Here is a 72,089-nt window from a genome sequence, read left to right as displayed (position 1 = left end):
GTCGATAAAATACACACGGTAATGGAATTGCGCGCTGGTGCTTGGCTACCGCGGTTTCGACTACTAGTGTCAGGACATGACATCGGCTGTAGTGTCGACATAGGGTGACTCCAAGAAATTTAGAATTAACAAATCGACATAAGGAAACAAGTATTTTTTCGAGATCCTAATGGAAGAAGAATCTAATCAACTAAAAACAATTTTAATGATAAATTGAAAGCATGGCTTGTAGTTTCAATTCTTATTTCTTTCTTAAGTTTTCTAATTTTCTTATCACCCTAAGCTGTTGCGGTGGTACCGGGACCCCGTTCAGTGACGGTGATGATGATGGCTAATTAATAATTTATATATTTGAGGCAATCGGCGGGCCCCGTTAATGGCTATCAACGATCATTATAATTAAATCCATATAAGCATTTTGATTTTTCGGACTGCGGTGGCCGCTTCGGTGGCCATAGCGCGTGGAACGAAACTTGAATTTTAACAGGTTTTCGTCGGCTGGGGCGACAGGCGTCAACGGGACACAGCCTTTTGATTTTTCATCAAACAACAAACAGCCCTCGTTTGGCACCATCGCCACCGCCGTTGATAACCGTCTGCACCGAATAATGGCCGGTCGGTGTGAGAACCATAATTATTGAGGTCAGCCAGCGCGAATGAGATTTTGAATTTTTTAGTCACGCAGCTCGTTAAGCGCTACAGTGATTTTTAATTTATTAACTCGGCCGTCGCGACCCCGGCGCTGCTGCTACTTCTGCTGCCGGCTGGCTGTGTTGTAGGTGTTTTGCACTGGGTTGGGTGAACACACGCAAACGGTGGCGTAAAAATGGTTTTTCGTGATTGACTGACCCTTTTGTTGTTGTTTGTTGACGCTGATTCTGATAAACCGCAGCCGCGAATAATTGCTCTACCGTCCGCAATCAATCAACGGCCATTTGCGTTTATTTTTTGAGCTGTCGGTTCTGGTTTCAAAATGTTGAGTGGTTTGTTCCGGAGTCAAACATTAGAAAATTGATGGCTGAAATGTTTGCCGCCAGTTTTGCTCAACCAACATCTGTAGCGTTCAAACATAAATGGACACGGAAGAATGAGAACAGTTTGTGCGATTTCCTCTTCATCCCGTACACGGGGATGTAGCTCAGTGGTAGAGCGCTCGCTTCGCATGTGAGAAGTCCCGGGTTCAATCCCCGGCATCTCCATAACTTTTTGATGCTTTTTAAGTTTTTCTATCTTTATCTTTTTATAGCTTCATAATGCCGTTGCAATTTGTCTTCAATAATCGGTTAACAAGGAAAGCTTAATTGAAGATTTTTAAAAGAAGATGGGAGAGTTATCAGGTAGAAACGGTTTAAGATATATTTTCCAGTCGATTAGATGTCTTTGGCAAAGTTGTAGATTTGATGAGGTTGATGAGGAATTAAAAATATGAATTTTCCAAAATTCATATTTTTAATTTTTCAATTTTGTTGAAATGTGTTAGGCAGAGCGTCAACAAAAAGAAATTCCCGGGATATCCCGTAAAAAATGTCCCGTTTTCCGGGGTATTTGTAAGTTTTTCTTAACTTTTTGTCACCAGAAAAAAATAATTAGAGGACATAATTTGATTAGATTCATAATGATCTGTTGTCCATATTGAGCTAATCCGCTCTTCTGCTTATTTGTTGGGCAGCTAATAATACGCTATTATGGAATGAAAATAAACTATTTTTTTGTGGTATCCTTTAGTAACGAAAATGCTTTTTGAATAGGTTCAATAAACCAAATTTCCCTAGGGGTTAATCACTTCGAGTATACTGCATACGCGTATCATACGCACATAATATTCTCATTGACTGCATACCGTATTGACGATATAGACCCCATATTCGTCGTATTTGAGGTCATATCTACCCAAATATCAGCGTGAATATCATACGCGCATAATACTCGCGCAGTATTCCTTGGCTGCATACCGTATCGACTCCAATATTGGCTTCATATTGGTGCAATATCAGAAGTGAATTGCCCTTTGAAATTTCCAGTTTTTGCTTTTTGGGTGTGTTTGTAACCGCCTTGAGTCAGGGTGTTAAAAAACACCCAAAAAGCAAAAACTAAAATTTTGGTTGATTGTTTTTAAATTATATAAAAAATAAGGTACTATCCCATTCCGACCAAGATCAACATTTAGATTTGTTTAACGTTTTTGTTTACCGTGACCAAATTGGATGAACATTGAACTGCTATCATAACAAAACCAAAGAGGGTTTGTTTAAGGGGTTACATACATGTAAACCATAAAAAATGTCAGAGGTTGGTATAAACCTCTTTTTGCAGTACATTAAAATAAACATTTTCATCTTTTAGCAACACATTTTTAGAACACATTTGATTGTGTCTTCGCTGAAATATAGCTATTTTTAGTTAGCAGTTTCAAAAAACGGGTGCCACGATATCTCAACACTGCTTTGACCACATCGGCTTAACATTTTGGTGAAGACTCGTTAAGCTGGTTCCATTTGCATGACGAAGGCCGATTTTCAAAAAGTTTTTTTTAATGATAAAATATTTTATGTTTTTCATATAAAAAATCCTAAGTTTTTGATTTTGTATTTTTTTTAAAGCAAAATCCAAATCGGGATTCGTCATGCACACGGTATATGTCTTGAGAGTCTTCACCCGAAATTTTAGCCAATTTTGCCAATCTCATCTCGAGATATCGTGGCACCCGTAAATCAACGCGGTGTTTAGAGAAAAAACTCTCACAATGTTTGCAACTTCGCTTTACGCATGGCAAAACTTTGAACATAAATTGTGTCTAACTCAGTTTAATCATAAAATATCATCATGAAGCTTTCAGGAGTGTTTGAAATCATTATTTTAGTTGATTTATTAAATTTTCTGTTATATGAAATATTGTGATTTTCTACTTGTATATAACCCCTTAATAGTATTTTAGAAATTACAGTTTGAAGTTTACTATTATGAAGCACTGGAACTACCAAGGACGTAAAAGGAGTTAAATATGAAAAAAACATTTTTCGTTTTTTTCCAATTTTTACGTTTTGAAAATTCTTTCAACCTTATTATGTTATTAGACTGAATACCATGTCACAAAAACCATACTATAAACGAAACCACAAGCTGCAACCAGTAAAACTTGTACTGGAATAAATTATTTGCCATAAAAAAAACATAATTTCTGTGTTTTATATGTCAATGTCATTCTTAAAAATATTTTTTCAAAATGTTCATTAAAACAAATTCAAAATCAATTTTATGGTTGTGGAGCATGGATTTTCGTGTCCAAACACATTGATTAAAAAAACATCGCAAAAAATACTAACGAGCTTGAAAAATTTCTTGAAGTTGCATGATTTTTTACAAGCAGTTAAGCCATTAAATATTCCTCATATCCATTTTGATCATTTAATTGCTGTTCTATACAATTATGTTGCAAAATTTGAATCAGAAACAGGATTCGAATAATTTTAAAAAATAATTGTTTTATGAAAAAAAATAGAAATTTTAGTTCAAAACATTATTTCAATTTTTAATGTGTACTTAAATTTGCAATCGAAGAGTAATTTATAGATATTTTGACAAAATGCACTGTTTTTAAGATATCGTTACTTGTTTGCTATCTTGTGACATTTCTGCTGTTAAATGAAGTGACAATACAGCCACTTAAAGTTTAATTTGATCTGGAATATTCCCGTTGTTCGATTTTCAAAATAGTATCCATGATTGTCCATTCCTGATTATTTTTTTTATATGTTCGACTAGAGTCTAGGTACACAAACTTTTATGAATATTTGAATCTTTCAGATTTTTTTTTTCATGGAGCCACCTGGAACTTAAACAAAATGAAAATAGATTTTTCAAACAAATTAATGTAAAATAAATTCAAAACACTATTTAACTACGACATGAGCCACCACGCGCCTCCACTCCACGTACTTTCAATAGGAATACACGTTTTATATTCTGAAAACAAAAAAACGCAATTTCCATAGATAGACCGATTCTTTCGTGACGGGACAACGTTTGTACGCATATTTTTTCAGTTTTTTGCGGATAACTTTAAAATCGGTGGGATAAGGTACCAATATTTATACAAATTTGGAAAGTACATTAAATTTCCAATAAGATTCACTCCAGCAAACATTTAAAAACACAAAGTTTGAGTCAAGAGAGATACAAATGTAGCGTGACGGGACAACATCGTACAATTGAATCATTTTGATTTTTATACACAAAAGTGAAGAACTCTGCTCTCCTAGTGAGTTTTTGAAAAAAAAAATTCTACAGTTGTTTTGAAAATGAAATGCTTCCTGGATCAACAAAATTTGTTAAATTTTGTTGATTTGACAGGTACTTCTTTTCGTGACGGGACAACGCAGATATTTTGCAAAAAAGTGTTTTGCTCGCGTTGTCCCGTCACGATATTAAGCAATTGTGAGAATTTCTACTGACTAGTCAACTTCAACTAATTTCAGGTCGCTGAGCTCGAATATGACCCCTAGAATACTCCAAAGTATTCAGGAATTGTGCAATCCAAGATGGTGGCCAATATGGCGGTGCTAGAATATTCGATATTTTTATACAGAAATGTAACCGGCAATGGACAGGTCAAATTCAACTAAGGGTTGCTGAACTCGAATATGGGCCCTACAATACTCCAAAGTACTCAGGGAATGTGCAATCCAAGATGGCGGCCAATATGGCGAAGCTAGAAAATTGGATTCCATTCCCTGAGTACTTCAGAGTATTCTAAGGCTTATATTCGAGTTCAGGAAACCCCAATTTAATTAAATTTGACCTGTTGACTGCCTGTTACATTTTTGTATAAAATTTTCCAATATTCCAGCTTCACCATATTGACCGCCATCTTGAATTTCACATTACCTGAATACTTTGAAGTATTCAAGAGGTCGTATTCGAGCGATCCCAAATTAGTTAAATTTTACGAGTTGATTGAACTTAAAAATCCTTTTATGGTGGTTTTGCATTCAGCCGCCATATAAGACGCCATTTTGAATATCTCGCTTCCCTTTGAGACTCAGGAAAACCAATTAGCCAATTTGGATTCAAGTAGGTCGATGTTGTCTAGATGGATCAAAAACTGACTTGTTAAACGATTTGCTTCTAGACACGAGAAATGAGCACCTTTTTTTGAATTCGTGCCTTGACCAAAAAAATGGCGTGACGGGACAACGCAAACTTGCGTCAGTCGTAACTCTGGTTCCTTTTGAGCAATTTTCGATTTCTTAGAAGCATTTTAAAGAGTTTTCAAATACAAAGAGAATCCGAAATATGCTCCAAATCCGATTTCCCGAACCATTGCAAACTAAAAAATTGTAATTTTTAGTGGCGGAACAACGCTTCCATCTACCTCCTTTTTAAATGTCCTGTAAAATTTTATACCTACAGAATCTGCTTTTATCAATAAGAGGGCTTAAAAAGAGTCATTTTACTATAAAATTCCGTTTAGAAAGATAAAAAATCTACATTCCATCCATTAATTTGAGCAATTATTTTAAAAAAATGTCAAAACTAAAAATTTCCAGCATTTAAACATTTTACAATTTTTGCTCATATGTTTAGTTTAGAATATGAACTTTGGTGTGGAAATATGTTTTTGTGTGGTTAAAATATTTGGAAAACATAAAAAAATATCAGAACCATCCAAAGTTCAACTTGAAAAAATGACTGCTTGGCAAACAAGTGCTAAGAATCGGTCGATAGAATATTTTGGCAGGATTTTCATGGAGCTTAATTTGAATTTTTAATGAAAATATTTTGTCTGGTTCTAGTATTATAACAAATTTGAATAAAATTCACCACTCCTTTCAAATTCATTCTAGTACAATTTAACATTCAGTGAAATAGTTTCGTGCCTGTTTGGATGTGGCACCAATTGCCTTCAGAAACGCCGTCCGCTTCGTTGCGTCAACAACGATTGATATCGCCGTCACTGCCACTAGCGCTGACGTTATGTCGTTCACCGGTGACACATTTCGTTTGCACTGATGCCTAGTCCTTGTCACTCGTAAATACATAAACATCCACATAAAAGGCATAGGAAACCCCTGCGCGCTGCCTGGTGGCGTGTCTTCACATCTCTCCTCTCGCGAGGACTGGATTACGACGACGCTGTGATGCTGGCTGGTCGGTTGACGGGTCTGGCGCGTTCGTTTGAAGAGGAGTTTCACATGAGGCTGTTTGTGTTTTATTTAAAAGTTAAATGAATTTAGTTCAATTAGATACATTTGTTTTTAGTTTTAATCTGGTTTCTGGGAAAACTTAGCTGAACTGTTCAATTAAACATAAATGTAAATAAACAAGTGTGAATGTGGAGCCTTTCAAACGAATGCGCCAACGGTTGGCAGTTTGGTTGGTGATGCGTTGCTTGCTGCTGTCTCGCATGTCGCCAAAGACATCAGCACCGAGTGTCGGCCAGCAAAGCCGTTGGCAAATGTTGTGACAAGTGACAGCTCATTTCCTTGTTAAGAGTGACAGCAAAATGACATGTTTTGTAATATACAATTTGGATCTCGCCGAGGAGAGCGTTCATTAGTCCACGTGTAAACAAAGCTAGTTATTTTTGAAGATTCTGTTCAATTTTAGATTATAAGTTTAGACTGAGATTAATTATTAGATTTTTAGATCGAAGTATGTATGTTCAATAGAAACAACAGATATCTTATTTTGTTGTTAATTTGAACTGAGTTGTGTAACAATTTTTTTAGAAATATAATACATAGTAACAAAATATATTGTTTTGGGGGTTTACCTCAAGTTTAACCTTAATTTTAATCAGTGCATAAATCTCACGGACTTAACAAAAGCCGTAATGTATAGCAAAAAGCTTGACCGAGCACATCTTTTGTTGGTCGATGTGAGCTGTGAGTCCAAGAGCAAAGCCCCATTCCATTTCAATAAAACGCCAATAAATTATACGCATCCACTAAATTTTCATAACAAACATTAGTTTTAAATTTTTATGGAAACACTTTATTTACGTTTTATATCGAATGAAAAAGCCATTCCGTCTGCATTTCGGATAACAGCTTTAATTTATCGTGATAATTTATACGTCTTTTTAGTGGTTGTGTGCGCCTCCGCCCTGCCGGCCTGGCCACAATGTTCCAACGGGGTCGTCGGCAGCCTCTAAAAAAGACACCCATCGAACACACCGAAGTCGACGTCGGTAAACTTGAGAAAGAGTGAAAATCACCAGCTCGTTCGGTAGTAGGAGATATGGCTTCCTTTTAACGACGACATTTCGGCTACAAACGATTGCCGAGAAGTGAGCAAGACGACGACAAAATTAAGTATCTTTATTACGAAACTAATTTAAATTTCGAGTGTCATAAATAAGATGATTCTGCTTTAAGAGGCTTTTTTTTCTCTCTTATTAATAAATATATTTCTACACCATTTAACTTAAGTTAATGGTGTCGCTGATACAGAGAAGCGAAGAAAATGGTTTAAGATGTTATTTTTAATTAACCTTTCCGAGGTCGCCCTTGGCCACTGTTGTGGTCACAGCAGAGCGGCCAGCGGCAGCGGACACGAGTCGTTGGTCGTGGGCTGGTGGACACCACAGCACAATCGAGAAGTCATGTAAAGTTGTGCTAAAAAACGAAACAAGAGGGAAATATACGAGTTGAGTATTCATTCGATGATCACCCTTTTTTTTTTTTTTTTTTTTGAATTAAATATACTTTATTGAATCTTTCTTATAATAATTACATTTGGTTTACATAATAAGTGGTCAGCTGTGGCTCTTCAGCTTTAGTTTGCTTTTCGTGATTTAAACACTGTTCATTTTTATAACTTTAAAAGTATATGATTTATCATTTTTGTAACACTAGGTACAATGAGGAAAAAAAAAAATGTTAAGAAAACATAACCTAACCTAAAACTAACTTAATCTTACCATAAACTAAACCAATCCTTGAATCAAGGGGTATTCAGATATAGCACATTTTTCCCTGAATTTCAAACATTTTTCTTGAATCTTCTGATCCAACATTTTAACTTCTGCTAATTCATGAACCTCACTTGATCTTGTCCAGCCAGGAACATTCAAAACCATTTTGAGTACCTTGTTTTGGACACGCTGGAGCTTCAATTTATGAGTTCTAGCGCAACACTCCCAAACAGGTACTGCATACTCAATAACGGGGTAAATTATTTGTTTGTAAACTGCTAGCTTATTTTTCAAAGATAGCTTTGATTTTCTGTTAATTAAAGGATACAAACACCTGATGAGAATGCTGCACTTGTTCAATATTTTATCTACATGCTGCCGAAACAATAGTTTCGAGTCAAGTATGAGACCTAAATAGACAACTTCCTTTGACCAGGGTATCGAAACATCATTCATTTTTATCAAAACATCATCTTTTGGGGCAAATCTGGCCGATTTGGAAAGTGGAAAAATGATGGTTTGAGTTTTGGCTGCATTTATGCGAATTTTCCAGTCGCCAAAGTATTCGGAAAGAACGTCAAGACCCTTCTGAAGACGGCCAACTAAATATCTGGTTATTTTACCCTTATAAATAACGGCAGTGTCATCAGCAAAAAGTGACAACACACCATTACCAGGAAGAGTAGGCAAATCAGATGTAAAAATATTGTACAGAAGTGGGCCAAGAATACTTCCTTGAGGAACCCCAGCATCAATGTTGAATAATCCAGAAGCAATCCCATTTAGAAAAACCCTGAACGATCTCTCCGAAAGATAGTGCTGGATAATTTTGATAAGATACATTGGAAAACCGTATAAATATAGTTTATGTATCAAACCATCATGCCAAACATTGTCAAAAGCCTTCTCAACATCCAACAAAGCCATAGCAGTTGATTTAGACTCAAGCTTGTTCTGCTTGATGATTTTGGTTACTCTCGTAAGCTGATGAGCAGTATTATGTCCCTTTCGGAAGCCAAACTGCTCGTTCAAAATTATATTATTATCGTTGGTAAAATCCAAAAGCCTTGAATAGATGACCTTCTCAAAGAGTTTGGACAGACTACTCAAAAGACTAATGGGGCGATAACTTGTTGGCGATGTTGGATCTTTTTGAGGCTTCAAAATTGGTATGACTTTGCCCAGATTCCAATTGGTGGGGAAGTAACCAAGTTGCAAACATTTATTGAAAATATTGGCTAGATGTTGAAAGAACTGATCACTCTGTTTTTTCAACACCAGATTAAAAATGTTATCAAAGCCTGGAGCTTTCATATTTTTCATTTGTTTTACTGCAACTTTGACTTCCTCACCAGAAACATGGGAATCTGCAGGAAATTCAAAGGTAGAGTCATTGATTGTTGAAATACTATTGGCAACTGATGTTTCTTTACGGCTGGTCATGGAAGCGCCAAGATTATGTGAACTAACAAAATGAAGCCCAAGTGCATTTGCCTTTTCCTCGGATGTAATCAAAGGAGAATCCTCAACAATAAGAGGAGGAATAGGCTTTGGTTTGTTTTTAAGAACTTTTGAAAGTTTCCAAAATGGTTTTGAATAATTCCCAAGCTGGCTTACATGTTTTGAAAATTCTTGATTTCTGATATTGTCAAGTCGGTCTTGTATGATTTTGTTCAAATTGTTAACTGAAATCTTTTTGTCATAGTCCCCAGTCCGTTGATATTGTCTCCTATAAACATTCCTGAGTCTAATCAAGTGTTTAGTATCTACGTCAATATCAGTTACCTTAAAATTAACAGGAACCTCTCGAACGTTGGCAGCCTCTGCTTGGTTGATAGCCTGCTGGATCACCTCCAGCGAACGATCAATATCGGCAGAAGTTTCCGAGTGTTGATCATAGTCGATGTTGCTGTCGACCACTTGCTGAAACTGCTGCCAGTCAACGTTGTGGTAATCTTTCCGGGTTGGTTGCCGCTGCGGAGTAACGGATGCTCCAACCTCCACAACCACCGGATAGTGATCAGAACTCAACTCTTCAAACACCTCAGGATGAGCCACGTTCTCAGCCATATTGGTAATGAAGAAGTCGATGATTGAGTGATTCCCAGACCGAGCCACCCTCGTTGGACGATCCGGACTCACAACGTTGTAGTATCCGTTTTGCAGATCGTTGTGCAGAATCACTCCGTTCCGATTCCTCCTGCTGTTGCCCCAAACTTCATGCTTCGCGTTGAGGTCACCAGCGATGATGTACTTTGCGCTCCGCCGTGTCAGCTTCTGGATATCGCTCTTCAGTTTTGCTGCTGAACCATCTCTGGCATTCACCTGACGTGGACAGTATGCAGCAATGAAGAGTACTGGGCCAACCGAAGTGGGAATTTCCACTCCAACGGCCTCGATGATGTCCAGCTTGAAGTGTGGCAGCCGGCGTGGCTTGAGATCACGATGAACAGCGACAAGCACACTTCCTCCTCCAGAGGTGGTCCTATCGAGCTGCGTCGCGATCTTGTAGTTTTGCAGATAAACTTTTTCACCGGGCTTCAGATGAGTTTCCGTGATGGCAGCTACGTCGATCTCCTTCTCGCGAAGAAAATCCACCAGCTCTAAATTCTTCCTCCTAATGGAGCAAGCGTTCCAATTCAGCAGCTTGAGGGACCTACGATCCATACTGGATGACGAACGAGGTCAGCACTTCAATCTGCTGGGTCTTGGTTTTGCATCCACGCAGTGCAGCGGACATCTGTTTGAAAATATTGAGGAGTTCGGTTGAGGTGTAAAGATCATTACCATTTTCCTCAACTGCTGGTTCTTGGGTTGGTCTTGGCTCCTGGCTGAAGCCCGGTGGTGGCGGTCTCGGCTCCTGGCTGGAACCCGGCCGTGGATGATTCACCTCAGCTCTCTTCCTGGGATCCAACGGCAACGGTGCCAAGTTTGGGACCTGGCGTCGCGGTTGAAGAGGTGGAAAATTTTCCTCCACCAGGGCTGGAGGAGTTCTACGACGCTGAGGCTGATTCTTCGTCGATGCTTGCTGCCGAATTTTCACGAACTCAGCTCTCTTGGGGCACTTTCGGTCGGTTGACGAGTGCTCACCGTTGCAGTTGAGGCACTTCACCAGCGAATCTTGGATGCACTGGGATGTGATGTGCGCATCGGTACCACATTTGGCGCAACGACGCTTCAGGTGGCAGTTCTTACCTCCGTGCCCGAAACCCAGGCAGTTGAAGCATTGTGTGACGTCACGATGCACTGGTCGGTATCGCTCCCACGACACGATAATGTTGAAAACCGCTCGAATTGCCTTCAGCTCAGGAAGCGTCGTCGATCCCTTAGCCAAATGCAGCAGGTAGAGCTGGTCACGGTACTTGATGTCTTTGTTGCGTCGGCTCATTTTGTGCACGGCCAACACATCCAGTTTCAAAACTTTTAGCTCGGCAGCTAATTCCTCCACTGGCATGTCGTACAGACCTCTGACGACGATTTTGTACGGCTTATCCATGGCGACATCATGGGTAAAGTACTCCGCCTCGTTTTCGGTCAAGTAATCCTTGACCAGTTGATAGTGCTGCCTGGATTGCACCAGCACCTTAAATCCGTCCTGACACAGACGAATGTTGCCTAGGACTTTCCCAGACTTGATGAGTTCAACCAGCCCCGCTCGAAAGTCGATCGTTGCTGCTGATTGCCGCACATAAAAAGGAGGCAGTTTCTCCTTTCGCTGTTTCACTTCATTCTCCTTTGCTTCCGCTACCTGGCCCTCGTCAGGCAGTCCAGCGAACTTGTTGTTCTTCAATAGCTGCTCCTCGTGGGACGAAGAGTTCTCCTCCTCCTCATCCATCGGTACAGTACCGTCGCTCTTTTTCGTCTTTTTGCTGTTCGATGTCACTTCCAAAAGCACCTTCCTTTTGGAAATCCCCGGTTTTTGGCCATCAGTTGAGGCCTCAACCTTCCTTTTGGAAATTCCCACTTTTTTGCCTGCTTGAGCCGCAGGTAGGGCAATATTGCCGGCGTTTTGCGCCGGGACGCGACGAGTCATGTTGATTCAGACAACCTTCACCAACGAATGCTCGGATAACAATGATGATCACCCTTTGAATTGCACTGCACTGCATTTTTTTGTTAATTTAATGTGTTAAATAAGATTTTTTTCAAAGATGAATAGTTTACTGATGTTAAACTGATGTTTTTAAATTATTGTGAAAAATATTTATGATTTTTTTGAATGCACATATTGTGTAGAACACTGTACTTGATTCGGCATATAATGCGAATTAACATATCGTTTCGAGGCTTCATGCTAAAAGATTGTCAGTTTTTAGTTTCCGTCATAAATCTTCACAGCCAGCGGTATCTTTTGAGTTTCGAAACGATTTATTCAAGTACAGCTGTACCATTTTTGAAAACAACAGTATGGATAACAAATAATGTTTTTTAACATCAAAAACAACGTATTCAGAATCCAGCTTCATGATTTGTATTTTTTTCAGAATTTTTGCTCACATAAATTTTAATTTAATGGCTGTGACAAATTTGACTTAAAAATGATAAACATATTCTTTTAAAGATGGTCACTGCATAAGTGACCTGTGGACAGCACCTTGGAAAACTACTCATCAGCAAGTTTTTATTCGCTGCTTGGTGCTGCAAACGGAGAAAGAAATGATTACTCTGCGTTTTGGGGCCGCCAGCAGTGCGGCGCAGGCAGATTCTGAATAATTTATGACCCACGGTCCACGTCGCACAGTGGATCCTCTCCGAACAAAGGTGTGACAAAATTAAAAAATGTCAGATATTCTACCAAATATGTCATATTAGGGTAATTTTGGGCAGCTGAATTCAAAAAATACATTTATTTTTTCATGAAATAAAATTTATGTACATTAGGGTGGTTCATAAATTATTATTTTTTAAATATTTTTTTTAATTGCTGAAATTGTATTTTTTATATCAATAGTAGCTTGGAATTTTGATTTTGTGTGTGTATAAATCTTAACAAATAAAATGTTAGGGTGGTACCATATCACAATGATCCATAACCGAAATTTTGTTAAACAAAATTCGTAGATACCACACTTTTAAATAACAGCTTTGTTATCTTCCGAAAAGTTGATCAGGGTCAGTACAGTAGTAACGTTAGGGTGATCCAGTTAATAGGGTGTTCCAAAATTTGTGTAATTGAGGAAAAGTGTTATTTGGCTTCTATGACATTATCATAACATTTTAACTGTGCACATTTTAGAAATATCTGTAGTTTAGGTAGAAAAAGATCGGAAGAAATTTCTAGAGAGGTCTGTTAAGTCTGTGGTAGCGGGCGGTTCATCGGTTAAAACGCGGTCCATTCATTTCGTGATTTAGTAGTGAAAAACTGTTTTAAACGAGCCGGATTTATGTGCAAAAGTTATAATACGATCCCTTTTAGTGTTTCCATGAGAAATTTCCAAAAAAAATGAAAGATTTTGTAGTGCTTAACATGATTTTTCAAATAATTCAATGTTGTCTTCTTTGTTTTCTTCATTGCTGCATCGCGTCGCGTTTCGTTTCAACGTGTTCCTTTCGCAAATGTCAAAACAAGGCAAACGGTGAAAAAGCTGACAAAACGATCAAAAATGTTTTAATGTTTATGTTCGTGAAATACTCGGATATTCAGTTTTGATCGGTGTTTCTAGTGTTTTGTTTTGAAAAAACTGTCCGGAATATTAGTTTAGGAGCTATGCCCTCCAGAAGTTTTGGCTGGTGACAGCTTGTTGTGCGACGTTTTTTTTCTCAGACGCGTGCGATTTATGGTGTGACAAAGAAAAGCATTTACGTGTCAAAATCAAAATAGTGTGGGAAAGAAAAGTAGTGCCAAGAAGGGACGAAAGAGAGCGCAGATGCTTAGACGACTCTAACGGCTACTTGAAAAAGGCTATGAAAGGAAGAGTTGCCAAATGAGTTTATGGTTTTAGGATTTGTGGAGGAAAAAGTCGTTTATTTGCTGGCAACTAAAAAAATCTGTGTTCTCACTCTGTCTAGAGTTGTTGCCGTGGTGCAAAAGAGTGGAAGAAAATGTTTTTTTTTTTATTTTTTTCTGAGTGCTCTCAGAAATTCTTAAAAGGGAAATTTGAGTGTTAAATGGAAAATTATCAATACTTTTTTTTTACAATATTGGTGAACGACGTGCTCTGCCAATTTTCGTTTCGTAAGCGAATTTTCAGTAAAATAAAAACAAAAATATTGTGTACATTCACAAACATCTCGACCCTAAGAAAAAGCGAGTGTTTGAATGAAGGTCTAAACAAATAACGTGACAGAGTATAATCGAGTGATAATTTGGTGAGGCAATTCTAATTACATGCTTTTCTTTCAGGATTTTTCGCGGGTCATGTTTCCTCGTTCCATATTGATAACCTCCTTTAGTTACATCGCGTCTTCATTTAATATTATAACACTTAATTCGAGTTTAAAATGTTAGGTTTCTGCTTTTTTTGTGCTTTTAGAATTTTAAAATTTGAAGTCATATTTTTAAAATATTTTGATAGGAGTATCAGGTGAGCAACAGTGCCAGGAAGATGGATATTTGTGGAGTTCTTTTTGTGCTGTCTTCATGATCGTGTTCATATTGAGTTCTGTCGAAGGTGCGAAGCCGCGTGGTTGGTTACTTGTGTCTCTGTTGTTTTATTTGTTCCATCTGGAGTATTAGTTTTTAAATTGTTGTTATTCTTTACAGCTTCCTGGAATTATTTTAAATTAACTGTCTACATGTAATTTTATCTACTCACTATATAATTTATTTAAATGTTCATATTATTCCTTATCCTATTCCTTTCTTGAAACATACCATCTTCTAATACAATATATGATCAAATTGCTTAAATTAACGAAACTTTCTAAAACAGCACGGGAACCATCTGGAGTATTTATATTTTATATTACTGCTATTTTTTTACAGCTTCCTGGAATCATCTTGATTATATTTATAATATTTATAATATTTATTCTATTAACTATATTTATTATATTTATTATCTATTATTACTACAAAACTATATGGTTATTATATAATACACTACAGACTCACATTTACACTTACAAACATCCAAATCATTTAATACATTACGCAATCAACCATTTTCATCGGCCCGATGAAGTTCCCCTAACCCCCATTCCAAACCTCCCAAAAATATTCCGTTCACTTTTAAAAGTCGCATGGGTTCCCTGCACTTTTGCCACTAGTGAACAACAAAAACATCCCCTCCCAAATCCCCACGGGACTGTATGGGCGTAGCCTTGGAGCACAGTGTGGAAATTTACGTTCTCAGATATTTTTGGTTGTACCGGGCAGCAATCAAATTGTCTAAGAATATTGAATTGACCATTGTGGCACCCCCTACAGCGTGGTGCAGACCCGTAATGCTATGCTATGCTATGCTATGCTAAAAAGATCGGAAGAAATTTCTAGAGTTTTTTAAAGGTGAAACAATATAAATTAAAGGTTGAGGCCAACGAAAATTCGATTTCAAGTTTTTATCTCCTTCCCCTTTCGAATATTCTCCAAATACTAGGGTGCAAAACAAAGATCGTCACCTACAAAGTAAATAAATAAATCATTAACTTTTTTGCAGTAGAGTTATTAATTAGAGTAACTTATGATACATTTTAATTTATAAAGTTGAGAATAAAGTTTTCGGTTTTATTTTTTTTTATTTCCCATCATTCCTCCTCTCTTCATCCACGACTAGAGCCAAGGTCTGCTCTGCTTTTTATGTACTAAGCTACACATAAAAATAGGTAAGGTAAAAACTGCTTTTAGGAGGACTTTTTGGAAGACTTTTTGGGACAGTGCATGGTTAGGATACACAAAAGAAATCTATCGTACTAAAAAAAGTATGTACCGTCATCAGGGGTGACATTAGGTCTGGGGGTGAGATTTAGTCATACAAATTTTAGCAATTTTGTATGAATGTATCTCACCCATCAGACCTTTTGAAAGAACACAAACATCAAAAGGAGAGGAAAAATATGAAAACACAGGTAAATATAATAATATCGACGCACAGGATGGAAATATAACAAGAAAAGAAAAATAAGGAGGATGGAAAATATGAATGATGTTTAAAACTTTTATTTCGTGGCTTGCAGATAAATCAGTTCAAATGGCTCGAGGCACTTTACGCGTCAACAAGCGATGGGTACCAATTTGAGCCGCTGGATGAGGGTAGTGGAAAAATTGAGGCTCCAACGGTGGGAGAAATAAAGGACATCCTACACCGCTTTCGGAGCGGAACTGCGCCTGGGTCGGACGGAGTCAACGTAGAGCTGATCAAGAACGCTCCGACCGAGTTCCTGGAAGAACTGCAGGTTCTGCTCAAGGCGGCCTGGGAACGTAACGAAGTCCCGTCGGAGTTCCAGGACACGGTACAGGTCCCCATACCGAAAAAATCAGCTCCGAAAAGCGTGGACGAGTTTAGGAGGATTACTTTGTGTAATGTTGCCTACAAAATCCTGATGCAGTTCATTCTCCAAAAACTCGACGACGTGACGGATGAACTTCCAACTTACCAAGCCGCATTTCTAGCTAACCGCTGTGTTGAGGATCATGTGTTCACTGCCAGAAGGGTCATGGAAGAATTTTGGAACCACGGCAAGGAGTTGTATGTCCTCGCAATAGATATAAAGCAAGCCTTCGATTCGGTTTGTCTAGAAACAATCGTAGAGGCACTACAACTCCTGAAGGTCCCAAACTACCTCATCAACCGAGTAATGCGCCTGGGTCTGAAGGAGAGAACTTGCATTCGGTGGAGAGGGAACAAAACTCCGAAAGTGGATAAGGGAAAAGGAGTGAAGCAGGGGTGTCCACTGTCACCCCGGCTGTTCACCTTTGTGATCCACCTAATAATCAGTCGGCTGAAGCAGGAGTTCCCTAACTTAGAATTTGAGCACCGTTCAAGGTTGAAGACGCCGCTCATCCTTGCTTATGCTGATGATCTGTTGGTAATTGCTGAAAGTGTCGTCGAATTGGATAAGGTGGTCGGAGTGCTGAAAGAGCTTTTAGAACAAGCTGGACTTGTAATCCATCCCGGTAAAACGGAATTGTTGGTCCGAGATCCATTCGAAACAAAGGTGGTAGTTGAACAATCGTTTGACATTGGTGGAATGAGTGTTCGGTCGAAAGGGTCAGTCCGTTACCTGGGAGCTTACCTTTCGGCGACAGTGAATCGCCCGGCGTCGATTAAGCAGAGATGTCTGCAAGGTATCAAGGTGTCAAAGATGCTGCTTCCCTTTATTCGGAACAACAAGCCGCCGTGGGAGATCGTTCGCAGAATTTACTCCACTGTGGTGGTGCCGACGGTCATGTTTGCCCTCAATGCCAGTTCAATCACAGCACAAAACCGGAGGTCGTTGCGGAGGTTCGAGAGAAAGGTGGTCAAAGAATGGCGAGACGCATGTGGAGGGCCTCCGGGCACCGTGCGCAAATTGTTAAACGGAAGGACAATAACAATGCGCATAAAAGTTGCTCGTTTCGGGTACTGGGCTCACATGGAACGGCGAAAAAAAAACCACCTGCTGCAATCGGCACTCAACTTTCGGATTGACGGACCAAAACGCAGGTGTAGGCCATGCGACACTTGGAACAAGACGTTAGATAAGGACTTGGCATCAATCGGCAAATCGAGAGAAGATTTTCAACCGCTTTTGATGGAGAAGGAGGCTTTCAAAAGGGAACTCAACAAATTATACGCGTTACAGGAGGATTCTGACAGCGAGGTGTCTTTGGTTTCGGTGGAAGGCGGCAGTGATTCGGATGAATAAAGCTAAACAGTGGAAATGAAATGACATAATAAACATATTTTACTGCACTTTTGATCTCTTTATTATAATAATTATGTGATGATCAAAATCTACTTATTTCGGTCACAAAAAAAGAAAAAAAAAAGTAAGTTGGGGTGTTTTACCGTTGAATTTATCTGTGCAATGTCAGAATACGATATTGTATGGCTTAAGATATTGAGTGCAAGAATAGAATTTTAATGTGGTTGAAAAAGATTCATATTGAATTTTAACGGAGACGTGAATAAAGGTTAAATTAATAAATATGATTCTATTTATTTAATTATTTATCTATTTATTTACTCATCCATATAAAATGAGCGAGTTGTGGCGCTTTAACCACGGCATGTAATGGCCTGGGCATCTGTGGAAATACGATGTCCCATCCCAATGAGTCCCAAAACAGCACATGGAACACGGACACTTTTCCAGCATGATGGCTTCAAAGAATTAACGTTTTAAAAAACTGTATTGTAAATTGAAAACCATATACTAATAACTTCCATTATCTCATCAACAGTGAGCGAGTTGTGGCGCTATAACCACGGCAAATAGTGTCCTGGGCATTCGTGGAAATACAATGTCCCTTCCTTGAGGGTCCCGGAGCACCAAAACTTCTTAGCATGGTGCTCCCAACGAATAATAACCTAAAACCAAAACTCGGAGCGTATGGTGGTGTGTCCCCACGCTTCTTCCTCCCCTGTAGATTCAGAACTGTATTGTGGTTTGAACACACACCCTGTGCTCAAACTCAATCCAATTCAACGAATCATCTCTGCGGTAAACTTTACGCAGTAGGCCTGGCCGGTTTAACGTTTTGTGATGTTTCAATGCATTCTAATGCAATGGTGCACTACAAATGTTAATAAATGACAAGAAGAGGCTAGGCGTCATCTAACCTAAGGCACTCTCCAGGATCCCTTCGAAAGATTGGCTGCGCTAGGGTTTGATTAGATTAGATTAGATTAGAATGTATCTCACCCATCAGACCCAAAGTCACCCTTGATGACGGTATTCATTAAAATGTTTGCAATTGCTCATTAGGTAATATGTTTATCACTGCTCGCATCACTTTGTTCCAATAATTCTCCACGCAGATACACATTGCAGCTTGTGTGCTATCTTGTGACACGTCCTATCTTTTTCAGCAGACGGGTCACAAGATAGCACACAAGCACATGTGAAATTTTCCGATAGAAAGTATTTTCGCCGTTGAAGTTTTCAGTAATTCCAACAGGAATATTTAACCAAGTCATAAAAAAGACGATGGAGGGGGGGGGGATCTTGGTACACTAAGAAATCCTAAATCCAGTATTATTTTAGTACATTTGTTGAATTCTTGAATATGAAGAAAAATCAAAAGGCGATTGCCATATCTGACTTTTTGATCCGATTCAGAGTAGATCCACTTTGACTTTTTTTAGAAACATGCAAATTTTGATCTTTCGAGCAAGTATGAGCAAAATTTGCTATACACAGTCTGAAAGTACATTAAATTTCATGACAGAAACTGCATACGAGACTTTGGTCACACCCGTACAAAATTGTTCCTGAAGAGTTGAAATTCGAAAAAAATCTTGAAAATAGGTAATGCTTTCTTTCGTTTGAATAGCTTAAAAGGAGGGAATGTTCAATCAAAATTCCAAGAACAGTAAAATTAACAACTTTTAAATATCTTTCAAATGCAGTCAAAAGAATCAAATTGGGTTAAAAATTGGCTGAGTTATGCAAGTTTTAAGAAAAAATATTTTTTGCGAATTTTGAAGTATCAGCTACTAGAAATAACAAAAATGTCTGCACTCTCAAAGCCGCCAAAAATTCAAATTCCATCCAATCTTGCTCAAAATTTGGGAAAGTGTTTTTGAAGGTATGAGAAAAAATAGAAAAATACTAACACTAGTGTAATTTAACTTTCATTTTTTGATTTTTGTCACACCTGGATCCACTCCCAAGTAACATTTTTAAACCAACTAGCCACCACCAAGTTTTATTAAGGGTTTATTGTAGCATCTTGATTGCCTAATAGTTTTATTTGGGCATTCACCGCAACCAACAAGCAAGAGCTAATTAATAGGTTCTAACAGGGTTTTATGCCTCGGACATAAAACCGGGTGGAAATAAAAGCCGACTGGCTTTCAACAAGGTTTTATGAAAGTTTTAACAGAGGCTTGAAAACCAGATGGCAATGCCATGCCAAACGGTTTTATCGCATGCTTTGTTAAAACCTAGGGTGTTGTAGCTGTCAAGTGCCATTAGGCATGTAAAAAGCTCACTTAAAACCATAAGCTCCTTAAAGAGCATTTATCGCGGCCAAATAGCAGTGCATAAATATGGCGCAAGACGCGTGCTCTGATTGAATATGATTGACCGCCATCTTGATTGAAAAAATAGAAAACTGAAAAATTTGATTTAAATTTGATGAAAACACACATTTATGCTGAATTTCTGGTATGATTTATATAGCGATAGATGTTTAAAAATATTTTGAACATTTTTTTCAAAGAATTGCAATAAAATATTTTTTAACATTAAACACTATGATTACAAAATATTGATTTTTGATGAAGCGAGTTGAATTTTTTGGCTCTATCTCCCCTACATTTATCAATAAAATTTCAACCGCAGCTGAATTTGAGCCATCAATTGTGAGAAATAAGTTTTCAAATTATTTGGATTACCTCTAATATCTATTATTTATCATCGCCATTTTTGACAACCATCTCCATAATTTCATTTGGCAAGACGAAGACTTATTTTTTGCCAAAATAAAACCTATTTGGCATAAGACGTTTAAAGACGTATGAAATGTCATTTTCCATAACTCCTGACTAGGTTTTAACAAAGGTTTTATCAAGGCTTTGAGGATGTTGTTAGGATTCAGTTGTAAAGCCTTGAACTCCTATGTAGGTTTTATAAATAGGCCGTAACAACCTTTTGCGGAGGTCCTTTTGGGTTTTAAGTGGGGTTTATCAAAGTTCTGGGGAGTTTGTTACGACTAAGGGGTTTTAATGTTGGTTTTGGCTGATAGGTTTTATAGCGGTTGTGACAGCTTTGATAAAGCCTAAAATGTTACTTGGGCTGTGCGTCGCCGCCGGTGTGCTTTTTAGTATCGCAATTAGTGCGCGTCAAGAGCAATGGCGTAACGTAAGATTTATCGCCTGACCAGATGTGGATTTTTCAGACTCGACACTTTATGGAGGTAACTTACTTGGCGCGCTTATTTTTGATGGTCGCGGCGTTTTTTTAATTCTTCGAGAGAGATGAGTCGGACAGATTCTTGCTGGCAAGCTGACAAGTGATGTGGGTTTAGGATCAACACTTCTTTGTTCCGAAAGGAAGCTTCCATCCTTCCAGCTCAGTTCATTTAGTAATTCACGAGAAAATCGGTGATAATTTTTTGTCACCTTACAATACAGACAAATTCTGACATCAGTTCGAGAATTTTTCTTACACCTGTTTGATTCATATTTATAATCTTCAAAAAAAAGTTGCTCTAGACCCCTCGACGAAATATTTCAGTATATACCGCAAAATGTCGGGAAAGAGCCCTTCTTTCACGGTGCCAAATATCAGACATACCGAATTTTTTTATCATTAGTTTGTTCTAGAAAACACACCGTGACCTACCTGAATTGAATGAAGCAGCAAACCCCATGTCTAATGAGTTAGCAGGTTCCAGTATTCGACTAACATTCCTTCCTTTTGCTTAACTGCAGGCAGTGTTGCGATTTTGAGCGCTCATCCGCTCATGAGCGAGCATTTTTCACTCATTCGTGAGGAGGAGCGCGACGCGTGCTAGCTCACGTTTGCTCGTGCTCGTGTTTGCTCATTTATTTTATGAGCGAAAATGCTCATTGCTCGCGCTCGCGCTCATTTTTGCTCATTGAGCAAAATGAGCGGTATTTTTTTACCTGTAACGGGTAAACGATAATAACTTTTTTTTCAGCAGAGCTTCGAGGTTGTTTTTTTTTAATGGAGGCTTGAATAGGCTAATCTTAATAATATTGGATGAAGTTATTTGTCATATTTTTTTGTTTTGAAACTTGTTTTGGAGTCAGAGTTAAGGTTAAGGTGTTACATTAAGATCTGTACACAGTTAAAAAAAAACCACAGAAATATTACATCTGGGGAGTACGTCTTTTATGTTAGAAAAATGCGTAATTTTACTTCTGAAAATGTGTAATTTTGCCACTTTTCTGGTGTAATGCAACTTTTTCAGTCTAAATCGAGGTAAAATTATAACATTCAAGAGGTAATATTCAACCTTACAAAATTACAACTTCCAAATGTACACTTTTTTACTGTGTAGAAATAATTCGATTAATAAAAAAAGTTGATAATAGAGTGACACGTGAAAGTGAACTATTTAATAAAGCTGAAAAGTATCTTTTAAGGAACACAAATATGTTTTTTGGTAATACGTTTAGTCATGTTTTAATTCCTGGGCACCTCATCTTGTTTAGTCAATTATTTGTAAATAATTTTGCATAATAAATGTCAAATCTGTGTCTTAGATAATTTTCACATCAATTATCTTATTTATATGCTGGAGTCGATCCAAATAAATAAATGAGAAATGAGCGTGCTCACAAGTAAAAACATGTTTTAATATAAAAAAATCGATTACCATCCTATTTACAGCTTATTTAAGACCTAAAAATTCCGTTCCTTGACGGTTTACTCTAAATTTGAAAGTGAAACAAGCTAAAAAGAGTGTCTGGAATTCTTAGCAAATTAAGACACTTTACTAGCGTGTCAGCCATTTTTCATTTATCGGGAAATTAATCAAAACTAGTTTTCTAAATTATCAAACTCTGAAAAAAATATATAGGCTGACAACATTAAAGTTTCATAAATTTACCATTACCACATCCCCTGAAATCCACCGCGATCAATTTTTGACAGTTCGACGCCAACGAATAATTTGATGAATTTACCGCAGTTAACCAAAATTAAATTACAAATGCAACTTTGATGAGTTCATGTCCCTTTTTCGCGATGAAATTATCTTCAAAAGTGGCAATCCAATTGGCCTGTGCCAGATTCATAAACAATACTAAAAATCTACCTGATTTGCTAATGAGCGCTCATTGAGCGCGAGCGCATGCGTTGAGCATGAGCGAGCACGAGCTACCTGTTAAGTCCTCATGCTCATGAATGAGCGAGCACGGATTCTGGCTCGCTCGCTCATTCGCAACCCTGACTGCAGGCTTGTTGGGAGGGCACCGATATTGGCTTATAAAGGGATCGTCGAGGATTAAGTAAATTATGGTTGGCTCTAACTAAATTTTTGTTTCATTGTTTAACTTCAACTGATCGCCAATTACGGATTAGCGCCGCACTGACAGCAAACCATGCTCAATTCCAGTATTTGATTTTCGGTCCCACACATTTAAACACAGATTTCGTGTGGAAGATGTGATATAAAGAAGTAGAAACGGGAATTTTAATTCCAAGAAAATAGTTTTATTTTTTAGCCTTCTTTCCAAATCTTGTAATAGAGTACCTATAGCTCGTCAATGTTATTTCTGTGACTTAAACTTGATACGAAGAAAAACAGAGTAAAAATATGTACAAACTGATAGCGACTACACTGGGCATGAGATCTTCAGACAACCTCATGGGTGCATATTGTTTGACCCGTTTAAACGCGCTCCGTAGAACGCGTACGGAGAGAAATACTGCGCTAACGATGGATGCGGCATCGGCAGTCCGGCCATGGACGGTGGCAGCGGCAGCGATGGCTTACCGTACGGGTGGTACCGCGCCGAGGAGAGCGGACTCAGAGGAGGTGTCGGGTAGGTTCTTTGGAACAGTGGATGAGTGGGTGGCAGCGATGCGGCGGCCGCAGCTGCAGTCGCCGGATTGAGTAGAGCCTCGGACATTGATGCAGCGGCGGCATGTTGCGTTCGGAGGTGCTGGAACAGCTCGTCGGAAGCTGCGAACCGTTTGCCGCAGTAGGACGAATCACTTCCGATCCAGTTGCACACGTAAGGCAGCTGGGAGGCCGCGGCCAGGGCCGCAAGCTGAGCATGTGCGTACATTGCAGCTGAGGATTGACTTACGGCGAGGGACGCAGCCGCTGCGGCAGACGATTGGTAGTTTTTGCTTCCTGGATGATCACACTGAGTACAACCCGCGGGGCAGCCGGACGATCCGACTTTACCCAGCATGTGAGAGCTTAAGGCACACCCGGTACAGTATGGATCTCGACACACGGGCATCAATGAATCAGCAGCCTTCATTTTGGAGTAGTTGTAGTAGGAGTTCATTGTGGCTGCTTTCAGCATCTGATGGTGGGGAGACATTAGCGCACTGGCGGTCATTACGTCCATCGGGAAGCTCCCGTACGGTGAGTAGTAAGGTGGACCAATGGATACCGAAGTTGGAACCGTTGAGGTTGCTGGCTTCGGAAGGCTTTCACTGCTCGTCGTACTCCTGGTTGCGTTTTCGGCTTTGGAAGTCGAAGCGTACTCTGTGGCCATATCGTTGTGGGCCGAATTCGGCGATTCTTTGGATGGGGTTCGGTTCGGACTTGAGTGACGCTCCTTGGCACCGCTAGGAGTTCTTCGGCTGTTGTGCGCCAGCGAGGGTGAAGCTCGTGACGACGTTGCACTTTGGTTCGACTCACAGCGCCCATTTGTGGGAGGTTGCGCCGTGCTGGTATTGGGATGTTTTGGAGATTTGTTCCTTGTAATAGGTTGATGGCGTCCGTCTTCCGGTTGTGACTTTGCCAGATCGTGCACCACCGATGAGGTTGATTCGTATGGCTTAAAGCTTGACTTGGGTGTATCGTTGGATGATCCGCTCGACAGCGTACCCGGAGACAACTTGTCGCGACTACCCTTTGTACTCTTCTCTATGTTGGCTAGCAGCTTCGGGTTGGGTGAATCCGATCCGATGGCACTACACGTCTGCGCCAAAAGCGCCAGCGGGCTAGTTTTGGAATCAAACTGCAAAAAGAAAGAGAAAAGGAAAAAGTTCTAATTATAAAACTGACAAAACGACTTTTCGCGCAAAACTGAAACGTGTTTATGTCTTGTCGGTCAGTCTGAAAGATCATCGTGTGGCACCGACCGTCGGCATTGCGGCGTCCCAGGGTTAAGTAAAACTTGTCAAGTCATTTGATATGGTGGTGTCCATCAACTAGACGAGACAAGAAGTATTCCGTGATATAGGGTTAAACGAGGCGATAATTTGACTTTTGATCATTTTCCGCTTTGATTGTGGCGGCGCGGCAGCCTCTTTCTTTTATTTCATCACATCTCTGAACTGAACGGACCACATAATGACCGCTCGTTGACTTGCTAGCAACCCGACCCCGGCGGATGGCATTAATGCGCGAACAGGCAAGGGACACACAAATAAAGTTATTTCCATTTCATTCTTGCTCTTGGCAGCGGCTGCGGCCGAGAAAAAGATTTGCCGCCGGCTCGGGACGACTCTCGGACACTTTGGAGAGCGGAAACACTGACTGTTAGTGAGTGACGGTATTTTTTTTTTGCGCAATCTTCACTCTTTGCTGTGTGCGAATCCACAACCCGAGCGAGCGCCGACGACGACAGTTTGGACAGCTGACGAATGACGGTTGGGGCTCGTGAAGGCGTGAAATTAAATTGGACAGCACGGAGAGGGAAACAAGGCTTCACCCGGCCACCACCGGATTCTACAAAGCAGCATGGCCAGACCGGTCGACAGTTCAAAGCTAAGCCTGTCAAAGCGAGCTGTTATGACATTTTGTTGGATGACGAGATTTCGAGTGTCAGAAACTTATTACATGCTGCGGGTTGACGACGATGATGATGGCGGTGTCGCGGCAAAGGTGATCCTTGTCACTGTTTCCGACTGACATCGTGTGTCCCGGCCTCAGGTATGACAGGATGAACTGACTTTCGGTAAGTGTTAAGTCATCAGAACGTTGTGTAATATTAAAATTGGTTGAATATTGGATCTATAATTGTAAATCATTTTTTCTAATTTACCCAAATTTGTTTCATACTGTTTTGCAAATTGTAAATTTGTAATGTTAAGTTTACTACCCATGATCGCAAAAATGACCTATATGTTAAAACAGGACATTGAGAAAAACGCAAGACAAGTTTGTCCCATACATAAGGCTACGTGTTCAGTTTTTCCGAAACAAACTATTTTTTTAGATTTCCAGAACAAAGAATTACATATTTTTTTCTGAAAGGTCACACGATTTTGAACCAAACTGCATCAATAATTCCAAAACCGATGAAAATGCCCCCTTATTTTTGTTACCCCCATAGATGAACAATTTTATTTATTAGCACAAAATCATTCTGTCGGTAAGACCGTTTTCAGGGAGCCCAAATCTATCAAACCTTGACGAAGCTGAAGCGTTTACTGACACCAACACCAAAAATTGCGAGTGGTGTTATAATCACTTGGTAATGTAACAGAAAATCAATTTCTCAAATTTTGATAAATGAGCTGAACTCGGATTTGACCCATTCCAATCTACAAAGTGAACACACATTCCCTGTCACATTAACACCTAAACTATTAAGCTAGATATAAATTCCCTCTAGTTTTAGAGCTTTAGGTGTTAATAAAGAAATGCTAATTGGTTGCAATATTGGATATTCTTATATAGATCTATAACCCAGTGAGAATGTTGGCTCGAGCCTCGATTAAGGATCGTGCCAAAATTCTCTCTGAGAAGAAGCAGTCTTTGAACGACTTTGAGCTCAACGATCCAAAATCGGGGTTTTTTTTGATTTCGTAATTGGATAATACGAATTATGAATAATCGACTCAGAGTTTTACTTTAATTGTTATGCACATTATTCTGAATGCTGTCCGTACAAATTTTCAGGGCTTAGAGGCAAAGCGTTATATTCTAAGCTCAGACCGTTAAGATCTACAAGAACTAAAAGTTTTTTGATACCGCAACATTCGACTTTTTATTATAGTCAATCTTTCTTTGCAAGAGGGGTTGTGAATTGGAATCAATTAAGCATTACAGTCGACTCTCTGGTTGTCAATATCCAAGGGACCGTCGAGGAAGAGAATCATCAGTTTACAGAACGATGCAAAATGTAGACTCGATTGAAAATATGTTTTTCTTGATACTCAGCTATGGGAGATAATCATGGCTTCAAAGCTTCGTTTCGCCAAGAAAAATTTCTATGCAAGCCATGAGAAAGTGAAATTATTGACAATCGGAAGAGATTTTTAAAGCAAACAGAATTCAAGGGACCGTCGAGGAAGAGATCCTTCAAGCAAGAGAAAATATCGAGGAATAAAGCCAATCGAAGTATGCAGTTTGAAGGGACTGAAGAATTCATCGATAGATGGAGCAATATTGATATCTAGAAGATCGACAGCCAGAGAGTCGACTGTAGTATAAAAAATAGTCATTCTTATAGAAACTTGAAAGAAAACCTACTGTCCGAACTCTTCAGCGTTAATTAGAATTAGGATAAAGAGAAGCATAGTATTAATTTAAATCCCGCATCTGCAAACTTTTTAACAAATTATGAGGCTAAGCCTTAATTTACATTAGGCCGTTGCAAATATTTTTCAAAAGTTATGTAGCCCCCTCCCCCACCTTTTCAAAGTTGGCCTGAATAATCAGGGGGCAAAAAAAATATTTTTTCGAAAAACTTTCAATGCAAATTAAAGTTCAATCAACTGAAAAAAAAATTCCCCGCGTTTATAATCATATTTAGCGTGTTTGAACTCCTTTGAAAACATTTTAAATTTTCATGAAATACCAATGTACAGTCCCACGAAAAGTTTTTTATTTGCGAAAAAAAAATCTCTTTGCCTTGATATTTTCAAAACTAATGATTGGAAAGCAACTGTACGCCTGTAAAATGCATTTCAAAACACTTTTTTCATCCAAATGTTGAAACCTAGGCTTGTAATTCCAATTTTTATATTTTTTTGCCCCACCCCTCGACTTTGGTCAGAGCCGAGGGACATAAACTTCAAAAAATATTTGCAGCGGCCTTATTTGAATTAAATAAATAAATAAATAAAGGTTCCCGTGGTCAGAATGAGATAAAATTTGGAATATAGCCTAATGATTGGTGAAATATATAACTCCTTTATTTCAAAACCACTTGGGCCATTTTAGGACTCTGGGTCAAATGTGAGCAAAATCGGCCAACATTAGGGTGACAAGAAAATTGAAAATCTCAAGAGATACTCCCTGGTATGATTCTTTAGGCAATAATAAGTAACTGTGCCAATTTTGAGCCAAATCGGTTAAGGTTTAAGGGTCGCTTTTTATCGTTGAAGATTATATGGGGAAAATCGCGAAAATGTATGGGGAAAACATCGCTTCAGGATTTAGGCTACAGGTAGCGCAGGTCTCGCCCCAAATTGCCAAAGTGTGAGATTCTTGTAGGAAATTAAATTTCCTACAACTTTGTCGCAAGGTGCAAGAAGATCCGAGTTGATCCTGATGAGTTATTAGCAATGCGATGAAAAGAAATCGAAGAAAATATTTATTTTTTTTAATCACCAAAAATTAGGATTAACACGGATCGAAGTTGTAGGGAATTACAGCTTTATCGCTGTTTGGCAAGGAAGCCGAAAACTGGAATATATCAATTGCGTTCAGTTTTATTCATGGTCCCTGGAGAAGCCCTGAAATATCCCCCTAGGCGGTCAAAACGTCAGTCATCTATCCCATCACTTCTAGTGAAAATAACATAAGTAGCAAAGCTAGTTGGTAGTTCCTGCAATGTAAACACAAATCACTCGAAACAGATATATTTCATTTCGGTTTTTTCGGTCCATTTCATCTCACATTATGCGGCTGTCTTTTGCGGCAGACACACTCACACACATACATTAAGAACAACAATAACAACGCACTAAGCCGGGAGCATTATGAAAGGGAGTGACGGCTCAGCTCAGTGGTTCAGCTCGGCAAAGTGCTCTGAGTTGGCCGGGTTGGTGGCGGATGATCAAAGGCCCGGAACGCCGAGTAAACAAATGCGATTCATCCGCACCACTTTCGGCGCTGGTTGTGGCCGCGTACGTCCTTCATGGCCACATCGGATCACCACTGCTGGTGGGTCGGTTTGGGCGGAGCGCGCTCATAATACATATTCTGTGAAGAAGATCCATCCATCGTACAGAGAGAGAGAGAGAGAGTGAGAAAGCAAACTCGCTGAATGATGAGTGATGAAGAAAAGGAGAAGCCGCGTCACTTCTTCTTCTTCTTCTACTTCCAGGGATCACCGGCGGACCGCCCGGGAGAGCATAAAAGCGCCGCCGCCGCCGCTGCCGACAGCCGCCATCACTATCGGCCAAGCCGCCACCGACTTTTCACTTTCAACGCCCGATTAACCTTTCTGCTTGCCGCCGCCAAACGGTGCGCGATTGATATGCGCTCTATAAACATCGTAATACAAACTTGACAGGCTACCAGGTTGATTTCCTTTCAGAGTTCAACGCGTTGGTTTGGTTGGAAGCAACGCGCGCCCACAACGAAGATTAATTGGGAGCTGACGAACGGATGGACGGACGGAAAATTGAGCCGAAAACGACGCAGTGATGAAAGTGGTGCGGTAAATTAACTCGTGTTGGTAGTGATGAAGAGCATCCGGGAAGGCTTCCCTACTGAATGTTGAGGGATATTGTATGCATATCTTATTGCAAATTCGGAACCCACTGTCAAAAAAAAATCTTGAAAAATGCATTATTCAAGCACCGCATTCATTCTGTGTCGAGATTTTAACTTTCTGGAAGGTATTTTTAGGACAAAAAAGGACTATGGAGTCATGGAAGTCAGGTATTTTTGAGGAGTCGAGCCCCCCTCCCCCCTTCGTCACATCTTGTCACACCTACGATACGTTCTTTATGGATGACGCCTAATACTAAAACATTTCACGAATAAAGCGGTTTTTGTTGATGTTCATTTTAATAATAATTCTTTATAAAAGGCAATACATTGATAAATAAATGGCAATTACTCTAAAACAGTGTGCTCATACGAAATACCGAAATTAAGTGTTTAAAATCTTAAAGTTATAATTGTAAAAAATCGAGAGAGTCTTTCCAAAAAAAAGTCCGTTTTACACTAAACCTCAATTTCTTCAATTAAGCCGCAAATTGCCTTACAAGTCGCTCACATTTATCAAACTCAATGCAAAAAAACACTATAGTGAGCGAGATGAATTGTTTGTTTACATCCAACGTTACGTCGATTTTAGGGATTTGAAAATGTAGGTTTTTAATCAAAATTTAATAAGGAATTGCTGAATAATTTTCGAATCGAATGGAACATTATTCGGCACGATCCGATTTGAGGGAAGGAAGATATAAGCGTTTGAAATCTTACAAGTTATTTCTGGGCCTGCGGCCCGTTTTTTTTGGAATGGCATTCCAGTACCTTTGAGTAAGACGTAGTCTACGTCAAAACATTCTATCAATGGATTATTATTTACCAAAATTGCTCAAATTTGACACAAAAAATTCAAATTATTCGCTTTACAGCATTGCCTTGGCGTTCTCGATGGCGAGATTCCTACTCGAAACAAGGAGTGCGAAGGTTTGATTGTTAAGGCAATTGCAAACCTATTTGTACACCTTAGTTTCCATCTACTCCGGGATTCAAACTGAAGACCCTTGGATTGTGAGTCCTACTGCCTACCAGCGACTCCACCGAGGAAGGAGACGACTCCTACACCTGGATTGAGCTAACGTCCTAACTTCTAGGTTAGACCGAGGCCAACATTTACCCAGACTGGGTGAGAGGCAACCACGCCTACCCCTACACCACGGGTGCTTAAAATTACAAAAAAAAGCTTCCGCTTGAGGAGCTGCTCTGCCAAGCATTGAAAAAACGGCTAATATCCACTTTTGGCAAAAACGAGATATTAGCACCAGGTTGTAGAGGATGTTCCAACGCATCTTCTGAACCTTGAATTTCACAGAAATAATGTTTAGATTTGGCTGCCGATGCGAAAAACCAAACGGCTAATATGCCACTCTTATGGAAAATTGCCTTGACGGAGATTTTGTGACAAACACTAAAACGCGTTTTTCTCGGAATACTTGATTTGGCATAATAGCCGAATTTTCAATTATGGGCAGTGCTTGGGGTCATTTTTCTGGGTACCCTAGGGGGCACTCGCATGGAATTTTTAAGATTACGGTAATTGTATATATAACCCGGCCAAATATAGAACCCTTTCTGCCAATTTGTTGATGATTTCTTGGCTTTTCTAGGAAAATAAACAATGTTCAAACGATTTGTTGCTCAGGAATTTGGGCATTTCAAACAACAAATACTTTGAACTTTGTTTATTTGACTTAGAAAGTCAAAAAAAAGATATCAAATCTACGCCAAGATCTTTAAGAAGTAGCTGGGTTACTTCTTTTTTTTATGTGATCCATACATCCTTGTCGAAAAACAATAATAATCGAATTTCTGGCATTGCAAAGTTACTCCGACCCTCTTCGATTTGCGTGAAACTTGGTTCTAAGGGTTAATTTGTTCCCTGATTACAAATCTGAGGTGTATTTTTCGATATCTCTTGACTGAAGAGCTGTACGGCCACTTTAATTTTTGAACATTTTGGTGTCTAAGGGACTTTGGCGTAAAATTGGACGCTCGATTTGACGGCGTATTCAAAATTGTATTTTTTATCGATTTTTTTTAAACCTATGCTATTTTTCATTACTCATCTGTTAAAAACTTTCCGAAATCCGTTTTCGATTTTTCAAAATGTGTTGGGTAGAAAATGGCAAGAAGTCGGCGCAGTGCGCTCACTTGATCGAAATTCGGTTTTTAAATTAAGGATCATCGTAATTAGGGTACGATGCTGGATTTGTGGAGAATTGTGAGTCTCTATCTTCAGTTATAAATTTCCACACTTCACTTACTTCCTTAGATTTAGATTGTGTCATAATTTATCCTCACTTTTCACGCGCGGAGCAAGAAACCATATAGATGTGCAGGATGCTGATGCTGAGATTGTGGCTAATATTTTATAGATGATTTATAACATCAATTACAACCTTCACAAATAACTGACATTCAGTAATCATGAAGAAAAACTGGTTTCGTTCTACTAAACTGCCCCTGTTCGCATTTGCATCACTTTTGAGTTAATGATCCAGTTTTGTTCAAAATCGAAATATATCAGAAAATCCCAAAACATCCGGTACTTTGCTTTAGAAATCAGGGATGTGGGATGATAAATGTGGGACAAACTTAACTTGCGTTTTTCTCAGTTTGCTGTTTTTGCAAATGGGACATGTATGCCAACATGGGTAGTAAAAATCAGTTACCGATTTTTTTCATTTGAAATCTTAAATTCGAAATACTTTTAAAATTGGTTGTTTTTTTATGAGCATATAGGAAATATGTTTCTAAATTATAAAAATATAGCTCATATCAATTTCAATAGCCAACAAACTTAAAGCTTTTACTATGGTATAACGCAAAATCAATTTCCTCAGCTTATAAGAACAACAGGCCTAATGTAAATAACCAACTAATTGTTCAAATATAATTTATGATGGCAGGTACATATAGTTTAACGTTTTTCGAGTTTAGATATTCTTTTTGCAGTTGTTCGCTCAAAAACGCAACGCTTCATCGAATGCTAATTACGTGCCCAAAAGGTGTTAACAAACCAATTAACACAGTCTGCTCGCATGAGTGCGGTCGGAATGCACTGCAGTTATTGAACACTGATTGCAGACACCCGATAATGAAGCGAAACGCAAGCTGACTGCATTGTGTGAATGAGCTGTCGTACAAGGGTTGAACTTCCACCCGCGCTCATTCACACTCTTGTTTGGCTTTGGTTGCTAGACTTTGAAGGCAAAAACGGCACTTTGAGCGGGGGCTCAGTTCAGTGTATTGAATTTCCTGAGACCGCCGGCGAACATGCCTTACATCAAGTTCACACGCGGCTCCCACAGTCAGCTCCAAGTCAGAAGCGATAAAAAATTACATCACTTGTTGATAGACGAATGATTAATGTTTTCCTTTCAACCTAATTGTAAGAACTGAGAAACCGCCGTCGTGGCGGTGCAGCGAGTTGTTTATTTCTCCTTCGAATAAATCATAACCGATATTTCACGGTTCGCCGAGGCTGATTTCCTTTAATCTATCCTGGCGAAAACCAAAACCACAACCGACAGACAGACTGGCCGACCCCGGCAAATCTTTCCACGGTTTATCGCACGCGTCAATTTCACTTGCCTTGTGGTGTGAAGTTTCCGTTCCTTTGGCGAATGAACGTGCTGCTTGTTGTAGAGCAGTTCTCTATGAAACAGCAATTTTTACTATACTTTTTTGTATTATAACCTCAACAACACTTATCATATGTTTAGAAAACTAAGTTCCATCGAAATCAAATCAAATCAAACATAAAATTTGCAAAAATGTCTTACTTCTTTACGAACTCGTCAGCTGTGACATAAACCATTTTGGTCGAAAATGAGTCAATGATGACGTTTTGCTATACTTAACAAACACTACAAGATGCTTTAATACGATTTTGGAAACTCGCTTCCGTTTCCCGGATATCACAATACACACTTGTGACATAGACCAATTTATCATCAAAATGATTGTGCACACTTGTGACACGTCATACATGTTGTTGAAAAATGTGGAAATTTTTTCTTATTTTTCACAAATTTATGTACACACATACTTTCTAAAGGCAATGCAATCTTTTGTTTATAAAAATATACTCTATTTTAGTTTGTATGGAAATTCTGTGCACACTTGTGACACGTAGTACAATTTTACTTTCGAAACACACTTGTGACACGTGCTTTTCAGATTTTTGATCACATAATTTACTGTATCTTTTGACTGGTGTAACCAAATTAGTTGAAACTTGGAGCGTTTGTTAAGCGATAGTTTACAAACCGATTGCTTCAAAAAGTTTGGCTCAACCATTCATAGTTTTGAAAATATTTATCATCAAACTTTAAAAATCGTTTTTCTCGAAAAGTACTAAATGGTCGTTGTCACAAGATAGCACACAGCTGACGATCTGTTATCATGATAAAACCTTCAAATCAAGAGTTTGTTTTTATTGAAAAGGTCCTATAAACGTGGGCCTCGTGGTGCGGTGGTTAGCGGCTTCGGCTGCCGAAGGGCGCGGGTTCGATTCCCGTCTTATTCTCCTGGCCTTCTATCGGTCCATTTGCGTAAAAGAGGATTTGGGTTACTCACCACACATAACCTTCGGACGCCTAGAAACTAGCAGAAACTGGCAACAGAGACCACAAAAGACCCGGGGTCGTTAAAGTGGATTGCTTTGCTTTTTTTGCTATAAACGTAGGAATGCCAATAGCTTATAGGACCTTTACAAATTAACTCTTGAAATGTTCAAATCGGTCCATTATACTTTAATAAATTCTTTATCTATAACTGAAATACCTTATATTATAAAATTCTGTTCGAACTTAATAATTTTGTTTCAATGGTATTTTCTACAATTCATATATGTGTGTCATATATTTTAAAATGCCTTTTTTCACCTTTATGGAAAAAATATAAATATCGCTTTTACAGAGAACTGCTCTTGTAGGAATGCATGTAAGTTCGTCTGTTTGCATTGCATTGCCAGTGCGGCGACTACATTGATGTTTACACCTCGGTTTGCTGAATTCTTATGAATTCGAACCGCCAACCGCGGGCTGGGCCGGCCGCTTTCCAAACCTCGGAATTAACAAGTCATAAATTTAATGCTTATTAATGAAGCGCGTTGTTGGACTGAGTTTGCTTGCCTTTATTTATTCCGCCATAAAACAGCAGAAAGTTTATGAAATGGTACAATAATCGTTAATGAGAGATTCGTGTTTTTCGGCCCCGCGGGCAGTACAAATGAGGCGAGGAAAGATAAAAGTCGGGCCGAACGTGGGCGGGTCGTTTGATCTATCGGTTCTAATTACATAAACTAATTAACTTTCATTGAAATAGAACGCCCTGGGTCGGTGCTGCGGTCGGACCGCGTGGTTTTATTTGTATACACATCCCAGTCAGTGGAGGTACGTGTAGTTGCATGCTTGGTAAGTAGAGGGTGGCATGAATGGAACAGCTCAAATTGATGGTATGTTTTGTGTACAAACATTCTCATTCACGCTGGTTCTTAAAATTTCATGTTGGTGATGACGGAGCGAGGATTTGTTTTGCTTTTCATTGCGCTTCCCCCGTTGTTGGTCGGTGTTGGGTGCAATTTGTGTGGGAATCGATGGTTTTGGAAGGTGGCGTGAGAATATCTTGTTATCTTTTTTTTGAGAATCGTTTTTCACATATCTTTTGGTACACATTTTATTTAATGTTTTTGTCACCCCCTCCTTCCCTAAAAAATTGACCCAAAAACCAGAAGGCAAAAAAAAATAAAAATAAAACTCCAAAATTGCAATGGAGATTTATGTGCAATCAGCTGAAATCAATTAAAAATGCATTCCCCTGCGTTTAGAATTATTTTGAGGATGTTTGAGTTGATTTAAAAATATGTTGGATTCTTGAAAATTTTCGTTGTTTAGTATCGCAAAAAGCTTTGTTTTCGCTAAAATTATTGTGTTCGTCAAATCTTACGTTTTTTTCTGAAAACAAATGATTGCAAAACAACTGAATTAGTGTAAAATGCATTTTAAGACACTTTTTGCATTCAAATGTTTAGACTTTGGGTTTTTTTTACATTTTTTCATTCCCTTAATATTGCATCGGCCTTTTTAAATAATAAACATGAGCAATTCTCTACGAAATCGGTCTTTTTTCTTCAATTTTAATATTTGTTTTTTTTAATCCGACTGAAACTTTTTTGGTGCCTTCGGTATGCCCAAAGAAGCCATTTTGCATCATTAGTTTGTCCATATAATTTTCCATACAAATTTGGCAGCTGTCCATACAAAAATGATGTATGAAAATTCAAAAATCTGTATCTTTTGAAGGAATTTTTTGATCGATTTGGTGTCTTGGGCAAAATTGTAGGTATGGATACGGACTACACTGGAAAAAAATAATACACGGTAAAAAAAATTTGGTGATTTTTTTATTCAACTTTTTAACACTAAAACTTGATTTGCAAAAAAACACTATTTTTAATTTTTTTTATTTTTTGATATGTTTTAGAGGACATAAAATGCCAACTTTTCAGAAATTTCCAGGTTGTGCAAAAAATCATTGACCGAGTTATGATTTTTTTTAATAAATACTGATTTTTTCAAAAAATCGAAATTTTGGTCGCAAAAAATTTTCAACTTCATTTTTCGATGTAAAATTGAATTTGCAATCAAAAAGTACTTTAGTGAAATTTTGATAAAGTGCACCGTTTTCAAGTTATAGCCATTTTTATGTAACTTTTTTCAAAAAAGTCGCAGTTTTTCATTTTTTTAAATTAGTGCACATGCTTGTCCACTTTTAAAAAAAATATTTTTGAAAAGCTGAGAAAATTCTCTATATTTTGCTTCATCGGACTTTGTTGATACGACCTTTAGTTGATGAGTTATTGCAATGCAAAAGTTTAAAAACAGGAAAATTGATGTTTTCTAAGTCTCACCCAAACAGCCCACCATTTTTCAATGTCGATATCTCAGCAACTAATGGTCCGATTTTCAATGTTAAAATATGAAACATTTGTGAAATTTTCCGATCTTTTCGAAAACAATATTTTCAAAATTTTCAAATCAAGACTAACATTTTAAAAAGGCCAAACATTGAATATTACGCCCTTTTAAAATGTTAGTCTTGATTTCAAAATTTTGAAAATATTGTTTTCGAAAAGATCGGAAAATTTCAGAAATGTTTCATATTTTAACATTGAAAATCGGACCATTAGTTGCTGAGATATCGACATTGAAAAATCGTGGGTTGTTTGGGTGAGACTTAGAAAACATCAATTTTCCTGTTTTTAAACTTTTGCATTGCAATATCTCAGCAACTAAAGGTCGTATCAACAAAGTCCGATGAAGCAAAATATAGAGAATTTTCTCAGCTTTTCAAAAATATTTTTTTCAAAAGTAGACAAGCATGTGCACTAATTTAAAAAATTAAAAACTGCGACATTTTTGAAAAAAGTTACATAAAAATGGTTATAACTTGAAAACGGTGCACTTTATCAAAATTTCACTAAAGTACTTTTTGATTGCAAATTCAATTTTACATCGAAAAATGAAGTTGAAAATTTTTTGCGACCAATATTTCGATTTTTTGAAAAAATCAGTATTTATTAAAAAATTCATAACTTGGTCAATGATTTTTTGCACAACCTGGAAATTTCTGAAAAGTTGGCATTTTATGTCCTCTAAAACATATGAAAAAATAAAAAAAAATAAAAATAGTGTTTTTTTGCAAATCAAGTTTTAGTGTTAAAAAGTTAAATAAAAAATCACCAAATTTTTTTTACCGTGTATTATTTTTTTCCAGTGTAGTCCGTATACATACCTACAACTTTGCCGAAGACACCAAATCGATCAAAAAATTCCTTCAAAAGATACAGATTTTTGAATTTTCATACATCATTTTTGTATGGACAGCTGCCAAATTTGTATGGAAAATTATATGGACAAACTAATGATGCAAAATGGCTTCTTTGGGCATACCGAAGGCACCAAAAAAGTTTCAGTCGGATTAAAAAATACAAAAAAAATCGAATGACCGAAATCCTAGAGAACTGCTCACATGCACTTGTTAATGAAACTTTATTAATAAACTGATTTTTATAAACGCAAAGTTTGTCAGATGATTGTTACTTTATAATATTTAAAATATATTTGATTCTTAATTTGCACCAGTCTTTCGTTGATGTGCTTTGCAGTTAAAACTTTCTTTGCAAGTTAAAGAAAGCATTTGAGAAATATTTGAAACTCGCTGTAAAAAAAATAAAAAGAAATCAAATAAATGAAAAATAGAGTAAATAGTTTGGCTGAGTCACTCAACATCTTTTTAAAGCTTGAGTTGCTTGGTAAACTTTATAACCGTTACACTGCATTGCATTTTTTCTGTTTCGCTATTAATACAATCACTTATCGAAAATAGTACTTTGCAGGAGACTTGAGACCCTGAACTTTTTATAGACTGATTTTTTTTTAAATTTTAGAAAAAGAATTTCTCAAAAATGAGTACTGAGCTCCATCAGTGAGGAATCAGTGTTGTAGATGATGAGCAATTCCATGTCAAATAGGGAATCGGTTGTACCCGACCCTCTCCGATTTCAATGAAACTTTGTAGACATGTTATCCTAGGCATATATAAGCCATTTTTGTGTATATGGAGCCAGTTACACTCGATAATGACATTTGAGAAGGGCATAAGTGTTTTCAATATTTTTGTATTTCGTGATTTAAATATTGCTATATCTCGAAGCCGTTGCATCGTATCAAAAAGTGGTCAAAGGCAAACTTGTAGGAAATTTGACGGGCTTTCCGAAAAAAATACACTGAAAGAAAAAAACACTCCACTTTTATGAGATTTTTTGATTTTAAAGTTTAAAAGTCAAATTTAAAGGTGAGCCCACGATTTTTTTTCGTTCAAAATTTTTGTGAAAATAGCCTAAGATGTTACAAAAAGACTCACGAAAAATGCAGGATGGAGCAACTCCCCTAAAAAAACACAAAAATCATTTACTGAAACTGTTTTTTTGAAAAGTGCTCTAAACGTCAAAATTTTCAAAATCCGAGTACAGGAATCGATTCTCCAGACAATTTTACATAAAAGTCTCCATATTGACCATTGTCCTTAGTCCAATCCTTGTGAAGTTACAGCGGTTTTAAAAATAAAAATGTTGAAAAAATAGGTTTTTTGATGGTTTTTGGCAATTTCTATATGACAGACTTGATTTTTCAGTCTCAAAAAAATTTTTACCGGAAAGCTCGTCCAATTTCCTATAAGTTTGTCTTTGACCATATTTCAATTGGATGTATGGGCTTATCGATATAAGCTAATAACATTGCTCAAAACTGAAAACATAATATTTTTTCAGTGTAGTATAGTAACCTGGATATTAAATTAGCTTATATCTGCAAACCCATACATCCAATTGAAATGTGGTCAAAGACAAACTTATGGGAAATTGGACGAGCTTTCCGGTAAAAATATTTTCGAGACTGAAAAATCAAGTCTGTCATATAGAAATTGCCAAAAACCATCAAAAAACCTATTTTTTCAACATTTTTATTTTTAAAACCGCTGTAACTTCACAAGGATTGGACTAAGGACAATGGTCAATATGGAGACTTTTATGTAAAATTGTCTGGAGAATCGATTCCTGTACTCGGATTTTGAAAATTTTGACGTTTAGAGCACTTTTCAAAAAACAGTTTCAGTAAATGATTTTTGTATTTTTTTAGGGGAGTTGCTCCATCCTGCATTTTTCGTGAGTCTTTTTGTAACATCTTAGGCTATTTTCACAAAAATTTTGAACGAAAAAAAATCGTGGGCTCACCTTCAAATTTGACTTTTAAACTTCAAAATCAAAAATCTTATAAAAGTGGAGTGTTTTTTTCTTTCAGTGTATTTTTTTCGGAAAGTTCGTCAAATTTCCTACAAGTTTGCCTTTGACCACTTTTTGATACGATGCAACGGCTTCGAGATATAGCAATATTTAAATTACGAAATACAAAAATATTGAAAACACTTATGCCCTTCTCAAATGTCATTATCGAGTGTAACTGGCTCCATATACACAAAAATGGCTTATATATGCCTAGGATAACATGTCTACAAAGTTTCATTGAAATTGGAGGAGGGTCGAGAAAAAAGTACCAAAAAAAATTACTGTTTTGGGCTGGAATTGCTCTGATGTTTAATTACAGTTTTATTTGTTTTTAAATGTTATACAAAATTTCAGTTTTTGCAGGCATGTCCTACACAATTCAATCCTACATTAGTATTCAAACAGCCATATTTGAATCATCCTATATGTGAACATTCAAACTTTACATATTGTTCTTAATCCAATATCATAGGGAAAATCCACTACCTTGTTAAGCTTGGATTAATTATTAGCAAAAGAGAAAACACTTTCAGCTAGAAATATAGTTCAACGCTAAACTTCTGATAAGCTGAGTGAGAACAAAATAGGCACATTCCCCCTACTAACTCAGCAGTGAAATCATCCGATCGTACAAAGTAGCGCAGCTTCCTGACGATGTTCAATTTATAATAACCGTCAGCAATGCGCCAAAAGGTTGCGCGGTTAAATTTTCCTTTCAGCTGTCATCGTAAACGTTAATTTATGACTTATGAAAATGAAAATATAATACCAAAAACAAGATTTACGTCGGTCGTGAAACACCTTGAAGTGGTTTATTCGCTGGCAGCAACTGGGAGCAACTCCATGGTGGGCAAGGCCTGCTTGGATCCGATAGCTAGTCCGGCGATGGTTGGTGGGGTGGTGGCACCAAAAAAAAACCGCCTGCTTTGACACGATCTCCTTCGATTCGGTGCATTTGGTTGCATGCACCACCGGTACCGCTGCACCTTCGTAGTAGGCCAAACTGACTGGCTATGGCCGCATATCGTGATCATGGCTCAAATTGGATGCTAATTAATTCAGCAGTGCTGCGTTTCACAGTCGCTTGTCGGTCCGCTGAGCCCTGTAGCAGCATGAATGCCGCCCCGTCGTATCGGTATCTACTTATTATGATCGTAAAAATCTAGTTACGTTAATTGACACATTTTGATTGATACGTTTCGTGTGTAATTCAATTAAAGTGCGGACCAGTGGAGTTGAAATGTTTTTCATTATTTTTTTGCTGCTACTGCTAGACATCTTGTCAGTTATAGTATTCGTGGTGGTCGAACGGGTTTTTGGTAGGGTGGTTATTTAACTAAGTAGGATAAGAAGGGACCAAATTTAAAAGTATTCATATATTTTCGTCCTATATGACCAACAGAAAAGTGCCCCTCGGTAAACAAACTCTTATGCGAAGTTCGATATCGGAAGGTTTTATTGACACAAAATCCAAGTTTAGCGACCGATTTAACGGCGTGTATCGTACATGTTTTAACCTAAGTGTAAAGGCACGGCACATGAAGAGGGCATCGAATACCTAAATTTACACCAAAATCAATTTGTAGATCTGCGCAAGAAGGATCATTTGCTTTCAAAAGAACGCAAAAATGTTGCGTTGTTCCAGAGAAATCGACAAAATACACGCCTGGGCGTATTCGGGGGTTTTAGTGTACACATATTATCCGCCTCGGGATTAAAACCGGCGACCCCACTATTCATAATCCAGTGCATGGATTCAAATCATCCACACAGGCAGACTGGTTGAGAGTCGCTGAACTTAAATTTGACTTAAAAAGTTTTAGTAAAAAGAATCTTAAGAAGAAGAAAATTAAATTGTTTATGAAAAGAAAAAAGACATTGAGTCTAAGCAAAAAATCGGCAAACCTGGTAGGTCGTATTCTAAGCGAGCATTTTTCACGACGCTGATGATAATAATAAAATGATAAAAGGACTTTAAAAACAATTATACAATATTATATAATTATATTATATCTGTGTTGGTGTTTGACTGTAATCAATTACTATGGAATGTTTAACAAGGTGTCGTATTTTGCACATGAGCAATTCTCTGAGATTTTGGTCATTTGATTTTTTTGTATTTTTTAATCAGGCCTAAACTTTTTTGGTGCATTCGGTATGCCCAAAGAAGCCATTTTGCATCATTAGTTTGTCCATATAATTTTCCATACAAATTAGGCAGCTGTCCATACAAAAATGATGTATGAAAATTCAAAAATCTGTAAAAAAAATATACACTTGACTAAAATCACTAATTTTTTTGTTTTGTAATGTTTTAGGGGACATTAAATGCCAACTTTGCAGGAATTTCCAGGTTGTGCCAAAAATGTTTGACCGAGTTATGAGTTTTATGAATTAATACTGAATTAAATATTTATACTGAAATTAAAAATAAATTTTGCAATCAAAAAGTACTTCAGCGAAATTTTGATAAAGTGCACCGTTTTCAAGTTATAGCCATTTTTAGGTTACTTTTTTGAAATTAGTCGCAGTTTTTCATTTTTTTAAATTAATGCAAATTTCGAAAAAAATATTTTTGAAATGCTGAGAAAATTCACTAAACTTTTACTTTTTAAAGTTTGTTGATACGACCATTAGTTGCTCAGATATTGCAATGAAAATGTTTAAAAACAGGAAAATTGATGTTTTCTAAGTCTCACCCAAACAACCCACCATTTTCCAACGTCGATATCTCAGCAACAAATGGTCCGATTAAAAATGTTAAAATATGAAACATTCGTGAAATTTTCCGATGATTTCGAAAACAATATTCTTTAAATGTTCAAATCAGGACTAACATCTCAAAAGGGCGTAATATTGAATATTTAACCCTTTTAAAATGTTAGTCTTCGTTTGAAAATTTTGAAAATATTGTTTTCGAAAAGATCGGAAAACTGGAGAGTTATTTTGACCGAATTTACATGAATAGGAATTTTAAAGGCTTGTTTGAACAAATTTTAGACACTTAAGCTGAAATTTAATCAATTCTAACGGGATTGGCATATCTGCTAGGGTGTATCAAACTCTACCACATTTTGGGAATTTATTTACGTCAAAAACATATCTTTGTTTGATTTTAAATTTATAGAATTAAAATAAAAACAACAAAATCATAAACATAACAAAGAGACACCCCGTCCTATCCCGACAGATCGTGTCTGTGAACATTTTAAGCTGCGTGTGAGTGGTTTGATTGACATCACGTTTCACAAGCGTTATGTTGGAGGTGCTCAGCTCTCGCTGCAACAACATTAGCACACGTATCACTCGTTATGGCATGTAACGTTGACGGTGATAGTATCTCGAGGCTTGTTTTAGAGCCTAATTTGCCATAAAATGTGTGTTGACTGCAATTTACAGCCTCGAAGTTTAGCTGTCAGACCCGCAGCTTTTGTGTGACCAATAGGTCGATATTTTGGCTTTTCAAATATTACTCCCAAGTTGCGGCAAAAAAGGCCCTGCAAGTCATAGTTTTCTGCACCACGCAAACATTCCGTCGGCAACAGAATGCAAAGCAATTCCGACAATTTGTTCAGCATTTCGCATTATTTATGACTTTTAATAATTTATGCGGTGTATGGAACATGTTATGCACGTTCGTTTTTTAATTGAAACACAAATTGAAAATCGCCCAAGCCTTACTACTGACACACATTCGCACTCCACAAGCATGCTGCTGCTGCGGTCGGAATAAGTTGTTAAAAGCGCTTTGGGTTGGTGCAAACAACAAGCTGCCACTGACTTTTGCTGGTTAGTGCAATAACGACGGTGGCGGCGGCTGCGGGGGAAAATCCACACAAACGACAACACGCGCGGCGAACGGAGGAAACATAATCCGCACAAAAGCGCAATATCAATAATACACAATACATTAACCACTCGATATTGTCTGGTTTGTGAACGAGAAGTGCATAAAGCACACACCGACACACAAACCGACACCCATTCTGCCGTGCGAGTGTCTGTGTGTATGTGTGCGAAACCGAGACGACGAGACCCTTTGCATACAAAAGCCATAAAACATCGCATTTAAATAATATATACGGCCATAATTTATTGATAATAGCTTTTAATGTGGCACATTCAACGGTAGAAAACTGCAATATATTAATAGATTTTATTGAAATCTCTGCCGTATAAATTATTGGATAAACGATGCTGGCGACGAGGCTTCCGGAGAGGACTTGGAGTCCCACGGTTTGTGGCCATTGTAGTGTGCGCAGTGGCCAGAGGTAGAATGGATGAAATATTGACCACGCCAATGAGCGCGCCCGGTACGCGATCATATTCGCGTCTTTAGCGAGGGCGCGCAATCTTTCAGCGATCGCCAACATTTTCACACTAGGTGGCATTTTCGCTGATTGCAGCTACAACTCACAGGTCCATTTGGGGTCACCCTCCAAGCAGGAAAGCCGTCGTTTGGGGTTGGGATTTCGCTAAAAAATATAAGAATTTGTTATTAAACTTGTTTGATATTTGATATTATGGAATTGTACAGCCCAACTACAATATGTTAAAATCAATCGGTTTTCCAAATTTATGAACTTTTTAGACTCTAATGACTTTTTTTTTATCATAGAAAATCATAGCCGAGAGAAAAAAAGATTACATGAAATGTCGGAGGAATTGAACTGACTTGAAATTGTATTCTTTTGTCCATTCTATTTTGCAACTTTCACTCTTAAATATTGAAACCATGGTATGAAATTTTAATATTTGTTTGAAGAGTTGAGGTTGACCATATTACAGTTTAGCTAAAAAATGTGCTAAAACATTTATACAAAAATATAATTTACTTAAATAACAATAAAGCTTTTAAAAATTGAGATCTGCGAACCCTGCTCAAAGTTATGACCACTTATGTGGTACGTATCTATGTGTTTTTAAAGCTGGAACTAACTAATTTGAAACTATGTCATGATCCATCATCTGATCTATCGATAAATACTCGGTGGGATAGGTAATTTATAGACCTTCCAAATGTTTTCTCAATTCGTAGAAGATCTGGCAACCCAGACCACTTAAGTGACGTTGATATACTTTTTAAGACCACACTTTAGTTTTTGAGCAATTCAAGCTCAAATCATGAATTTCACAGTTCATTTCATATATTAAATTTCTAGATCAAATCAAATTAAATTATTCGCTCTACAGCAGCGATTCTCAACGGGGGTACCGGGCCTACTTGATTTACATGGCAGGGGGTACCGGCCTAGAAGAAGGTTGAGAATCGCTGCTCTACAGCATTGCCTAGGCGTTCTCGATTGCGAGATTCCTATTCGAAACTAGGTGTCCGAAGGCTTGATTGTTGAGGCAATTGCAAACCTCTTTTTACACTTTAGCTTCCAACCACCCCGTGATTCGAACTGACGACCTTTGGATTATTAGTCCAACTGCCTACCAGCGACTCCACCGAAACAGGACCCAGGGAGACGACTCCTACACCTGGACTGAGCTAACGACCTAACCTTCAGGTTAGTCCGGGGCCAACATTTACTTCCCGTCCGACGGAAGGCGTGATCAGACAAATCTCGTCTCGAAAAATGCCACCGGGACCTTCTGGGATCAAACCCAGGCAGACTGGGTGAGAGGCACTCACGCTTACCCCTAAACCACGGGTCCCGGTTTCTAGATGATGTTACGATTTTCTTTTTGCTCTCCTGACAAATTACAAAAATCATTTACCAAAAGTGTTTATCGTAAGAAATTTCAAAAAGTCGATTGTTGGAATTGATTTTCCAGACAATTTTACTTAAAAGTCCCATATTGGACCATTGTCCTAAGTTCAATCCTTGTGAAGATACAGCGGTTTTAAAAATAAAAGTGTTGAACAAATAAGGGTTTTAACCATTTCTATATGACGGACTTGATTTTTCAGTTATGTAAATATTTTTACCGGAGAGCTCGTCCGATTTCCCAAAAAATGTCTTTTACAGCATTTCAATTGAATGTAGATATGGGCTCACTAATATAAGCCTAATTACACTGCTCATAACAGAAAACTTTTTATATTTTTCAGTGTAGTGATATGGATGGTAACAGCCAGGATAGTAAATAAGCTTACATAAATAATAATACTAGTAACGAATTGACTTTTTTTCAAAAAATAGTGCATCAACCTTGTGTGGTCTACCCCAGTACATGTTTTAAAAATAATAATCTTGAAAAAAAAACCTTACCAGTTGGAGGATACATAAAAAAATGAAATCCTACCAATGTCACTACAGTTTACGGTACGTATTTATTAACAAATTTAGTAAAAAAACACCACTATTGCTTTGAGGTATACATGATTTTCAATTTTCAGGCTAGAAAATCATTAATTCACAATTTCAAACAATTATTAAGCCAGATGAATTGGTGCTTAAGAATCGAACAGAGGCCCATCGATGATTTATGCCGCTTTATCGAAAATAAAGTCTCATTCGACCAATTGTGCCAAAGCCACGCTGCTGCCCAATGATGATGGGTTGGGCCCCGTTTCTGTTATCGATTTCCCATTGTTGTATCCCACGGCATGAATTAAAATAAACGACCCAACTGTCATTATCTGTGGCGAAACCAATTTGTTTTAATGAATAGCGGTCATAAATCATATGATTTATGGGTGTTTACAAAAATATTGCCATTTTTACCGCTCACTTCCAGACCCCAGAAATGAGCTGTGAGAATAAATTATTTCATTAATTCGTCATTTATATTCATTTGGTGGCGCGGGCAAACCGAAAGCAGCAGCGGCCGACCCTGCCAACAGTTTGTTGGCGGCAGTCGAGAACCAAGCCAGTCCAATCATTCTCGACACTGCCTGACGGGACTGGTTGACTGATTGAATGGCTGACTGTGCGAGTTTTGAATCGTTTCGGTGTGTTAATGGTGAAATTCATCAATAATTATTACCGCGCAACACGGTGAAGGCGTAACCAGACGAACGAGAATTTAATTCAATAGCTTCATCAGCAAGGTGATGCTACACTCCTCCGCAAGGCCGAACCCTAAATTTATCTAGAAAGAGGTTTCTCCTCATGAGAAGTTAATGTACACTCAGTCTCTAGAAAAAGCCTATAATAGGGAAAATAAATAAAAAAATATGATTTAGATCAACAAAGTCTCTCTCTATTATGCATAAAGAAAAAATGCTTTGAAAATATTATAAATGTATGATAATAAAAACAAATCATGATAATACATGCTGTAGGTGTCTTGAAGATCTCTTGTAGTAATCCTGAAACTTTTTGCAGCTTGAGTAATTCTCTGAAATTAACGATTTAAAAAAAATCTGTGGCAATGTTTTTTTTTTTTCATTTCAGTGGTCGTGAAGTCTGCGCATGAGCATGGTCATGGTTGACTGCCAAATGAGTTGCTACTCCGTTATTGACAGATCCCCTGAAGATCCCTACTTTATTAGTCAATATTATCGCCTTCCCAAGAAGCCGGCAGTTCAACAAAAAGGAGGAATGTTAGACCAATACTTGAATTTGCAGACTCTTCAGACATGGAGTTATTAGTTCCATTCCTGACGACACCGCATGAGACCGTTGAATCCACAGCGTCTCATCCAAGCATCACTTGAATGATATGTTTCTTTTCGTTTTGTTAGTTGGATAAGGTATTGGTTTTTCGATGCCTCCCGAGCTACAATGCTATGGGGAGGACTTTTATCATATAAACCTAACGTCGAGCCCTTCGAGCTACGATGCTAAGGGAATGTATTTTTAAGCACTAAAACACTCGCGCATTTTGAAGTCTAATATAAATAATTTGCACCTCGATTAACTCGACGACCCAATCGTCAGCGTTCTCTGTTCTGAAATCAGTTCAGCCAGTTGGGTTTAATGTTTTGTCGAAAAGGGTTATAAGTAAAGCTAGAAAATTTATATTTGACAACTTTTTGCAACGGACTGTATCTGCCCGACAAAGCTCATAAATAATTTACGGCTAACTGTTACGGATAAATTGAGCTTGAAAGACATTTGTTACGCTTCCGTTGAAAGGCATTCTATATTTTCTTTCTCCCAGAATCGTCGGAATTTCGGTTAGAAGCGGGCGTTTCAAATAACTCACAGCAACATGACTTAATTTAACGGCGAATTAAACCTTCGCCTAATGTTTCGACTCTTTTTACTGGCCGTGGCGTGGTGGGGCGAACGTGTTAACTGCTGCATGGCGAAGGATTAGACTTTTATTTATTCTCAAACTGCTGCTGCTGCTGGCATCGTGACAAGATTGCCACACAAACATCAAAGCCGCGGCTCAGCGAATGCTCTCGGCGAGATTTGAGATTAGTGCTTTCAAAGGAACATACACCAGATTAACTGCCATCAGCGAAAAACAAAACTGCCAGCTTGTCTGCTCGCGGTCGGTCGTGGTGACGGCGACGCAGAAGATTAATCAAAATTTATTGACCGTCAAACATTTCATCTTGGCCGCCCCAGCTCAACAACGACAAACGGAATCTCGGCGAGCCTTAAGGCGGATGCGCACGAATTTGAGCCAAATGGATTTATGGTTGTGTTTGCTCATTAGCTGTGTAAATTAATTAAGTCGAAGTTAAAGTGTTTCGCTAGGCAAAGCGCACCGAACTGTTTGCTAACGCTGACTGTTTGTGTGAATTTGGTGTGGCATTTATTTTCACCAAGAATTTGATCATTTTATCAGCTATTTATTTGCGCTATCATGTTTGTTTTTTTTTCGATTTGTTATTTTTTTGACCATGGGTGAAACATGTGCTGAGAGTAATTTTTGTATCTCAATAGAAAGATTTTTCTGGTAAAAAAAAAACAAAAAAATTATCCGCTCTACAGCATTGCATTGGCGTTCTCGATTGCGAGATTCCTACTCGAAAGTAGGTATGCGAAACCCTGATTGTTGAAGCAATTGCAAACCTCTTTTTACATCTAGCTTCCATCCACCCCGGTATTCGAACTGACGACCCTTGAATTGACTACCAGCGACTCCACCGAGGCAGGTAGACCGGGGCCAACGTCTCGAAAAACGCCACCGGGACCTTCTGGGATCGAACCCAGGCCGACTGGGTGAGAGGCAATTACGCTTACCCCTACACCACGGGTCCCGGCACATTTTTCTGGTATCAATACCAATTTATGGTATTCCTGAACCCTGTGAAATTAGTCTTAAGGATTATGCATGAGCAATATTTGGTATCATATCATTTCTGGAGCAACGCGAGAAAAGGGCGGATAAGCGTTTTGATAGCTGGAACTATTTCGCAAATTCCAAGCCAACAATTAACTTTTTCACAAAACTCGATGTGCTGTGGGTTTTTTTAAATAGTTACCTGTTGCCTCTAAATTTGCAAAAATAGCTGTCAAAATGCTTATGCGCCCTTTTTAAATATTGCTCCAGATTTTAAGGTATTGTTTTGACATTGCTAATTGCAAACCTTGTCGTTGATTGGATACCAAATTAAGATATTTTTCTTGTATTTTGAAATGGTTATTTTTTTTTTCGTCTCAAAGCGAAAGCTTTATTGCATTGAAACCCGAGAATTTCAAAATTGTATTTTTTTTTATTTTGATACCCCTAAAAAAATCGAATATTTGTTCAAAAATTAAAGTGTCCATAATCCAATTTGTTATTTATTGTTATTTTGTTTTATATAGCTAGAACATTGGGAAATTTTGACAATTTTTTAAAAGACATTATTTGACCGTACGAAAAATATCTAAGTGTATAAAACGGAATATTTCAATATATTTTTTTATTCCATGAGCTTTGGATACTTACAAACATTTTTCATGATCACTTTTTTGGTGATTTGCTCACGGGGATATTTTGTGTGGTCTTAGATAATTTTCACAATTTTTCGAGCATTGATCAAAGTTTGTAAGCCGTCAGCCAATGTTAACTGATTTTATTCAACATTTGAAAATATGCAATATTTGATTGGAACCAATCATTTTTTTTTTAAATAAGCTATTATTTAGAAAACAATATCAAACTCAAAACCATTGCAAAAATAACATGTCTCAGAAATACCGAATTGAATTACCAAGAAATTTTTTTTTCTTTGTAATCGGATTTTCTTGTAATTATTTTTGATAGCAGAAAGAGTTATTTTACAAACATATCTCTATTCAGCACACAGCAAAAAATCCGATGGTAAAATCGCATGCCAAAGCATGCACATCACCTTCGTCAAAATAAACATTTAATATTAAACACTGCATGTAAATTTTTTGCAAACACAAAAAAAAAGTTGCAACCGACGAGATTCAAACCCAGCACATACCGTAAGGACTGGCGCCTTAGCCCACTCGGCCATCAGACCGATGAAGAGCTGAAAGGATAAACGCATATATGAGCTTGACATTTCGGTCAAGTAGGTTTCCCATACTGATGGGCTACATCTTTCAGGGTGTAAAATCACATAAAATTGCATAAAATAATGCAATATTTATTTTAAACCCAGGCCTTTTACACACAGCTGGATTACTACTTTTTTAGCTGTGCAATTCCTAACGAAAACAGCATGATTCGAAAAAAATATTCTCCGATCGGGCTCAAAATTTTTCTGGGGGTTCCTTGGCCGAAATAATTAGACCCGTACATTTTTGTTTGGCCATTAGGGTGACCTACGCCGTGTTAGGGTGATCCGAAAAATGACAATTTTCGTCGATTTTCGCAAAAACAAATATCTCCGCGCCATTTCATCCGATTTTGTTGTCTTAGGCGCAAAAGAAAGGTGATTAGTTTTGATATTTGTGAAAAACAGTAAGAAGTTCCAAAAATCTAGCTCAACATTTGAAAAGGTCGTATGAAAACTTAAAATGCAGTTTTGAAGGTCTCGGGACCAAAAAGCCTATGGCTAAACATATTTTTTTCAGATTCCTCGGAAAGTTTTACATAACATATCAAAAAATGACGAAGTTATGTTTTCAATATTCTGAGATACGATTTTTTGAAAATAAAAACTGAGTAACTTCAAAATTTCAGCGATGACCTATACATGTTAGGGTACCAAAAATTGCGTATTACGAAAATTTTGGTACCGTAACATGTATAGGTCATCGCTAAAATTTTCAAGTTATCGCAGTTTTAGCGAAAAAAGTTTTTTGGCCGTTTTCGTAATTTTACCATTTTTGCGCGTGGCGCGTCGAAAAACCCAGTTTTTATTTAGAAAAATTGTAGCCAAGAAAATTGAAAACAATACTTCACCATTTTCTGATATATTATGTAAATTTTTTCGAGAAATCAGGTAAAAATATTTTCAGACATAGGCTCATTGGTCCCGAGACCTTCAAAACAGCATTTTAAGTATGACGACCTTTTCAAATGTTAAGCTAGATTTTTGAAACTTCTTACTATTTTTCCCAAACAGCCAAACTAATCACTTTTCTTTTGCGTCTAAGACAGCTAAAATCGGATTGAATGATTTTTTGAAAAAAGTGGTTTTTGTGAAAAATGACGAAAAAGACAATTTTTCGGACCACCCTAACACGGCGTAGGTCACCCTAATGGCCAAACAAAAAAATACGGATCAAATTATTTCGGCCAAGGAACCACCAGAAAAATTTTGAGCCCGATCGGAGAACTTTTTTTTGAATCATGCTGTTTTCGTGGGGAATTGCTGTATTATTGTTTTGTGTTACTATAACAGCTAATCTGGATGTTTTAAGGAAAAGTCCTGACCTCCAGACAATAACAGAACTTTAACACTTCCAGTTATTTCCATCTGCTCGGGTAAACTGGATTGAGAGTTTTTTTCCTTCAAACCCCATCGAGGTGACAGGACTTTTGCCAACCCTGCCATATTCCTGTAAGAACTAATCCACAACGCATACCAACTTTACCGCTTCTTAATAGGTTAAGGAGGGCGGTGTGCTTTGGTCTTAATTTCGCTTTCCTCAAAACGCCACCTTCATCGCCGGTCGACCCCTCGGGCGTACGTAACTTTCGCATGAGTCGCGTTTTGGTGCCCCAGCCCCGGTATTGTGATTATAATTTATAAACACGCTTTCACATATTTTACCCCGTAATCTGCTAATTTATGGTCTCTTTTAAAGTCAACCTTGATGATTGCACACGGGATTGGAGCCGCAGGGCGGTGCGCGGCCGTCGGAACATGGGTTTCTTTCGGCATGGTCTCTTTCCTTCTCTCGTCCGTCCGTTGTTGGTTGCGGCCAACGCTAGGTAGTTTTGCCAGCGCAAAAAAAAAGTACCGACCGCAGCAGAGGGGCTCGTTTGTTGAATTTATTTATTTATTAATTTTATTTGCGTTATTTATGGTATGTTGCTTCTCCGATCGTGGCTCGAAATTGCACGTTTCGTGTCATTTTCAGCATTTAATGAATGTCTTCCTTTCGGCATGAACGTCGTCGTCGGTGAAGTCGTCGCCACGTACAATCCAAACAAAGATATCATCACTTTTTACAGTCAATTGAGAAACGGTTTCTCACATTTTGAGCAGCTCTCCAAGTTGGGTCGGCTCGCCGAGTTTGCTAGGGAATATGATTGAATTATTGCGCCGCTGCCAGCACAACTGCCGCTCCCTTCTCGCGCTTCTGATCTCGGCTCTAAGTGGCGCGGCGGCGTTGAATGTCAACTGACTTAATTGGCCCGACAAACGGAGTCAAGGTGGTACCCGAGCTGTGTGTGCGGCGAGGCGACCCCACAATGTCTCATAGCAGCGCAGAGCCCGCCATGTCATGATTTATTGCTCGTGACCGAATACTGTCAGCGATTAGTGTTCGATTGGACGTTAATTCTTCGACTCCGACATCATCAACACGTCAATTAATCCGCGCTCGCGCATCGAGTCGCGTCGGCCCCAAAGCCAAAGACTTAATCGTATATCGCAGCGTAGCCTCAGCTCAGTTGCCTCAACAGTCTCCGGAGTAAAATATAAGCAGAAAAGACACTGAGTCGGCTCAGGCCATTAATTACACGCGAATCTGAATGCAAGCAAGAGCAAGAGCTCCTTTTGCAGCACAGGAGTAAGCCCCTAATGTATTGAGAGAATAGCTTTGCTTGAGCGCCGTGTGTATTCTACTTTTCCAACCGATCCAAACGTTCCGATTGAAAAGCTAGCAATTTATGGGTCGTATATATGCGCGCTGATTATGAATATAAAATTTATTTGATCCTCTTAGTGCCTATAAAGACGTTTCTAATGGGTCATAATTTAGCGGGCGGTCAGATTTGATCTCCTTTTGCCGCCAGGATTGGTGGTGGCCGGTGTGGAACGAACGAAAACGATAGGTTCAACAACGGCCAACGACACTGCTAATTTGTGTCAATAACATTTAGTTCCCGAATGAGAGGTTGTTTGAGTGGCCGTTAGGAGGAAGTTAGACATAATTCAAATGTGAATAAGTGTTAAGCTCGATAGCTTATTACGAAGATTCGAATCTTATTTTCATAATCACATTGTTAATCAGAAACTATAGGGGAGAGTGGGAAGACTTGGTCCCTAACCCAAGAGTTTATAATGGGTACAAATCTGTTGATTTATAGAAAATTTTGCCGATTTGTACTTAACAAAACCAAAATCAAACATATATTTTAGTTGCGACAGTCAGATTTTTTCTAAAAGTTGCCCAAAATATTTATTTGAGTTCTTTGTTCGATTTAAGTTAAAAAAGGCAGTGCGTGGCCGAATGGTTACGCTGTCCGCTTTGTAAGCGGATGATTCTGGGTTCGATTCCCATCTGCTGCAACCTTCTATCGGATGAGGAAGTAAAATGTCGGTCCCGGCCTTGGTTGTTAGGCCGTTAAGTCATTCCAGGTGTAGAAGTCGTCTCCATGCCATAAGTACAAACAACACACCAAACCAAGCCCACTCCGGTGGAATCGCTGGCGGCGGTTGGACTCGCAATCCAAAGGTCGTCAGTTCAAACACTGGGCTGAAAGGTTCCTTGAAGTAGAAAGAGGTTTGGGTGCTCTCCCCATTCAAGCCTTCGGACTCCTAGGTTCGAGCAGAAACTTGCAATAGAGACCACAAAAGACCCGGGGGTCGTTAATGTGGATGGTTTGATCTTTTTGAAAAAAAATCCAAATTAGATAAAGGTGTCATTTTTCAATCAATAATCTCTTGTTGAACTTTTTAACTTTTAAACAGATATACAGTCCAACCTCGATTTTCCGAAAGCTTTGGAAAAAAATCACTTCGGATAATCGAATCACGATTTTTTTCGTCGTCTTAGTTTTGATTGCTGAGATTAATTTAATAGACAATCAACCATTTAAATCAGGCCTGCCCAACGCTCGGCCCGCGGGATGGATCCGGCCCGTGAAGCCATTTCATCCGGCCCGCGACGGCATTTCTAAATAGTTTATTTATTGGCCCTTAAGGCTGTTAATGAAACATTCGATAAATAAATTTAGAGTCTAGATTTGAAAATAAGCTTGTGATCTCATCTAGCTTTTTTGCTTCAGCAATGTTTTTGTTTCAAATTTAAATATTCTTCATGTTTGAATTTAATTTTTATCATTTCTGCATTGATGTTTTCAAAATCAATAATTTAATTGAAAACTGGGACGAGAAAACCATAATTATCAGTTTTGTAAAATTGTGAAATATACGATTAAAAAAACTTGGATATTGGATTTCTTACAGTTTTGATTCTTTAAATTTCAGTTTTTCTGTTTTGAGTCACTTGGTGTGGTAATATGATAATGTAGTTTTAAGAAAACAAATAGGTAAAAAAAATTGTAAAGAAATTCGTAGTTTAAATTATTTATCTAAGAGTAAATTATTTTTACAGAAAACAAGTTTGCTGCAAATATATTTGAAATATTAAATATTTCGCAAAATGAGTCAAGAAATTAGCAAAAAAAAAACATATTTTTAGAATAAATTTAATTATAGAAATTGTAAGAATAACTTAAAAAAAATTTTTTTTTCCATTTTCAATTTTTATCAAACAAAAGGTTCGGCACCCCTGATTCAAATTTAACTGAAATAATGTCGTAGAAATCGAATATTTGAATTACTTTTAAAAATTAAAAAAAAATGGTTTATGATTCGATTCTCCGAAGTCCCTTACACACTTTGGGAAAATCGAACTTCGGATAATTCGAGACTGGACTGTATTTTTGAAACTGGTTGGATTGAGATCGTGTTTTTCACCAATGTGAAACAGGTCGTATCGAGGTGCTCCGATTTTGATGAAAACTTTCAGCGTTTGTTTGTCTATACATGAGATAAACTCTTGCCAAATATGAGCCCTCTACGATAAAGGGATGTGAGGTAAAATTGAAGTTTGAGGCTAAAAAAAAACAAGAAAAAATTTCTCGCATTTCCGTAAAACTCAATCAATTTAAATTCTCTTAGTTGCACTCGACAGGACTTTTAAAGAACTTCAAAATGTGCCATTAACATTCGGGATTGATTTGACCTTTTTCTCATAGCTTCTGCAAATTACGGCTAAAAATGGATTTTTTTAAACCCCAATATATTTTTGCAACAACCTCCAACACCCAAAAGTTAGGGAATTTCATGGACTATAAACCTATGGGAATAACTTTTTGGCCGATCGCAGTTTTTCTCATAGTTAAAAACTTGGAAACTCTATGGTAGCGTTGTTTGCAACGCCGCGATTTCAAATTTCTACGCACTTGAAATCAGGAAATGTGTTTGGAAGGTTGAACTTCGATTGGATTGAAGTTTTTTGCGCCATGATAATAAAGTGAAATGTGACTGATTAGTCCGTCAAAACAATGGGTAATAAAGAATGATTTATATGGTTCATAATCACCACCGATGATTAGGCGTAGACGAGTGTAATTTGGAAATGGAGTTGAAAAACTGATTATTTTTAATCAGCACTTCCTGTGGCCCCCCAATTGCTGCTGCTGCTGCTCACTTGTAGCCGTCACTGGAGCCCAATTGCTCGACGCTTCTTGTGAGTTCGAACGAAAAGTGAAACGGATGGCCCACTCTGTATGCCATTCTGCTGTCGCCGTGATGGATGATAACAAACGATCCCGGGAATAAATGTGCTGTGGCAATCCCATAAATCACTCCAACTGCCATCTGACAGACAGTTGCACCCGTTCCGTTCACCTCGCCCCTCCCCCCTTTCCCCTTCACCCAACCCGGCGAAGCATGACATTCTGGCCTCAGTTCAAGTGATCCAGCGGCAGCTAAATGCCAGCCGGTAATAACAAGAGCAACTCGCAATGTGTCATTAAAAAAATTGCGCTACCTCGTGGACAGGGATGGATTACTATTTCGCTAATTAGAATGAATCGAGTTACGATTGGAAAGATGAACACACCCCCCAAGAGTGACCCAGCCGTGTTGGATAGAGTTTATTGTTGATATAGCGTGCCTTTCTTATCGTTCAGGTATCATTTATGGCAATTTGATTGATTGAAACGCTTTTATATCAATCATGTTATGTGCAGTAATTTTGTAGTTTGTTTAAAACTACATGGTTATTTTTAATACATCAACCAGAGTCTGGTTCACCCAAATTTTCATAACAAACATTTTAGTATTTTTGTATTACGAAATTACCGATATAATTTTGAATTCATTCCGCATTTAATTTGCAACGAAAAAATTAAACAAATTTAGACTTCCGTGAACAATTTTTTTTTTTCAAAGGGAAAGCTATTTTTCATTTGCATATGTTTTTATACTGTCATCTTTGCATAATTGATATTTGGTTTAATAGGTTGACACATAGGTTGTTCTGAAAATTTACTCCAGAATTGACATAACTATTGCTTTCAGCATACAAGCAAAAACTACTTTACAGGGATTTGTCAGTTAGGGCAACACAACTTTTAGGATCAGATTTTTGTCTCCCAAATAGAATTATTTGCGATTGTGAAACAATACCTTGGAAGTATCGAGCTGTCAAACGGCAACATGGAGATAAACTTTTTGGGCAGTTGCTGTGAAGTTTACCATGGCACTTCGAAAAGTTCAACTCCAAAATTTAAGAAAATTTTGTTCAAAATAATAATTATCATTATAAATCTTGTTTTTTGATAAAATCTTTTGAAAAAATAAAACCCTGTTTTGAAAGCTCGAACTTAGAGAGTAACATTTCGCCTCTTATTGATTCAAGCATAACAATGTAAATGAGCCAATGTCGGTTAATAAAAATTCATTCATTACGGACGTGAGAGGATAGACTGCTTGTTTACGAAGTCAGCCCATTTACATTGTTTTTCTTGAATTGACCCTTTTTATGAAGATGGCGCCTTAGTGGAACAGACATAAATAGCGATACAATCGAAACAGATCTGAAACCAGTTTCAAATGAACTCACCGTGTTCGGCAACGGAGACAAGTATTCCGGTCGAATGTACTGATTGCTGGACGTCAACATTGTAGCGGCCGTTATCAGCACCTGGATCTGCGATGTAGTCCTCCTGGTCCTGGTTTTATCACCTCGCACAAATTCGTGAGAACTTTCTCACTCGCTTGCTGCTTTCAGGTGATTAATGCGCTTATCACAGGGACCACACCACGAGCTCACTGCGCACACTGTGTAAAGTTGAAGTAATTCCCGTAAATCAGCGTGCCGTAATAAATCTGATTTCCTCGCTTGTTATTTGTTTGTTGTCACTTTTGCTTTCACTTCACACAGCCTGACATGTGATTGCAGACACAGGCTCAGAGGGTGGAGGATGATGATGATGGCGCGCGCAATAAATTGGCATCGCACCGTATTTTTCACACACAGCACAACAACACTTTGATATGTAGCACAAACATAAAATCACTGCGCACTGTAGCCCGAAGGAAAATACATAAATTTATCCATAGCAGCAGCGGCAGCGGTGGTAATCACGGCCATAATTTCATTCACACTGCGGAGAGCAATATTTTCCGCTGGATCTCATTTTTTCTCATTGTATCCAGCAAGTAGGTGAGTGTGAGGCAGCCGAAAACAAAGCGAAACACAGAATAAAAACTACATAAATCACTGAATTATAATCCCCTGAGCTAGATTTATATCCATTTAGATGCAATAAATCCACATTTAGTTGAAGTTATGTAAATTAATCCGTAATTTTTTCGTCTAGGTTTTTCCGTTGAGCAATTTAGCTGCTGTATTTTATACGTTTTATTGCGGCATGATAGTAAACGTTCGTAATTTATGTTACTGCTTTACACTACCGCAACGTTGTTGGATCCGTTCCAGTTGTGAGTCCGGAGCAGTGCCACAGCAATGTAGCCATAAACTGCCAATTGTTGATGGCAATAAAAACAATCATCTCATATCAGCGGCAATTGCTCCTCGGGTTCTCGCGGTCGCACATATTTTCAATAAACGAACCCGTGAGAGTCCACGTCGTCGTCGTCGTCGTTACACACATTGGCATCACTGGCAGCACTCTCGTTCAAGAGACAATGACCATTCAGCATCATTAGGTTTCATTGTCCATCGTGTGTCCATTGGGGAGTAGAGTCCGTGCGCGCGGCGTTCCACGTGGACTGCACAGCGTGGTCGGTCACGAGCAGAACTGTGTGTTGTGACTGGTCGGGCGAAACGGGTTCAACGAAATAAGCCGGACTCGGAGAGCAGCGCCACGGACCGACGAAGACCTAGGAAGAACCGGTGCTACTCAGCAGGGTGATTAATAACATTTGTGCGCCCCTTAAACGATCCCCGCACAATAACTGACAGCGACTAACAAAAACATGCGACTACTAGTTTTTTCCGCTCGCGCAAACCAACTGTGCGAAACATTCTCTCTTGCTCTCAGCTCTCCCACTGCATTGGCAGCAGCAGAGCAAGTCGTCCTCGCCGTGTGCGTGAGAAAGAGTATGGCTGAGCGAGAGAGCAGTGTGGAGAGCGAGCAACACGAGCGCTCTAACCACGACAGGGATGCCTGCTCCTTGATACGTTTGATGACAAAAGTTTTGAACCTAATCATTTTAAATGTAATTTTTACAATCAGAACAGCGTAAACAGTCGGTACAACTCTGTAAAAGCATTTAAAAAAGATTATTACATGAAAAACTTGTAAGTACAATGACCACAAAATCCGCACATCTGGCACCTCTGCCCTGCCCTGCGCTACTACAGCTCCTTGCTGAGTGGGGGCTTCGAAACGTAAACAGAGCGCTTGCTGGAACTGGAGCTGGAACCGGTCTGCCTCCCCCCTTTCATCTGTTTCGGATGTGTTGGTGTTTGCGTTGGAGCGTTCCGATGGAGCAGTGTTGCACCGTGGAGCACATGGCGTCCGAGACTTGTGGTGTTTACAACCCACACACACGCTGATAAAATTCCTCCACGAGAGAGCCTCAGAGAGGGAGAGCGAGCATAAGTGGATCATTTCACAGCTGGTAAATTTCGATTGGAACATGCGCTTTTACGGTACGCGCCATGATTGCAACGTGTTGATGTATGTGACGTCAAATTTATTATGGCCGCTTGGAGTCGCTGAGTAGCCCTGCCGACGTATGACTCTTTGTAGTTGTTGGCTGGTGGTGGCGGCGGTTTTACACCTCGTTTTGCTCACACCACAATAACAAACGAACGCCACACCACGCGCGCTGACTTTGGGGAGGGGGCTCGGGTCTGAGGGGGTGGTTGGTTAGCTCGGTTGGTGAGAATAATACATTTTCGCACAGGCGAGTGAGGCCAGCGGGTTAAGTGATGATTGCCCTTTGCTGGTCTCGATTGTTTTCATTGTCGGAAAAATGGGTGCTCGTGGGTTTCGGAAGCGAGGGAGGAAGTGGCTCCATTGAAGACATGTGTTAAGTGTAACAGCTTTTTACATCTAGTTCATATCAGATGTGTCATGTTGAGGGACCGTGGAGTTAATTTTATATCAGTTTGTATTTGTGTATATTTAATATTGTCTCTACTTGATTTTACTTTTATTTTATTTGGTATATAGTATATAATGTATGGCATGTATAAGGCAACCAACTCTTGCTGAGCAAAAATCCGTACACTTTGCCGATATGACACCATGGTACAGTAGTTGTTTTTTAGGAATTATTTAGACAAATTAAATTAAATAAATTTGAGAATTACAAATAAAAAACTGTGTCGTTTTTACAGCTAACAAATTTCACAAAATGCTATCAGAGTGCTTATGACTTGCACGTTTAAAAGTATTCATAAAAAACCGTGATTTGAATCAAATCATTATGGTCTTCATTTTTTTAAACGATTAAAAGTTTACGAAATGTCAAGTTTACTTTTACGAATGATATCGTTCTCTGTGTTTTCACGAACTCTTTTCCAGAGTTTTTTTTTTTTACTGAACAGGTCCTATAACATGTGAAACACAACAGTTAATAGGACCTCTAAAAAAACTCTAGATTTGTTGGTTCAAATGTTAAAGGTTTTCACAAGTTTTAGAAAGCCTTTGGATCTTTAAATGGATAAATCTTTTTAGTAATGAATGTCTGAAAGAACAATTCTAGAGTGTTTTTTTAAATGTTCCTATTAACATATGAAGGAAATAAAATAAAATAAAGAATCATGTTTTAATTTAGAAAACCCCGGAAAACTCTCCCTTTTTAAATCAAACTCACAGTTAAATTATAATGTCTAATTAACAAAAGCTTTGTCCAAATAAAAAATTCCGGCCTGTTAAAAATCCGCGAAGAGGGTTGAAAATCCGAATGGTAAGGAAAAAATCCGTACAGTTGGTAGCCTAAGGCATGTACATAATGTAGTAATTTGTAATTTTTATATTTTGACAAGTTTAGAATTTAGTCCTACTTATTTCGATCCATATCAACATAGATGTAAATAAATTATTTTTCAAAACTTTTCTGTGATACACTTCAGACTCGATTATCCGAAGCCTCGATTATCCGATGTTTCGATTATCCGAAGTTCGATTATCCGAAGGTTTGTATTGAACTTCGGATAATCAAACCACGAAAATAATATTTTTCGTCTTTTTTTTATTTTCTCGCTTTTAACATTCTGTTTTCTGTTAACCCATTTTAGTCAAATTCGATTTGTTTTATGCCTTTTAAATAAGAAAATGTATTACTTTCAATATTTGATCACCATCTCGGTCGCCATCTCGGATTTAAAAGTTCTTAATCACATTCGCGTAGTTTAGAGGTCATACTTAACCTGAACAATCAAAAATATGACATAAAAATAAACATCGTGATTCGATTATCCGAAGGGAAATTTTGCCAAGGCCTTCGGATAATCGAGTCTAGACTGTACTTGAAAACGCTTGTTAGGAAATCGCAGGTTTTGTTATTCCCAAACTGTATATTTAGAAAATGGTTTTGGTGTGGTATCTTCAGCAAAGTTTTTAGTGTTGATAATTCACATTTGTTAATGCACCATTAGACAAAGTGTAACATAAGGTGAAATGTAATACCTCTTAATTTTATTGATTTATCACATCCAGTTTAAGAAACTGAGCAGATTTGTAATCAGTGAGTGGTTTTGTAAAATTACCTGAGCCAATACCTGATTTTTCGAACCGATTTTGAAAGGGGGGCGTTATAAACTTAAAAACAAAATATTTGCAACGGCCTAAAGTGTTTTATCAAATTCCTCTGAAACAGTGGGAAAATTTTGACCAATTTTGACGAAATAATAATGTTGCGCCAAAATGATGTCTCAAAACGAATGCTTTCTCTGAAACGGAAAATTTTAAACCACCTAAAGAAATGACTTGAAATTGTGGAAAATTTTCTAAGTCAGGTATTATTATTATATATTTTTTTTTAATTTGGTATTATTTTGGTATTAAAATGTTTTATTAAATTCCTCTGAAACTATGGAAAAAAATTTACCAATTTTTACAAGATAATAAGTTTTGCGCTAAAATGACTTGATACCCAAAAATGTTAATGCTGATTTTCACATTTTTTGATACACCCACTAAGATTTTTTTTTAAATCGTTGAAATTTCTCTCAGTCTCTCAGTCAATCGACAGATTTATGAATTTTGGTGAATTTTAATCCAGTTTCATTTTGATAACACTTATTTATCAATCTTGTTATTTTTCAAAAGATTCAAGAACTTCAAGCACAGCCCGTTCATCAATGACAAATGCATTCGATGTGGTGAAGAATATCACTAAGAACAACATGGAATCATCAGGTGAGTAGATTTGGCTGTTGAATATGGATCATTTCCGTTTTTTTACTAACTGCAACTGCTGCACTAAAAATGGTATGCAAATACCAAATTTTGGTATTACTTTTGCAAATACCAGCGACCAAAATGTGCTCTTGGTTGCCCAGTAATAGATGGTAAAATACTATGAAATCATACCAAAATCATGCATGTGGAAGACCACGGGAATACCAAAATCTGGTTTTCCAAGGGCGCGGGAATACCTAAAAATAAAACCATGGTAATACCAAGTCCCGCCCGTGTGGATCAATCGGACCGCGCACTGGACTCACAATCCAGAGGTCGCCGGTTCGAATCCCGCGGCGAGCGCTCCAAAATTATTTGTGTAAATATGGGTATTCGGCGCCGTCGCTCCGTGCCATACTTTCATACACTTAGGGAGCCCAAGGCGGCGAAGTCCTTGTAGATAAAAGGAAGACACTAGTGGTTGGTACTAGCAATGGTGGCCGACAGCAAGTCAACTTCGTTTTTAATACCAAGTTTTGGTATTCAAGCAACGTACAAAAATCGAGAAGACCTCAACTTGGTATTGAAATGGTTTTATTTTGAGGCATTATTTTAACCTTGGAATAACATGATTTGGTATTGTTGTGCCCTTCCACATACAGGACTTTGGTATGATTTCATGGTATTTTACCATCTATTACTGGGCAACCAAGGGATCATTTTGGTCCCTGTTTTTTGCTCAAGTAATACCAAAATTTTGTATTCCCGTTTTATTTACCCCTGCTCATTCATGATACTCAAGACCACTCTTGGAATGATCTGGCCACATTGGAACCTGTTCCAGGTTCCCCGGAGAAATCCGGAATACAGGAAGAATTGGTGTTGTTCGAGGAATATATTTTCCTGCCGATATGAGTATCCTAGTACAGAATTATCGAAATCAAACTCATTAATGATACTCAAGACCACTCTTGGAATAATCTGAACACTTTGGAACCGGTTCCAGGTTCCCCGGAGAAATCCGAACTATGGGAAGAATTGGTGTTGTTCGAATATTCCCCGAACAACACCATATGTTCCCGTACTCCGGGTTTCACCGGGGAACCTGGAACCGGTCTCAAAGTGGCCACATCGGTCCAAGATTGGTCTTGAGTATCATGAATATGTTTCACTGTGATATGAATTTGATAAAGATTATCACATAATATTTCAATATTTTGTCAAGACAAATCGTATAAAACGAGTTGAAAAAAAGTTTATTTATTGGTTCGCCCATAACTTAGAGTAAATGGGTCTATTTTTGACTTTTCATATAAGGAACATCATCTGGACATCTGTCCCTATTTTTGGCTTTCTGAATTTTGAAAATCCGCCCTCAAGGAGTTAAGATACAGCTGATCATAATCGACTTCCGACTTTTTTGAAAAAAAGTTGTTTCATTGATTCGTACATAACTTAGGGTAAATGCATCTTTTTTGACTTTTCAAAAAAGGAAAATTATCTTGACATCTGTCACAAAACACAATCCGTCCAAGGGGAGCCGAGATACAGCATGTCAAAGTTGGACTTTCGACTTTTTCGCGAGCATGGGAGTTTAAGTGTTAACACCTGTTTACCGGCTGTCCTCGAATGCAGCTTCCGGGGACAAGGACGCGGCTGATCGTCTGGGGAAAGTGGCAGAAGATTAGGAGTTCTGCGGCAGGCCACAGTCCTTGCGGAGTCTTCCGGGAAGGATTAAAACGTGCGATGCGGCTGGCCCCCTGATGCAACTCTTGGTCGTGTTACGGTCGGTCACTAATCTTGGACCGTGGCGCGGCTGACCGTTTTGGACGGGGCAGAGCACAAAGACGCGGATCTGAAATTGAAAATTCACAAAAATCAGCAAATAAAACGTAAACAATTTTTGGTGATTTAATTTCTCACCTATTTACCGGCTCTCCTCGGCTGCAGCTTCCGGGGCAAGGAAATCCGTGACGCGGCTGACCGTCTTCCGGGAGGGACTTCACCGTGCGATGCGGATCGGGTTGGCCACAGCTCCAGGTAAATGGGAATGAGCGTAGAAACACTTCCGGCCGGAACTGAAAAGAAAAACACACACAAAACATTTTTTTTAATTTCTCACTACTTTCTGCTGTACACCTGAACGTACCTTCCGGGGTCAAGGAAATCCGTGGCTGACTGTCTGGGGAAAGTGGCAGAAGGGAGTCGTGCGGCGCGGCTGACCGTCTGGGGCAACTCTTGGCCGACCGTCTGGGGCGTGCGAAGACTTCCGGGAATATGTGCGGCGCGGCGCGGCGATCGTGGAGGAAGTGCTGGAAAGCAAACAAACAAAAAAATAAACACAAATTAACACGGGGACAACGAAAAGCGCAGTTTAATTTCAAGTTTTCTCACCTTTCCGATGTGTGTCAACTTTTCACAATGGCGGTGTTCTCGTAGCTGAAAAAATATACGAATGAAAATCAAGATGGCGACAGTTTGACAGCTCGAAAATAGCGTAACGCTCTGAGAGAATAGGTCTATTCCCGTACTGCAGAATTCTGCAATTCTGCACAAAAACGGCAGCAGAGCGTTCCCGTACTTTTCTGCAACAAAAGTAACTTTTCTCTCAGGCAGAACTTCTGCAGTGAGAGAGGTAGAAGTTGCAGCAAAACCGTTCCCGTACTTTTCTGCAAGCTCTCTCTTCTCTTTCTTGTTGAAAAGTTACTACAATTTGGTGTGATGGATGTTGACTACACGCTTACATAAAATTTGCAAGTTGGGTGAAATTTAGCATTTTATTATAAGTTGTAATAATAAATGATTTTGGGGTAGTTTTTTTATCTATGGTTTTATTGAGACCGATTTTTTTTATGCTGACGATTTCAGGCTTAGTTCATTTATGTAAATGATATAGCGATTTTTTTCAGTGTTATTATTTTTACCTGATCAAAAATTGATAACTTTAGCCATATTATTACAGCACGCTTAGTACCCCAACAAAAATTGTACTATAAACACAAATTGTTTTTAAAAACTTTTAAAAGACACATTTCTTTTGAGTTTCATAATTTCAAATAGATATTTGTTTAGGAACGAGTTTAGGAATAATTTTTGATCTTCAATTGTTTTCGAATATACCTCGGAATATACTAAATATGTGTGTTAAATAACAGGTAATTTGTATTGGCAAATAATTATGTATACCTTTAACGGTGCTACCAATTTGTATTCTTACATGAACCAAAAAAATGTTATTTTGTCGAAATTAAAATTCTTAAATTGTTAAATTGTTAAATTCTTAAATTCCTAAATTTTTAAATTCTTAAGTTCTTAAATTCTTAAATTCTTAAATTCTTAAATTCTTAAATTCTTAAATTCTTAAATTCTTAAATTCTTAAATTCTTAAATTCTTAAATTCTTAAATTCTTAAATTCTTAAATTCTTAAATTCTTAAATTCTTAAATTCTTAAATTCTTAAATTCTTAAATTCTTAAATTCTTAAATTCTTAAATTCTTAAATTCTTAAATTCTTAAATTCTTAAATACTTAAATTCTTAAATTCTTAAATTCTTAAATTCTTAAATTCTTAAATTCTTAAATTCTTAAATTCTTAAATTCTTAAATTCTTAAATTCTTAAATTCTTAAATTCTTAAATTCTTAAATTCTTAAATTCTTAAATTCTTAAATTCTTAAATTCTTAAATTCTTAAATTCTTAAATTCTTAAATTCTTAAATTCTTAAATTCTTAAATTCTTAAATTCTTAAATTCTTAAATTCTTAAATTCTTAAATTCTTAAATTCTTAAATTCTTAAATTCTTAAATTCTTAAATTCTTAAATTCTTAAATTCTTAAATTCTCAAATTCTTAAATTCTTAAATTCGTAAATTCTTAAATTCTTAAATTTTTAAACCCTTGAACTTTTAATTTCTACGCCATCTTGAATCATAATAAATACACATTATTTGAAGTCATATTTTAGGTTAGAAACTCAAGTTAAGAGGATTTGGAGATTGGAAATTTTGACTGTTCCTATTTTATTTATATTTGAGTTTTAAAAATTTTGATTTACAGAATTTTTTAATTTTACGTGTATTTGAAATTATAATTTCTTTAAGTTTCTTCCTTTTTATTTTTAACTGTAGCTTTTGAATTTGTAGTGTTCTGAGCTCATAAATATTAAAACAAAATGTTATTTTAATTCGAATTTTTTTTTCATCTTTTTTTTATTTTGATTTTTGAAAATTAAGATTCTTTTTGAACTTTAATCATTTTGAAATATTTAGTTTTTAATTATTTGATTTTTTGAGCTCAAAGCTCAATTTATTGTTTTTTATTTTTCTGATATAATTATTTGCATTTTTAAATTTCTCAAATATCTGATTTGATGTTTTTTTTAAGTTTCTTGATGTGGAAATATTTTTTTTTTATATTTTTAACTGTGGATTTCTTAATTTCCAGATTGCTTTATTTATGTGTATCAAAATTTTTGAGTTTTTGATCATTTCTATTTATCTATTAAACATGTATTTAAGGTCCCTTCTATATAAAACTTTGTTTTTCTTTTTTATCATATTTATTAAACGTACCTGCCACTCTCATTTGTAAAATTGTTTACCTAATGTAAAATTTTTAAGTTGTTTCTAATATATGATTTCTACCTAAGCATAATTAATTTCTAGTTACTCAATAAATAATACATCCTTGATTTTTTAAACAAAATGTTGTGCTGCATAAAACAATAATGTCCCAGTTCAAGAGGTAACCTTCTTTCAATTACTTTTTTTGTCAACCATTTTTTTTTAATATTTTGAAATAATTAAAAAAATAATACCCAGTTTGAGTAAATCCACTCAACTGTGTACAATGTTGCAGAAAAAGTACTGGAACGCGCTACCCAGGCAAATTGTTTGCCGCTTCTCTCCTTGCAAAACTTCTGCAAAAGAGAGAGATGAAGAGAGCGAGCTGAAAAGTACGGGAACGTGCTGCAAAAAAGTGACTTATGCTGGCTGCAGAATTCTGCAGAAGCTGCAGAAATCCTGCAATTCTGCAAGTACGGGAATAGACCTAATGTGTCAAACGGTGGCATCGGAAATGTTTACGAATGTTGTCGATTCTGACGACATTGTGATCGAATGTGAAGAAAACGTTTTTGAATTCGATAACAAGCAATGTTTTCGATTTCATAGCATAATGTTTTCAAATTTAGGGGGCAGGATTTCTATCCGTGTATGTGTAATAAGAATAAATTTTTGTTCATGATTTATCCAAGCTATGTTAGTTTTGTTTAGAGCGTTTGTGATGCTAATTGTTTTGTTTAACTAAAAAAAGTCCCATATCATCGTTGATCGGGAGACACGGCGTCATGTGAATAGTTGCATTTACTTTTGAAATTATGGCTAAAATGTTCAAATTGAGCTCATGCTCATTTTTTGGAAAAAAGCCCAATAAAAATTATTTGGGAAATACTGTGAAATTTTAAATATTTAATTGATAAATCGTTTCTTTAGCTTAATTTTTTAATTGAAGCATTTTAAAAGATTTATAACAAGCAATTGAAAACAGTTTACAAATCAGAAAGTATTTCATATCAGATCTACAACTATTTTTTGACGACGTTGTTCGTTAGAATATTCTTAAATTATTTTAGTATTTCTTAAATTTTAACAATATATTTAAAAACTGCTTTTAATGAAGTTTGACCTGAACTTTATTAAAATAATAAAATTTTATTTTTGTAAAAATTAAGGAAAGCAAAAAACAACTTTATTACACCAATTTTTATGATTCTAGTTTTGATGAATTAGAGGGTCATGACGTGCTTCAATTTGGAGGTATTTAAGCAAATTAATTTTTTTTAAATTTTAATAAAATAACAAACAAATGTTAACATTGAGTGTATCTCTTTCACATTTTTTTACGTTTATTTAGAGCAGTTTTAAGAGTACCGTGAAACGGTCGTGAAATTTCAATGTTTAGTAATGTATTTAAGTCTACTCTTGAATTTTGGCCAAATCACAACAAGCAACTGTCCACCTAAGCGCACGTGTTTGTGTCGTCAATTTTTCCCTCTTTTCTGTTTGTATCAACGAGTCCGCGGAAGGGGGTGGGGGTCTCTCTGTCGCATGTCAACCGGTCGACCGGGCGTTACGCTTGTCGGTCGGTCGGAGTGGTTTGCGCCACCACCAGCCCAGCACCACATCACCGTCGAGCATGTGTCGGAGGTGTCAGCGGGAGGAGAAAGTTGTCACCACGCCAGGGCCAGAGAATAGGAAAAAGGAGAGAAAATGTCAGCAGTGTAGAGTATCATTTATATTAAGTGACAGTTTTTGCAACAGAAAGCGACACGTAAAAAATAGCAATATGTCATGTTAATTTCGTTTATAATGTACACGATCCATTCTGGGGGTTTGGCTTTTTAGAGGTTCTCATTCTTGTGACCATAGTTGTTCCTAAATAACGAGGTGTGTTGTGTCTGGCGGGCTGAAATATGACTTATTGGCACAAAGAACCCCAGATCGGACTGATTTATAATGTTCAAGCTAAAATAAGAGAATAAGCTAAATATAAATAGAATGCAAATTCATAATACAAAAGTATTTACATTTGAATTTTCATTTAAATGTGAATGACCATGGGTTTCCATTGAACATACAACGAAAAGAAGCGTTCTAGTTTACAAATGAAAAATGTTATTCTTGGACAAATCCTTCAGTAAGTTTTTTTTTAAACCAGCCCTGCTTCTATGTTTGTACTTTTGTCACTAGTTTTGCTGGTGCGTGGTTGAAAGTCTCTCGCAGCATGTCACTGTCGTCAGGCATGTCAGTTCACGCGCGATGTTTGGCATGACATGTGTTCGTTTGCTTGCTATTTATCTAGACAGCATAACAGAAAAGACCGACAATACGAGACGCAGCGCGCTGGGATAGAAGAGAAAGACAGAGTGAGTGGGAGAGAGGTAGAACACCGCCGGTGAGTTTTCATTTTACTGGCTGTCAAGTTGTTTATGCTGTGAACCAACATACCTACATGTACGTAGCTACGTGTACATCCGACCTTCAATGCCCACACTCCGCTTGGCACCCCGTTTTTGCCTGTCGTGATGCCCATCAACATCATTCTGCCATGTATCACAATTTCAATTATCACGTCGTGGAATCTGCCTCTCATGACTCGACCCGACTTGGTCGCATGCATTTCGTGTAAATGGGATTCTTTTTTTTTTGCTCCTCATCATCATTCATCCTGGTTTGTGTTGTCACGTTGACATTTTGTGACATCTTTGCTTCTTTGTTGTGGATTTTTTTGTCCTGCTGGATGAACTACATTTTAGGTCCTTTCTAGTGGTTTCTGGTAATAGGGTTTTCCTATTGGTTTCCTCGAATAATTACTTTACTCTATTATGAGTTGAACTAGCACTGGTTGAAAAACTCAATAATAAAGAATTGAAAGTTTATGTTCTGTTTTGCTAAGCATTCAGCACAATAACAGCATAAAAATGGCATTCTGGCAGATAACGTCATGATTCGAAATCCGGACACTTAGTAGCATATCATTTATTTCTGTTATAGCTGGCAAAAAATCATGTAATAAGTTGGAAATGTAGAAATATAATCAGGATGTAGTATAAACAATCAGTTTTAAGAGAATGCATACAAAATATGTCTTTTCTAACAATTTTTCATCAGAAATTAAAAATTAAATTAACTTGTTGAGCTTCGAATCCCGGACACTGATAAAGGCTAATTCAAAATTTGGACACTTTTGCTTCGAATTCCGGACACTCGATTTTGCTAATGAATTGCACAAATTTGGACTGAAATGTTAGTGAATGGCGTTCTTTAGCTGTTAACATCAAAACAATCGATATTTTATATGAAAATTTGCTAGAATTTAAGGAAATCAAAAACCCCGGTGTTTCGGACGCGTATGAAATATTTCAGTGAAATGTTTCGCATTTTTGGTAATCTTATAATCTTAATTTATTTAATTGTTTTGACATTAACTACAGCGTTCAAACAAACTTTAAATGAAAGTTGACATTAGAATTCATCAGATAACACAGTTTGGCAATCACAATGCGAACTTATATCCAAATAATTGATAAAACAAGATGAGGTGTCCGGTTTTCGAAGCGTCCGGAAATTCGAATCATGACGTTATATTCCTGAAATTATAGTAAAAAATAACATTTAAAAAACATTAAGCTGATTTAAGAGATTTTTTTTAAGAAGCGTTTTTTTATTTAAAATGCTGTATATATTGTCCTTTTGTCTGTGTTGTACCGTTAGAACTGATGGAATCTGCGCCGAGTTTTTATCTCCCTTCCAAGTATTTATTTCTTGTTTCCAAGCACCAAGGCGGAATCACTGCTTTGATCTTAGTTGGAGGAACAAAAGGATTGTTTGGTTTTCGGATTTAGGATGGCTTTTGATCACAATTTATTGTATGACTACCAGACATCAAATCATGAATCAATCGACAAACGTTTGGTCGGCTTCGTGGTGAGTGAGCAGCCCAAACAAAAACAACGAATAAATCTGTCAAGATTTATAACCATTCGTCTTGAGCGGGATATTTCACTTTAATTTTTATAGTGGCTGCCTTCGAAATATGTTGAATCCTTTTCAAGATTAGATTTCTTTTGTCGGCAAATTCATACCAAACATTTTTGTATGTTTAAGTCTTTCTAAGATTAACACTGTTTAGCATAAACTGAAATACTATGCTATCTCGCTGGTGTGACAATGCATATTTCATCTCTAGTGCCATTGCAGACTTCAAAGCCATATTCATGCCGACTAATTTCCCAGAACTTATTTTCGGAAACACCTCGAATATTGGGTCGAATAAGCTAAGTCATGTATCCTGTCATCATCTGCGAAAAAAAACGAACCTCCTGGTGTGAATAAGTATTTTTTTTGCATCTGACTACTGGAAATCTGAACAAAACGAAGTCTCACTGTGCCTAAATTTAAGCTTTCACCCACCAATGACGCTTGCTCGTTTGTTGTTGTTGTGTGACTTTGCAAAGTGCCGACGTCCTGTGCCCCAAAGGTTGTCAAGTGTTGGGAGGAGGGGTGGACTGGGTGTTTTTTTTTCCTGCCACCAGCAACCAGAAAAGCATCACGCAAAACAAACGACGAGATGAATCAGTGAGTCTGTCGAAAGGACGAGGGTTAGACAGGATACAATAAATCATTCATAAAGTGATACACGGATACTCTGCTGTTTTTGCACGCCGTCATGCCCCACTTGCTTTCTGCCAGAGCATCTTTTCCCCCAGGATTCTGAACCCGCCGACAAAGCTGGGCCAGCAATTCTCCAGATATTTGAAACATTTTTTTTAACGTGTTCAAGTCCATGGGGTTTTTACAACAAATCTATAAAATTTATTCTTGCAATATTTTATAACAACTATGTATATGATTAAGATTCAGACGAATTTTATAGAGAAAATGTATTGCAACCAGAAATTTCATTTCAATATTATATAAGGAATTAGGCTGACATAACCTTAGAAAAGAAATGGATTGCTCAATTTATATTTTAGAAAAATTTCAAAATTTTTTGATTATGACTAAATTCGGTCAGAACATAATAATATGGCGAAACAAATGCGGTTTTCCTAAGAACTGCTCCAAAGTATCGGGCAAGTAGAAGCTCATTCATCTTACATGCTTTTGCCACGCTGAAAGGACGATATCTTTCGGTTATGTTTCATGTTCACAGGGACGAACTAACACAGGTTTTTCCATCCAAGTTGAGTGAGGAGGGAGGAGAGGGGGAGGGGGGGTGGATTTTTGGCTCATACAACCGCTCCTCTTGTGATTTGTTTTTCACTTCCTGTCCGTCACCACATTATGTTGAATCTGAGTGGTGATTACGAGATTGTTACCCTAGATGTTCATGTTTTTTTTCGGAGTTGTTGACTCAGTTAGGCCGTTTTCAAAGTTTATGTGTTTTTAATTTCGAATTTTAAAATATTATATTTTTATCAACTCTGGAAAAAAACAAACTAATGATTGCTAAACAACTGGAATCGTATATGAATTTTACATTTATTTTTGTTTAAACAATGACATTCTATTTATTATTTCTACCAGTTTTTTCATCCTTATCGACCTCAACCAATGCCAATGTCAATGAGGGTCATAAGCTTGGAAAATAAACAATCTAATTAATGGCAGATTTTCAACGCAATCTCAACATTCCGAATCAACATATGAGAATCTCAGTATTTTTTTTAAGTGTAGAATATTGTGGTTTGGTTGAGCGTTTTAGCCGAATGCATTACTATGAGTACAAAGAGACGAATTGTTCCTTTTAATTCCGCTGTATATTTTAATATCTTGACAGATACGTATTTCGTCTACTGCTTGCAGACTTCATCAGTGTTCTGTTTTCAACTACAGAACAGAACACTGATGAAGTCTGCAAGTAGTAGACGCAATACGTATCTGTCAAGATATTAAAATATCAAATATCGTATCTGTCAAGAATATAAAATATACAGCGGAATTAAAAGGAACAACTCGCCTCTTTGTAGAATATTGTTACCAGAATTTAACAAAAAAAAAAAAAAAAAAAATGAACAATGATCACCAATTTGTAACCAGTCTGTTAATCACTCAACAACTGTACGCCAACCATCTAGTCAGTGTCCAATTACCGCCGATGTGTGCAATAAATCACTGAAAGAAACCATCATCGGTAAAGGACTTGACCCTATAATGGGACTAGCACCAGTTTTTTCGTCTTTCGTTTTCGCCACCAAACCGCTACAGTTTTCATTCTCTCAAGCGTTACCCAGCCCTAAAGTCACAAGTCAGGGGAGGAAAACGGCTGGATTTATTAGCACCATAAATCAAAATCTTTAACATTTCCTGT

At 37.6% G+C, this 72,089-nt stretch overlaps 1 protein-coding gene, 1 long non-coding RNA gene and 1 other non-coding gene across 3 annotated transcripts; 1 reads left to right on the top strand and 2 right to left on the bottom strand.

Annotated features, from left to right (window-relative positions):
• Window positions 1-1,127: 1,127 nt before the first annotated feature.
• Window positions 1,128-1,199, top strand: Trnaa-cgc (transfer RNA alanine (anticodon CGC)). The gene has a single exon. It is a non-coding gene; the product is annotated as a tRNA-Ala (tRNA).
• A 21,970-nt stretch (window positions 1,200-23,169) lies between these two features.
• Window positions 23,170-57,850, bottom strand: LOC120425444 (zinc finger protein Elbow-like). The gene is made up of 2 exons (XM_039589977.2): window positions 56,460-57,850; window positions 23,170-24,672 (listed from the first exon to the last, which is right to left on the bottom strand). The coding sequence occupies exons 1-2, from the start codon at window positions 56,517-56,519 to the stop codon at window positions 23,338-23,340; spliced, it is 1,395 nt and encodes a 464-aa protein (XP_039445911.1). The 5' UTR covers window positions 56,520-57,850; the 3' UTR covers window positions 23,170-23,337.
• A 4,553-nt stretch (window positions 57,851-62,403) lies between these two features.
• Window positions 62,404-63,977, bottom strand: LOC120425456 (uncharacterized). Its single transcript, XR_005606525.2, has 4 exons — window positions 63,613-63,977; window positions 63,368-63,530; window positions 63,142-63,296; window positions 62,404-63,073 (listed from the first exon to the last, which is right to left on the bottom strand). It is a non-coding gene; the product is annotated as an uncharacterized LOC120425456 (long non-coding RNA).
• Window positions 63,978-72,089: the final 8,112 nt, after the last annotated feature.

The sequence above is a fragment of the Culex pipiens genome, chromosome 2 (genome assembly GCF_016801865.2).
Source record: "Culex pipiens pallens isolate TS chromosome 2, TS_CPP_V2, whole genome shotgun sequence".
Lineage (NCBI taxonomy): Eukaryota > Metazoa > Arthropoda > Insecta > Diptera > Culicidae > Culex > Culex pipiens.
This window is presented reverse-complemented; position numbering and strand designations above follow the sequence as displayed.

Excerpts from the sequence above, each read along its gene's own strand:
- LOC120425444 (XM_039589977.2), bottom strand. The coding sequence starts at position 56,519 with ATGTTGACGTCCAGCAATCAGTACATTCGACCGGAATACTTGTCTCCG. Across the intron at positions 24,673-56,459 it reads TGTCTCCGTTGCCGAACACG|TTTGATTCCAAAACTAGCCC; the intron begins GTGAGTTCATTT and ends TTCTTTTTGCAG.